This window comes from Erigeron canadensis, chromosome 4 (genome assembly GCF_010389155.1).
Source record: "Erigeron canadensis isolate Cc75 chromosome 4, C_canadensis_v1, whole genome shotgun sequence".
NCBI classification, from domain to species: domain Eukaryota; kingdom Viridiplantae; phylum Streptophyta; class Magnoliopsida; order Asterales; family Asteraceae; genus Erigeron; species Erigeron canadensis.
The window spans coordinates 17286515-17358603 of NC_057764.1; the positions used below are offsets into that span (position 1 = coordinate 17286515).

Consider the following 72089-nt stretch of genomic DNA (forward strand, 5'->3'; position numbering starts at 1 on the left):
TATCTGAAGGGTACACCCAATTTAGGTCTCTGGTATCCAAGGGATACTGGATTCAATTTAACTGCCTATTCAGATGCAGATCATGCAGGTTGTAAGCTTGATCGCAAGAGCACTTCTGGTACTTTACAATTTTTGGGTGATAAAATTGTGAGTTGGTCTTCCAAGAAACAAAATTGTGTGTCACTATCAACAGCTGAAGCTGAATATGTGGCTGCGGCTAGTTGTTGTGCTCAAGTGTTATGGATGAAGACTCAACTTACTGATTATGGTCTGAAATATGATCATATTCCCATCTATTGTGACTCTCAAAGTGCCATTGCTATTGCAGTCAACTCAGTAAACCACTCTCGATCAAAGCATATTGATGTGAGATATCATTTTCTCAAAGATCATATTGAGAAAGGTGACATCGAGCTCTACTTTGTGGGAACTGACTATCAGCTTGCAGATTTGTTCACTAAACCACTGGATGAGAAAAGGTTTAACCTTCTTATCTCTAAGCTTGGCATGTTAAATCGTGAACCTTAACTTATTTTGTTCTTCATACATTCTTGAAAAACAAAATACAAAATTTGAAAAGACAAAAATCAAATACAAAAATATAAATTTTTTGAAAAATAACAAAAGATTTTCTTAATTTTTTTTCTTTGTGGCTTACATATGCTATGTATGTAACCCGGGCTTCATAGTTTTATTTATATCTTTATGGCTTGCATATATTCTGTATGCAACCCGTTCTTTATTGAGCTATTTATTCAAAGTTGGTATAAAATGTGTTATTATACATATAGATTGATATAAGATAACGCGGAATTGAACGCCCTTGTGTACTTCCAACTAGTCTTATATGAATATGTATGTGTAATAGCAATTTTTCATTTGATTGAAATTGCAAACAATTCTCTTCAAGAGTTTTGATTTTGTATCTTGATAATTAATTTGATCATTTTTCATTTCCTTAAGACACATTCGAGTCATATCTTTGTGATATTATTGCATATCTATGTGATATAGCCGGAACATTTGTAGTGATATCTTAATTGATATTCCACAATGATCAAATGGAAATCCTACCAATGCTAACATATTTTTCAACATTGAACGTAGGTCTCATAATTGCATTTCTGTAATTTTTGAGTAAACGAGAAGTCTAACAGTGACCTCGGTCCTTACCTAAAAGTCTTTAAGGATAATAGATTGTGGTTATCGAACGCCTTAGGTGACACTGACCATGATTTCTATTCTTTGAAGCAATCTCGTAGTTGAAAAGCTACAAGACCGAACTATGTTAGAAAATTGCTTTGTGCATAATTCAATGATACATAGGAAATCCGAAAAATGTCATACATTTCTTTCGGTCATTTCATTAATCCTTTTGATTTTTGAACATGTTAACGGATCATCCTTATCCGGTATTTCATTTCTTATCTCACAAACACAAAAACCACCATGCAAAAAGTTTCTTTTCGCTTTTTTATCAATCAATGTTTGCATAATGACATTGGTTCCCAACTTTGTCATTATGAGGGGGAGAAAAAGATTATGATGATTGATTGAGAAAGAAAAAGATTAAAGGTGGAATGAAATGAAATGTAATTGTGATTGAAAAAGAAGTGAATTTTGCCGCCGAAATATGTTCTCTTGAAAGTTTTTTTAAGGATGAGATCAAAAATAAGGATATTGTTCAAAGATGCTCCAAAATGCTTACACTCATGAATTGAGGGGGAGCATGATTAATTCAAAGTTTTTGTTCAAAAGTTTACTCTCCAAAGTGTTTAAGTCAAAATGACAAAGATCAAAGCTACAAAAGTTGAAAGATTGATTGGAAGATTCAAGACAAAGAAGTAAAACTTTGAAAAAGTCTTCGTCAACACATTTCATTCAAGATCTTCAATCAAGAAGCTTCAATGCATATATCAAGGGGGAGAGTTTAAGTTTTTGATACTTCATTCCAAGAAAACAAATTTTCATTCAAGATTCGAAGATTGAAGAATCAAATTTATACCTTCCGCACTTCAAAAGACAACTCTGATTCACGGTTCTACAATTTTCAAAGATTCTAGGCTCATTCATTTTATTCTCTGTTCAAACAGAACATTGAGAATTTCATCATGTTTTAACTACAAGAAGTCCAAGACCAAGATTGATTCAAGTTCTCTAGAGACAATGAGAAAGCTTTGAAGAATTGTTTCATCACACCAATTGTCTTCACCATCGGGCTCATCAACTTAATTCCAACAAGACAAAAATAACACGTACTTCATTCATTACAATATATCACTAAGGGGGAGAATGTTAGAAATCCAAAAATAGTGATAAATTATAATTTAAGTTAGTGGATGTTATTGTTGTTAAGACATGGTGAAATGATTTCTAAGGATGAGGGACTAGGAGTGTCAATTAGCTTAATTGTAGATTTAGACTATAAATACCCTCAACTCCTTAGAAATCATAAGCCTTTTATCCATTTTTTACACATACAACAAAAACAGATCGTCTATCTCTCTCTCTCTAGAAAATCACACACACTAAACACACCAAGAACACACATACTTGAACCGCAATTGTTGAGATCGAATCAATTGCAGAAATCGTGTTATTACATTTCTAAACCCAAACCTAACCCATTTGTCATTGAGCTACTTTCATTCTCAACAATAAAACTAGGTAGTTCAACCTACCATTTTCATCAACATTTCCAATAACTAGTAAAAACTCATCTTTCTCATAAACTAAAACTATCACATGACAAACTAGGTTATCTAAGGAATTGGGGAAAATTAACCATAATTTAAATTTAGCAAAAACCCCCAAATTGGTTCACTCCATGAACCCTAATTTTAAAAGAAAGATAAAAACTAAATTAGGGGAAATCAATACCTCAACAATGGAAGACAATAGATTAGGGTTTTCAATTCACAATTCTTTTCCCTTTTTCTCTCAATTTTCGGCCACCACCACCAAAACCCACAAACCCTAACTTTTGAATTCTTGAATGAAGATTATATGTTGGTGATGATTATTACTATAAATTCTTCCTTGAACTTGAGAGGATTTATCTTTGATTTTGAAAGAATGAGATGGAATGCATGAAAGGAAGGTGAAGAAGAAGGAAAATAGTAGTGGAAAAGTGATTCATCAACAAGGTGGAGGGCTGGCACTCTTTGGAGCTGCCACGACCCATCCTACTTTTTGTGGGTATTTTACCCGCTATCCGCTAAAGTTCCAACTAAATTAACCCTATATCTAAAAATAAAATACTAGGAAATTAATTTAATGTCAAGACTATGAAAATGGGTTAATTTCTTTTACCTTAAAATCTTGGGGTGTTACATAAATGTATTTCAGTTAATCTACCAGTTAAGGAACCATACAATGTCATTCTAAATTTGAACTTCAAAATCATATGGAAGCGAATTATCGATTGACAATCAAAGACATAACTTCTTGAAAAATCATTCGTATAGCCAACATTGTTCACAAAAGTGGCCACCGACACAAGCTACTATATATAATCCCACCATCTATATTTTCATTGGCTTTCATTGAACATTGTTATACCTCTTGACAATTACTAACACATCTTGTTGTCTTGAGAACACAATCTCAGAAGATTATAAAAGAAAATAATGTAGACACACATAATTGTGAGTGATAATACTTCTAGACCTAATGGAGATTTTCAATGTTTCTAGTATCACAGTTTGTACTGATATGTGTAAACTATGAGTGATCAAGCAGGTAAATTTTTTATGAAACTAAATCAACGAATTTCAAGTTTATAAACTTAATGATATGAATATTCTTCGCAATAATTCTAATAACAAATATTAAAATCATAATTAAAAAATCATAATATAATAATAGTATTGATCTCTAAACCCATTGATTTGAAAATCATTGATAATAATATGATAACCGAGATACATTAATATGAATAGTAATAAAAATAATAATAACAATATTATTACTCTAAGATAACGATGAATCGTAAATAAAGCTGATTACCTAGAATAATCACAAAAAGCCATTAAATTAGCCTGAAATCGGACGATCGTCATCTACCTATATCTCTACTTTCAAATATTATATATATATTAAACAAAACTTGTAAATAATAGTTCATTTATAAATCAAATACAAGAAATATTTAATGACATATGGTGCTAAAGTATTAAGGAAGAACAAACAAATAAAATATCTAGATATGGGTGAAAGAAGAAAAGTAATGAAAAGATTGGTGTTTAATTGTGATCATTCAGTCTTCATTCTATTTTTTTTTTCCGAATCCATACCTATACGCATTTCATCATCATCTTCCATTTTCTATATGTACAACTCATAAAACCATAATTTTAAGGATATGAGAACACATCAACAACATGACAAAAGTAGTGACGTTCAAGTAATCTCGATCCTATAACAATTCAAATAACAGAGATAAAGGACGACATCCTTAAATGACATAAATTAATGGTAAATAGAACTATTACCTTAAGTCGGCGATTAATCTTAAGAAAAAAAAATGTTTTTTTTTGGGGGGTGGGGGGCAATAGTATGTTGTATATGTATATGTTTATATGTAACCTTAAACCCAATGTTTTCAATTTACCTAGTTTGAAAATATTTCTATATTACTTAGAGTATAGTGATATTATTGTAAAAATTTGATGGAATATGGATCATGATCACAACAAAAAGTGAATTTCACAAATAACAATTGTATTGATCACATTAATATTAATAACAAAGATAAACATTATTGGGTGGCCATGATTCATGTAGCACACGATCAATAACTTATTCGAAATTTTTAGTATATACTTTAATCAAAAACACATGAGTTAAGAAATTAATAAAATTTAATCTTTAAACCCATTGATAACACGACTATCTATTGATAATGATCTTAGTAACAATAATATTTTAATCTGTCATAATATATTTAATAACAATAAACATAATATCGTCGTTATAATAATAATAATAATAATAATAATAATAATAATAATAATAATAATAATAATAGATGGTAAAGAAACATAAATCTATTTATTTCCTTTCTAGAATAGCAATTGATGAGTAATTAATATCATAAGTATTTAAGTAATGTGGTTTTCTAAATTTAAAACAAAAGTCATTGTGGTTCAATTGGCAAATGTGACGGCATGGTAACTTAGAGGTCATGAGTTCAATTCCCATCTCTAGCTTTTCTTATTAAAAAATGATTTAGTGGCTTATATACATGCTTAGTGAACACTTCACATCAGATAAGTTGCCTACGTGGCTGATGACTTGTCACTTGACTTGTCACTTGAATCGTTCTTGTGATGTCACATAAGAAAAAACTGACGTAGAGCGCCACTTGAGCTCTTACTGATAGTCTTTTATATATAGAGATAGAGATATGTGTTACTTTATTTACTTTACTAAATTTAATTAATTTATTTTGTAAATTTGAGAACTAAAAGTCTTTTAAGCAGGATGTAATACAGTCCGTAAACAACCAACTATTTTGATTTGAACAGAATCTCAACGTTAAACGGTAAGACGTGTTTTATTTGATAATTACCGTTAATTAATTTATATATGAAAGGGGGAAAAAGCTAAAAATTTCTAGAGTTTTTATCCATGGTCGGCAACTTCTACAATTAAATATCTCTCTCTCCATGCTCACAATATATACTAACATCAACAGCATATGACATGCATCACCTTTGTCTCCTATGCCTTTAAAATCAACCATTACGAAAATTAACAAGAAACCAATAACGTTTTCATCGACGACGAAACAACAAGAAATCATTACCAAACAAATTTCCTTATCTTTACCCTCTTTCACTTCCATCTTCTTCAAATTCATCGAAATTGAACTCCTAAGCAACATTAGTTATTTCGCTTTTTAAGCACTAGGGTTTCGTAGCGAATCGATTCTCTTTCACACTCATTATAATTCCTCCATATATATATATATATTGACATGGAAGAATATGAGCCACCTTTTGTCGAAATTTACAAAAACTTATTTGATACTCATGAAGCATTGATGAACAAGAACTACAATGAAGACGTTTTCGACGAAGTTGAAGAGTTGGAGCTACCAATGATTGATCTAAGTCGATTATATCGAGGAGGGAGGGAAAGTGCAAAGTGCAAAAAAGAGATAGCCGAGGCCTCAAAAGAATGGGGGTTCTTTCAAGTCATAAATCACGGAGTGTCATTGGATATATTAAACAAAATGAGAAGTGAACAAATGAAGGTATTCAAGAGGCCATTTTTCGATAAGGCGAATAACAACGGAAATTTGAATTTTCCGGCGGGTAGTTACCGGTGGGGAACTCCATCAGCAACTTGTTTAAGACAACTTGCTTGGTCAGAAGCATTTCATGTACCATTGACTGATATCTCTAACATGGGTGGTCTCACTAGTCTCAGGTATGTTCTCGTTCTATATATATATAATTGCCATTATTTTTGTGTGCTTTTACACCTTTATTTCATATATAATCTATCATTTTTATAATATATAGCATGGCAGTATATTTAATGGAGTATATGTATAATCATATAATAATAGAAATGATATTAATAGTAATAGTAATAGAAATAACTATAATTAATTATGAAAATCAATAACAGACATACCTCAAGAGATTATGTAAATTATTACATGGTATAATTTATTTATATATATATTGTAGGTAACCAAGTTTTATTTTTATAAATTGACATTTAATATCCAGTCTTCTATGCATTTTAACCGAATCATTCTATTAAGAGTTGCGGGAAAGTGTGCGGGAACCCCGGCCCGCGCGGGCACATCGCCGCCGGTGGCTCGGGGTGGGATGAAAGGGATGAATATATGGGTAGTCTCACCGAGGAGAGAGTAACGCAAGTGTGGGCCTCCAACGGTCATTTCCTTCTCTTTTTACTATTTTAAAAAATCTTTATTAATATATATATAAATTGGTTTGCAGTTTTATCTATATATATATATGATCTATATATATATATATATATGTATATACATATGTAGGAGACGAGTGGGCTGACACACCACTTCCAATTTTTTAAGTAATTTTTTAATTAATCATTTATATATTCAGCCCTTATAGTTTTGACGTATGAAAATTTATTACATGTATATATTATTGTTTACGGTTTAGTACTTTCCATTTTTTTTTTTAAATTTTTCTTTCAACAATATATATGTATGCTTTTTTTTGTATATATATTTTAATTTTATATAGCTTGTGATTTTATTATGGAGTAAAAATAAATAAAAATAAAAAAGATGATGTTGAAATATTAGGGTTGGGGTGAGTGACGTCATTATTTTGGGGTGATTTAGTGTAAATTGGTAAAATTTAAAGTGTAGAGGTTTTATTAAAAGATAATGATATGGAAATTTGAGGAAGATTTGGGTTGGGGTAACTACTCCTACCTTTTAACTTTATCTACTAAGGTCACCTAGGAGTATTGCCAATGGAAAACTCGTCTAGCACACGCCTTCATCAGTTCGGAATGGAGTGATGAATGAAATGGGTCCCATATATATATGAAATTTGTATATAGTGTGGATATATATGTTTATAAATTTATTTATGTATTTAATAAAACAAAATTAATAACATCCCATGGAGGATATGTAACTGTCAATTAATAACAAAATTAATAACATCCATTATAAGAACAAGTTCTATTTTTGGCTATTGTTTGTTCAAATATAATTAAGAGTTATCAACACAAATCGTCCTTGTGGGCTACCTAAATAGTCATTGAGGGATCAAATAGCATCACTGTCAATTTTTTATATTAGGATAAAGTTGGTGTTTAATATTTTAAGATTGCTAAAATATATTATTTTTCTAATATAAGTTTTTGATTAATGCAGAATTAGCTCATTTTTTAGATCGAGCAAAGGTTTTATTTTATGAGATAAAAATTATGGTTTAATATTAACATGAGATTATTCGGAATTATTTAAATAGTTTATAATTAGAGTCGATTTACCACTAAAAAAATAAAAATAAATTAATTAATGATAATTTAGTGACATGACGCATATGCGTTGACAGCTGATTAGTAGAGATGACACTTAATAGTGTGTCATGTCTGACGATAAAGGGTATGAAAGAAGTCGTCATTCACCAACTCAACACATGATTCTAAGCATTGAATCATATCGTTAAAAGAAGGATAGAATAGTCGGCAACGATGGATTATCCATATTAATAGTTTGAGATTTGAAATCTTCTCATTTGTTAGTGAAACTTTTTTTTTTTTATAAAGATAATTCCGCTTCAATTTAAATCTTGTACCTCAAGTCAAGATGCAAAAATTTCTATTAAATGTATTAGCCTAACATTGACATGTATAAATATACCTTTTCACCGTTATAATTTTTATTTAGAACCACAAACTATATTGGTTCTACTCTTAAACTACATAAATACCTTAAAAAACATATAGAACTAAAAGTGTATAGAAATTTCTCCACACTAAAAAGTGTGTAGTATTAAAAGTTCACATTTTTTAGTGTAGACTTTCATAATTATTTTATAACACCTCATTTGTTCACGTTATCTTTTTAATTAGCGTGAACAAATGGGGTGTTACAAAATAATTATGAATGTTCATGTTAAAAAATGTGAACTTTTAAATCTACAAATTTTTTATGTGAAGAAATTCTAAACACCTCTATTTTTACATATTTTTACGTACATAAAAGTGTGACAAAATTTTTAATTTGTTCAAACTAACTAAAAGTATGGATATGTGCAAAATTATTTGTAGTGAATGCTACCCGGTCAAGACTTCCGAAAATGCCCCTCTTTAATCTACCTCAAATATGTGATTATTAGTAACCAAACACCTTCTCGATGGTCACCATCCTAGTTGGTTTCATCTTCTTATTTAATCAATTATTTTGTAAAGAACTGTAATCATGCATTTTATAAGGTTCTACATTAAGCTAGAAACTTATCTTCAAATTTATCGATTTTAAATTTTATTTTGTTATCTTTTGTCTTATTTAGAAAGTTAATTCTCTGTTGTTTTACTTCATTAATAACGATAACTTTGTTGATAAAAATGATCAAATTTTAGAAATTACACTAAGACAACTACAAAAGACAAAGAACTCAACTTTGTGACTTATATATTGCAAAGAAAGCATCATCTATGACATCGTCTAAAATAAAGGGCAATAATAAATTAAGGTGGAGGCTTATAACGCGGTTTTCAAATATGCTTTTTACTTCTCTAGTTCACAAAATCTACAGTTTGATTGTACAATAAAAAAAAAATTGGCCTGTAAAGAAAGTTTTTATGGTAGTGTTTTGAATTTTCGACCAAAAAAAGTTACATAACCAAAAGACAATTTATGTATGGGAATGGACATATTCACAACAAAAAATTTATCATTTTACAACAAAGACAAACTTGATGTACAACTGTTTAAAGTAGAAAATTGTTTTAGATGACAAATTTGAGTTGTGAATATTCCCTTTATGTATAAAATCGATTGAGACTAAGGATGTGCAAGGTCTCGAACGTGAGATCTTAGTGGATTCGAAAAAATGGATGATAGTCCGGCCATTCATTGATGAATATCCGTAGTGAAATTAACTTTTCAAAAGATAGATTTATTTATATAAACTCGGTGTTATGATATTGCTATTTGTATTATACTCGGTATAATAAAAATGGAGTGTCATGTTATTCATCTTATTCTTGTGTTTTCAACCCTTAAAATCAGACACATTATTAGAAGTCCTTTGTTACCGATAGACGTGAGACGTGAGACGTGACATATATATATATATATATATATATTTCTAGGTTCCTCGAATTTTGTTTGGGATTCCGATTCGCTTTGTGGATTCCTTGGGTCCATACAATATGAACAACTGTATATATAACGATATATATTATATATAATACTCTATTATTATCATTAGAATGTGATTTTGTATGTGGTACCTACCTATGTAAACATTCATGTGACCACTGGATTGGTGGGTGCAAATCTATTGTGCCAATTGTCCTTTAAAGCTAATTACCATAAGGTAAAGAAATGTACTAGATTTCTTCTTGTCAAAGAGATACATCCGATCTATCCATACACTTGTATTATTATTTATATATAGTCAGGCTATCTCCAATGCTAAGGATGTCTTTAGGCATCCTTTAGCTGCCATATCATATCCTTACAAATCTTCAAAATCTTTTAAATTTACCTTCAACCATACAAACATCCTTACATATCTTACATCATATCTTTAAATGAAATGTAAAGTTAAAAAGAGGCTATGGACATCCAAAACCATATCCTTGGTTAAGGATATATAGGCTATAGACAAGCAAGGACGAACATTCTTCAATGCTATGGACAAGAATAGGATAGGAAAGGACCTCGACGTATGTGCACAAACTTCTCCATTGGAGATAGCCTCATGATCTGATTATATATATATTTTTAGTAGCTAGCTAGTACTACCACATGCAATATTTGTTGTAAGGTTCCATGTGTATACATGCATGCATGGTGAATTTTGGTTATACATATCGAATCAACTTCAAAAGATAACTTTAATCATGTGGACTATGAGCTGTTGTTTCTGACTACGATCAGTCTGTTGATTCACATTAGTAGGCCAGGGGTTTATTGAGTCATAAATATATATCTTGTGTCACACGTACAAGCTTGTCTAGTGGAGTTTAGAGATACACGATAACTTGAATTGGCCCTCAAAAATAAACACTAAAAGTTTTCATTGTTAATAAAAAGATATTAAAAAGGGTAAGTTGGTGAAAATCATCCCCATGTACCGTCCAGAGCGCACATCACATTGAACACATGTCTTGTGAAACATAATTCTTACATAGTGAAACATCATCCTAACACAGTCACACAGAGATCACGAGATAGAATTTCTCTAGTAACTTTTGGCTAGTTTCAGACCTTATATGGTTTCATACGTGTATATATCAATGAAGTTTCACCCTTTTAAAAATATATAAAATAATAAAATGCATCAATACAATCACTAGCTATATAGTAAAGTTTTTTAACTCATATATCATCAAAATTTACCCTTTGAATATTCTTCTAGCCTTTTTAGAAGCACAATGCCAGGATTCCTAGCCTAAGAAACTTTCAACTTCACGTATCCCTTTTTGTATTTGGGTCCAGTATGATTATTTTGTTTTTACTTTGGAGAATAGATTTTGAAGTGAATTTGGGCTAAAAATATCTCTTTTCTTATTTTGACTTGGGCTTAAAGACCAATTAGAATTTGGAACCTGTACAGTTGAGTGCACATTTCCATCGTCGCCCTTCGTGTAACATGATGAAATAATAATAAAGTAAACTTATATACGAAATGCATTCGCCAAATTAAGTTAATATATATTTATCTATTTTTGCTAGTTTATAAAGTGGCCAAGTGCTAACATGTTATAAAAGTTATGGCCATGTAACAAGTACCTTACATTGTTTACTTTTTATATCTTTTCAGCACCACCATGGATCAGTTTGCGACTATGGTTTCTAGTCTAGCGGAAAACTTGGCTGAGATTTTGGCAGAGCAGCTAGGGCATAAGTCCGATTTTTTCAAGCAGAATTGTTTGCCTAGCACTTGTTACCTTCGAATGAACCGATATCCACCTTGCCCTAAATATTCACAAGTTTTTGGATTGATGCCACATACCGATAGCGACTTTCTCACTATATTACACCAAGATCAAATTGGAGGGTTACAATTAGTGAAAGACGGGAAATGGATTGCTGTTAAACCGAATAAAGAAGCTTTAATCATCAATATAGGAGATCTATTTCAGGTTTGAATGTTATTTAATTGTCAATTCTAGGAAAATTAATTTCATTTAAGTGTACATATTTTAAATTTAACCACTTGTTTTCTCTAATCTGTTTTAGGCTTGGAGCAATGATGTTTATAAAAGTGTTGAGCATCGAGTGGTCACTAATAACCAATCCGAAAGGTTTTCCACTGCTTATTTTTTCTGCCCTTCATACGAAACAATGATTCAGAGCTGTGACGAAAATCCAAATTATAGAAGATTCAGCTTTAAAGAATTCAGACAACAGGTTCAAGATGATGTCAAGAAATTTGGTTACAAAATAGGGCTTCCTCGGTTTATAATATAAAGTAAATAGACCTCAAGTTTATATACAATTATATAATTACATAGCTTGGAAATATATATCCCCTTATTTGTTTGTACCATTGCTCCTATATGAGCAACATTTTTTTTTCCGAATCGAAAGAAGTATATTCAATTGCTTACGTTGTTCTTGCTTCATCGGTTTCACCTATGGGAAACACTGAAAGAGGCTCTCTTGTATAATTATAATCAATTGAACTATAAATAATACATAATAAAAAGTGTTAGAAGTCACGTATTGTCTTACATTCCTTGGAGCCCAAAGAATGATAGTTACCCTTGATGACTTATGGAAAATTTTATTTGTTCCATGATACATAACCAAATGTGTAATATACTAATTCGCCGGTGTGCAAATTTCTTAATAGACAAATGTGTGAATTAGTATGTCGTATTTCGAGGAAAAAGTCAAATGGGCTATTGTCGAGGAAAGTAAAATTAAAATTGAAAGTGTTAGCATTAGAAGTCGCATTGTCGAGAAAAAAGAAAAATATGCCATGAATTTTCACCTATTGAAAATCTCTTGTAATATTCCAAAATGGGCTATTTTAGGCCCACGGCTTCTCCAAGCCCATGAATGTCGAATATTACATTATTACACATCGCCACATCGGATTGGATAATTGTGAGACTAGATTCTTCGATCAGCTACTTACAAGTTACAACTTTCCAAAGTGTCCGGCCCAAATGTCTATTATCAACATCAATGCCCAATTAAAATAAATAAAAATATTCCTTATGATTATATCATTTTTCCTTTTTGGTGCACAAATAAATATCTTTGTATGGTTTAAATACAATTAAATCAATTTGTGTTGTAAAAAAGCATGCCAATTCTAAGTTTCTAACAACTTAAAATGTAACTAGTTATAAAAGATCATATTTTATTTAAGTTTATTATTATTTTATTTTTATTTTTTTAACAATTGAGTATTTTGGTTTATACACTTAATAAGCTAAAAGCGTGAAAACCCTAAATAAAAAACCAAATACCGAACCAAACTGAACTGAACTGAAAAACCGAACAAAACAAAATCAAATATAACAATTTTGTTTGGTGTGAGGCGAGCCTCTAAGTGAGTTGTGTGAGGAAGTGAAGTCCATGAGGAAGCGGAGGGAGCGAACCGATAAATTCTGTTTTCAGCTTTGAAGCAAAACCAACCACTATCATCTTTAGATATCGTTCTAACTTTAACATACAAGAGATAACTTCAAAAGATAAAATCATTGGAAGAGTTACTATTTATTAAAATGTGATATTTGGAAATATAAAAAAATTTACTACACCCTCAAAAGGACAAAGCATTAAAGTTTGAAAACTTACAATTTACATACTCCAAAAAGTTGAACCATATCTGTATTCTAGGGCCAAGCTACTAGCCTACTATTAGAAGCGCTGGCTGTCGTAACTTACCTGTTTTCATTAAATCTGGGCTTGATAAAGTGGGCCTTTAATTAGAAACCTCAACGCAGAAATGGATTCAATCCACACCTCGCTCTCGTGATTATGTTCGTTATAAAAGTACCAAAACAGCTTTTGAAATAATCTAATTGATCAAATTATTGTATACGTTGGTGAAAAATGTCGAAGCTATCTAAATGACCCTTTTAGTTGGGAAAAACAGTTCTACACTTTTGTTTTACAATAAATATAAAGAACTATAAACGCGCATATTTTTTTTTTTAAATAACTATTTCCAGAAAACGTAAAACATTGTTTTCTATTTTTTATTAATGGAAAATTTGAAAATTTGGAGATTTAGAAAACCTTTTCCCCAACAATGTACCTTAAGCCTCTTTGTTTATGTTTTTAATTTCAATTTAACAGGTAATTTAAAGACATACACGTACATAGCTTGTAAAAGATTGGATTATGCACGGTAGTTACTGTATTATACTCGTAATACAAGTGCATCTGCAATCTAAGTTACTATATCTAGAAAGCATCTACATACACATACTTACAGTGCATATCAAGAAATACCGAAACTTCTATACGTACAACTAGAGTAGCATAATGTACAAACTAAAACTTCTAACATAAACACTCTCAAGAATATTAAAAGATGACCCATTATGACACTACATTGAGCTGACAAATATTCTTTACTTTCTACAACCAAAAGACTAGTAGTATCACTTTCTATTGCGGCCACCTTATTCTTGTTTTTCATATAAAGAAAACTTGATCCACCATTCACCAATGGCTTCTGTTCACAATGTATTCACCTACAAACATGAGCACACCACAACAGCAAATCCCAATTCACTACACACCCGATGACCGCCTTAACCGGCCCCACCTAAACGAGCGCCGTGACTTAAGGCGTCATCACACTGCAAGTTACTACGTGCACCGTGTCAAAGAAAGCCTAACAACTCGTGTCTCGAAACTAATATGTTCTATTTTTCTTAGCCTGTTGTTCATTGTTGGTCTCATAATGTTCATTTTATGGCTTAGTTTACGCCCACATCGTCCACGATTTTATATCAATGAATTCTCGATGGCTAGTTTAGCACAAGACGGTGGCTTTGCATCGGCTCAAGCTGCTTATAATGTGACTGCACGAAATCCTAATCTAAATATCGGGATTTACTACGATGCAATGCAGCTTACACTGTATTATCAGAATCAGAACATTGGGGCAATGCCAATAATGTCTCCATTCTACCAATCACCCAAAAATACAACGATTCTCGATAGCGTGCTGGCTAGGCCTGCATTGGTGGTTGATGAGGCCCGATGGGCCCAATTCGTGGCTGATAAGATACGCGGACAAGTGTTATTTCGGCTAGAGGTTGCTTCCTCGATTAAGTTTAAAGTTGCGACTTGGGAAAGTAAAAGGCACAAGATTCATGCTAATTGTGATATTGGTGTTGGACCGGATGGGTTACTGTTATCAAGTTATGCCAATCAGAAATGCAAAGTGTATTTTACGTAGAACATAACAGACGTATTTAAGGGTTTGCTTTCAATTTGTAATTCTCTGTTTTGTTTTTCAACTATATATTTGTAAAGGTATTTTATTTGTTTTATTTTTTATAATTATTGCTAAGGTTTTATTGTATCCAAACTTGATTAACATTCAGATTGATGATCATTACATTAATCACATAAAATGAAAAAATTAGGAACTTTGGTAGTACATAATTTTGGTCTATGAAGTCCCACATCTACATTCCACTTCTTCTACAACTGAAACTTTTATCTCTTGTACTCCATACAACTTTATAGTTGATTGATTTGTTCCTGCTTTATTTTGGTTTAATAGAAATTTATGTATAAGTTATGTAAATTGGGTCATATTTTTTTTCTTAAAACAGTCATGGAATAATTGATAAAAATTTCCCAAGTCAGCTTGCGGTATTACATTAGTTGTATATATACAATGCGACATAATCTATACAACTCTCCCTTAAACCTTCGCAATCAATCCTCTTAACTGCCACCATTTAGTTTGTAGGTTGAAATGAACAGATCTAGGTCGAAAAGTGACCGAGAGGATCCCAAATATCAGGGACTTTATATGTGTGCATAGTTAGGTGCAACTTTGGATTTGAGAAGACTCAAGTTCAAGTCTCCCCTAATATGTTGTCGTACCTTTGTGCGGACTATTAAATGGTTTTATCTCCTACTAGAGATTGGGTACGTAACGGGCCTCTCTAGCGTGAAGACAACATACCTAAACCATCGATTGTGATATTCGATTCATACTTTTTTTTTAAAAAAGTTGATTGCAATTTTGTGCCATATCAGCTCGAGGTGACATTCTTTTAATATCTAAGACACTCATATATAAATTAAGAGTTGAAGAACTATATATAAGATGCATATATATTAACAGAATTAAAAATAAAATGAATAAAGGTCAAGTCAACTGATAAAGACAGTTAGACGTAGAGTTATTCCAAAGAAATAAAATCATGGAAGGGTGACAAATTTGACTTTACTGATATATCTTAGTGACAATGACTAAGATAGAACCGTTTTCCTCAATGAGAGAATAACTAAGGGTTAAGTATCTGGAAATGTAAGTAACTTTTATATTTTTTCTATTGTGTAAATGTAACTTTCATTTGATTCATTGTATCTAACTAACCCGCTAAATTTGAACGATTAATGTAAAAATTTTACGTAGACCAATCAAAAACTTCTACGTGGCAGCTCATATGGTGTGCCACGTATACACTTTTACATTAATCGTTCAATTTAACGAGTTAGTTACATACAGTGAACCAAATGAAAGTTACATTCACACAATAGAAAAAGTGTAAAAGTTACTTACACCTCCAGATACTAAACCCGAAAACTAAAAATGCACAACAATTTATTACACTGGTAGTAATTAATGAGGTTAAGTTACGCTCTCATTGGGAGTGTTCGCCTTGGATGCGTGTGAGATTACAGTATTTTATGAGGTTGATTATACAAGCAAATCTAGTTACGCTCTTATTGCGTGTCACTTTTGTTTTATGCACAATTGTCTAGCTTTCTTACTTTGTTTTGGGAGCTGATACTAATAATGAAAATTAAAAGAAAAGTGCATAATGTATTCTATAAATTCATGTAGAGAGTAATTGGAAACTTCTCGCAAATGAATGAGGACCTCATGTTTGTGTAATTTTTCTTTCTTGTGGATTAACTTCCGTGCATACCTTTCTTCAGACCCAGTCAATACGGAATTACGATACAAGTCATTAAATTCATCACCATATCCCTCTCAATCATCAACCACAACAAAACATGAGCACACGTACCGTAAAACTACTGATAATATGGTCCTCTTTTATTTCCACCTATTTAGTCAATAAAACCACCTTAGCTCAACCCGACTTCGTTGCCTATGTCTGTGAAAACGCGTCTAACTATACCATAAATAGCACATACCAACAAAATCTTGACAACGCCCTCTCTGCGCTTCCAAGCACGAACTCCAGTTCCGGTTTCTTCAGTTTCTCCACTGGCCAAGGAAACGATAGAGTCAACTCAGTCGCCCTATGTCGAGGTGATGTCAATCCAGAGTTTTGTCAAAGTTGTCTAAATGACTCTATAATTAAGTTACGAAGTATTTGCCCGAACACAAGGGAAGCAATAGGGTACTATGAAAACTGCTTTTTGTATTACTCCAACCAAAGCATATTGGAGCAAACTGGATTTAAGCTTGCTGGGATTTTGATTAACACTCAAAATACTAGTGATGGTAGTCGGTTCAGATGGGAATGGGCTATTACACCATTACTAGATTACTTGAGAAAGAAGGCTGTGAACGATGGTGGGCCGCTACTAAAATTTGCCGCAGGAAACGTGAGTGGACCGGATTCCTCGACTATATATGGGCTTGTTCAGTGTATTCCAAACTTGTCGGAAAGGGAATGCAATGATTGCTTAGAGGGTTCTATCAATGAGATACCCAATTTTTTGAACGGGAGAGCTGGTGGTAGATTTCTTCTACCTAGGTGTAATTATAGGTATGAGACATATAGGTTTTTTAATGAGATTGCTGATATATCACCACGACGACCAGTTTCACAACAACCAGGTATATATATTTTAATCCCCTGTTTTATCGGTTGACTAACTAGAATCGGTTAATTCATTCTTTGTATCAAACTTAGTAATTATAAAAAATAAATTTTCATATATAAGTAGTATTATTATCTGTTAAAACAACATATCATTACTAAAAAAAAACTACACAAGACAGATATATAGAAATAAAAGAAAAGAAAATTAATACTTGTATATATTAGTTGTTTCTGCAAACATTATAATACGAGTAATAATTTTATTTGTAAATTAACGACGACTAAAATAATACCCCTTTGTCCCATTAGTAATGTACAGTTTTGAATTTTTAAAGTTTTTTTTATGCAATTTTGATCTTAAATAATATATTTGTTTGTGTTATATGATACTTGATGAAAGTTATATGAATTGATTGAGTTTTACATATGCTTCCATTGATATAACTTTTATCGAATTATATATAATTAAAAATATTTATAGTCAAAGTTATTGTACAAAAACTTTAAAAATTCAAAGTAAGACACATATGATTGGACATAGGAGTAATTACTTTAATACCTTACTTTAAAGTAATTATTTAGCTCTTGAGTCGATATAGATATAAAAGAAAAGAAAATTAACACATACAATATTAGTTGTTTCGGACTGTTATCGCTTTTGTCGTTCGCAAAAAATTAATAATAATTACTTCAAACGACCGACTAAAGCTCCAGTTCTGCTCGTGCGTAGTTTAAATTGTTTGAGCTTGACAATTTAAATTATAGCATATTTAGTTATTTTATATGTATTGATATAAAATATCTAAAGGCTCTATCAAGCTCTTTTTTGTCGACTCACGAGGTAAATCATGTCTAGTGTTTAACTAAGCCAAGAGTTCGAGCTCCATCTAGAAGTCCAAATGATGCTTGAACTTGGTGAGATCTCGGTTAGGCTTGGCTCGATTCTATCTTTTATTTATTTAACTCAATTAGCTAACAAATAGCTTGACCCATGTACAACATGAATTCACCGCCATTTTTAGTACGAAGTATCTGACTTCGGTTGCCACTCGAGTTGTTAAGCTTCTTGTCTGAGTTCCTTGTAGCGCGTCAAAAAGGTCACATGAAAAGTAAATATTGTTCAACACTAGAGAAGTACCCGCGCAATGCGGTAGATGGGACGTGCTTGTAAAGAAGTAATGTAGTTATTCTGAGAAGTTAAGGGTAGTGAATAAAAAAACAATTTGAGGTTATCAATTTCTTAGTTGAAATAAATGAAAGAGAGAGTGGAATTTGATTCTGTAAAAACTTACCAGGAATTAGTGTTTTTTTTATGTAATCTGATTCTTGGTAAGTTCTAAAGAAAAGAGAATGGAATGTTGTAGGAAGTAGGAAGTGTCAATAATATTGCAAAAGGTTTAAAAGTGTTGGAAAAGTTACCATTTAAAGGATGAAATCGGTTTTATATAATAGAACTATACACACTCACTAGCTAATTAATAGAAAGCTTGCCCAAATCTTCAAACTTATTTTACTTATTATAGTAAACATATTATTAACCTTTTTTAATGTATAAAAAAAAATCTATTTCACATACATAATATAATTGCTAAAATAACACGGGTTACTATTATTTTTTTTTTATGTTACAGGCAAAGAAAATAACACGAAACGGACTATAATATTAGTAACTGTTATCATCACAGTCATTGTTGTCATGATAATGGTTTTGCTTTGTATCTTCATCACATTACGTAAGAAGAGGAAGAAAATGATGCAATCATCCTCTAAACTTGTTTTGAGTAAGTTCTATATGTATAATTCTTAGTGTATTATTTTTATAATGATGACATGTTAAAGTAACAAATTTCGTAATTTGATGATGTTGCCTTTCTCAGCTTTTAGAGTTTGACATAAAACAATGAACAAAATGTCAACCTCACCAAGGGGAGGAATGCATTCTTCCTTTTTGACAAAGCTCTGTCTTGAGCATAACTTTTTATACATTTATAGCAGGTGTGGTGAGAGTTTAAGAGTAAAGAGCGGAATGTGCAAATAGTGAATGACTTTAATTAATTGGAATTTTACTTGGTTTTTTACCACTACTAGTTAATAGTTAATTTGGTGTTTGTGTTATTTTCATATTTGGGTTGGCTCAACGTTTTGGTGGTTCCTCCTCAAGATATGAGGGATCTAGCTAATCATTGAGTTCATATAAAGAACTAGTATAGTCTTAAATCCTAGTATTAATTTATTCTTTATATTATTGCCAAGAGGTTTATGTATCGAATAGTTTGACTTAGGTGCTGGGTTTAGCAATAGAATGCATCGATCCCTTGTTGGAATTTTAGTTATAGTATCATTGGAAACGCTCCTCGCTTTAGCAACTTCTAACTTTGCCTCTATACTAGTGGAAAGTATGGCCATTGGAACTTCTGAATGTTTGCAATACAACTTTAGTACATTGAAAGCGGCAACAGTTGATTTTTCTGAAAAGAATCAGCTTGGTCGAGGTGGATTTGGATCAGTGTACAAGGTATAGATATTAGTATTTATAATTATGTTTCAAATATTAAGAACATTCATACTTTTTAAACTTTTGCTACCATATAATATATAGGGCAATCTTGAAGGCGGACATGAAATTGCAGTTAAAAGGCTAGCAAGGGATTCAGGACAGGGTGACTTGGAATTCAAAAATGAGGTTTTGCTAGTTGCGAAGCTTCAACATCGTAATTTGGTCAGACTGATAGGTTTTTCTATAGAAGGAATAGAACGTCTTCTTGTTTATGAGTTTATGCCAAATGGAAGTCTTGACCGCTTTATATTTGGTAAGCTTGAGGTTGATTTGTTTGAAAAGTTCACTATGTTTCGAAAATGATGATGTTTTTGTTGTAGTTATTTTTGTCACTAGTAAGCAATCAACAATTGTGCTACAGATCCAACTAAACGTACACTTCTTGATTGGGAGAAGCGATACAAGATCATCCATGGCATTGCCAAGGGACTTTTGTACCTTCATGAGGATTCTCGTCTAACAATAATTCATCGTGATATGAAAACTAGTAATGTCTTGTTAGATGCAGAAATGAACCCTAAAATTGCAGATTTTGGAATGGCACGATTATTTAAACCCGAAGAAACTCAAGGTGATACAAGTCGAATTGTTGGAACCTAGTAAGTACTATTCCTTTAGATTCATGCCTAGGTATAAACATGTTTTTATTAACCACATGTTTATCTCGAAAATCTGGTCTAGTTTTTACTACCATTTAGAGAAGTACACTCGTGATAAAATATACACTGCCAAGTAAAAACTATATATTAATATCCAATACATTTTGCAAGAACGATTGATTATATATCATATGAGTAATGAAGTTGGACAGCCAATAAATTTATAACAAAGCAATGTAGCATGCACGATATAGGATCTAAACTTTAACTTTAAAGACTTGTAATTCCTTCACACACATGCTAACTTATTTCCCTTGTTGTGTACTGTTTTAGTGGTTATATGGCTCCAGAATATGCCATGCATGGACAGTTTTCAGTGAAGTCTGATGTATTTAGCTTCGGAGTGTTACTACTAGAGATGGTAACAGGGCAAAAGAACCAATTTTTCCGTATTGGAGAGAACATGGAGCATCTTCATAGCTTTGTAAGTGTCTTGATCCAGCCTTTACAGCCATTTGGAAATATGATACGCAAAGACAAATATATATTTTTTGTGAGAATATAAAGTGCAGGATATATATAGAAAGTTACAGTTTTGCTAGACAGTATGTGCCCTGATCAAAAGATATCGTAATTGTTTAACTGTTTTAGGCATGGAAAAGTTGGCGAAATGGAACAGTGTCAGAATTGATAGATCCGACATTAAAGATGGGATCAGGTTCATTGCGTGATATCACTAGAATTATACACATTGGGCTGTTATGCATTCAAGAAAATGTTAATGATAGACCAACCATGGCTGAGGTTGTTCATATGCTTAATAACTTCTCCGTCGTGCTTCCAATACCATCAGAACCTGCATTCTTCATGCATCAAAACAATAATCCCCATATGCCACTCCTACCAGAGTATTGTAAATCTTTAACAGAGAGTAGTGCTTTAGGAGAAAATATATTTTCTGCTAATGGTCTTTCATTATCGGATTTCATTCCTAGATAAGTCTTTGTAAGGCACTTAATACAGAACACACACAGTTCTACATTTCACTTCAGGAAACTGACATTCAATGTTACGATTTGTGTTTAAACGTGGATTCAAATTAAATATGAAGTGGTATCTCGAATGTATTTGTGGTGTCCATTAACGCATTGTTGTCTGTCCATTGAGATTCTGAGTGTTGTTAGTATGATCTACATATACACAAAAACAGAAATAACATAAGACCATAACGACTATAAAGCTAACATTTTTTTTTTTTGGGTAATGGGATATCCCGATGAATATATTATAACAACATTTAAAAGTTCAGTACAAGTAATGTGGCTATATAACACATTAGTTCATACACATGACATGCCATGAATATGTATACTAGCCTAAGAGCTAGCAACCAATTGCACAACATTACAGACTAGCCAAATAGCACAACCAATTAAACAACCATTATAAAGTGGCAAGAAAATCTAAGAAAAACCAGATTAAAATCAATGATGTGCCCTTCATAGTCGATGCATTAGTACGTCTTCAAGTCATGACCAAACCATTTACCACAACATCAGGTAGTTTCCAGCCACCCAATAATCTTTGAGTAAGACCATAACGACTATAAAGCTAACATTGTTGTATCACAAACATAAAACCAAGGATGAGTAGTTGCATGAAAATATATGTCATCTGTGAAAAACACATGGGCTACTGAAAATTGTCAAAACAATTTGAAATCGTATGAAATAAGTAGCCTCGAATCCATTCGTCAAAACAAAATTCATCATTTCTTGATATGGTTTCTTCTATTTTGGAAAGGACCATATCCATCCACTGTATGTCGTTTCTTAGATGCTAATGGACAGAAATCATGTCGAAAACCATTCTTTTAATCGACTCACATATAGGTATGAATATCATATTATTCATCATTTTATGATATGGTTTCTTCTCTTAAGGTTTTTGGCCCGAATCTCATACTACTCTTTTATTGAAATACTCAAAGTTTGACCAGTTTGCAATTATATATTCTTCTACGGTCACTTTGACTTCCATATATGTTCACCGGAAGTGTCTCGTTTTCTTCTTTATAGAAAGTCTCTGTTCTTCATGGACAGGTGAAAAGGATCGTTTTTCTTTTAGTTTATTAGAAACAACTTACAAACGTATACAAAAAAATGGAAGCGAAAATGGGTTATGATTGTGCTACCTTGATCAGTCAGCAAATAAATTAGAAGATTATTTCTTTCGGAAATGGCAAAGCTTAGTATTTTCCCTCAGTAGGAGTAAACATTTTATCAATAATATGCTGGTAGAATTCATATGTATTGAGATGCACCCTAATTATCTTTTTTAAGAAGGTTTTCGCCCCTATGCTATTAAATTCTCAAGCTTTGGGTTTCAATGAAATATGATTACCTAGTTAGGAGTGAAAGAAGAAACAATTATAGACAAAAAAAAACTTTAGGATCCATCTCACTAGCATGAGATGGATTGTATGTTAAAATATAGCTCAACTGAGTAGTTTCTTATGCAAAAGGTTATATACAACAAAAAAATCACATTATTAATCCAATCACATTTGTATTCAACAATTGATCGACGGGGGAAAAAGTACTAGACTAATAATCATGATTATGATAAAACTAACACCGATGAATCTAGCAAGTCGAGCAATGCTTAACAAATGTGTCATGAGTAACTTACTAGTCTAATAAATTAAATTGATCTCGATCTGTAACCAATTTATGATAAAAATAAGTGGGTCATCAGTTTATAGGTTTACTATATAACCATCCCTAGGTTTACTATATAACCATCCCTGTTGAGTAATATCTTCTTCCATGTTGGCTTCCTTTTCTTCTCAAGCATTTCTTTTCTTTAATTTTTTTTTGTCATCACAATGATAGAACATCATTAGCTTCTCCATCTTCATCAAATAGCTTTCACGTTTCTCAAACAACTTCCTTCTGGTTTTGTCCTTGAGTACGTCACTTTGCTTAAAAGAGTAATGTCTAGTTTCAAATATATCAGGAACTATTTTATCGTCTACAAAAGGTTTTCCAATACGAGACCATATATCATAATCTTGCCTACATAGAAGTCGAGCCTGTCTTTCAATAATGCATTACAATATGAACGGACAAAGTCCACAAAGAACAAAAACAGATAGCAATTTTACTGAAACTCCTTTTCGTTCAATTCCCCTATCGTCGCTATTTCTTTCTTGTTCATGTATAAACATTGAAGGCAACGTTCTTTGTTTTTGTTTTCTAGAGTGTCTTAATTGCTGGTGATAATCTTGCATTGTGAAGCTCATCGCTGTTAGGCATACAAGTTTTTCAGGATAACTTAGATTTGAAAACTGAGCCCGGCCTTGCTTTCTCATTTAGGTCAACCGAATCCTTGGGTGAACAACCCCATATGGATTTTTCTTCCTTTTTGTAAGCAGAATGAGATGAAAACGGATCAGCCGAATCCATGGAATCTGATCGAGGGTTATAAATAAATCGTCAAGAAAGAAAGAAACGTTTAGTTTAATTAGGTTTGGGTTATTTTTTCCCTTAAATTAATTATATAATAGCATTTCTCTTAGATTCGTCAATGTGTGGCATGGGCATTCAAACCAACAATCAACGTACTCCCTAACACACACCCAAGTCCATTGGCCACCTCTTCAACAAGAGTCCAAACCTTATCCAGTATTCTTATGAACAGTAAACTGGGAATTTTATTTGATATGGCAACTATCTTTAAAGCAATATTTATTCTAATAACACACTATATAACAAACAAGCTTAATATGGTTCCCTTGACACCAAGTTATAAAGAGGAAGTAAACAGATTAGTCTAAAAATTTTGATGGAAAATCTCTGTGGAAAAAAGTTGTGTGGGCAATTCACCACAATATATGTTAGGTCCTGGTCTTCTATCCCCAGCAGGCTTTCTATTCCTGGGCCGTGGGGTAACATTTGCAAAGTCTCGAGAACCTTTCTAAATTATGCATGGATCTTGACTTACTGGTAAAAGGTGTGTTAGGTAATGGGAAGTCTATTCAATTTTGGTTCGACCTTTGGGTTGGTATGGAGCCTCTAATGGGCCGGTTTCCAAATTTATTCAACAATGGAGTCTGCTAAAAATTGTTTTGTAGCTGACCATATAGCGTCCACCTCATATGGCTCTACCTTCAACTTTATTTGGAATCGCTACCTAGCACCACTACAAGAAAAATGGTTTTTTGCAACGAAAATTTTTCTTTGCAAAAAATACACTAAACGACAAAAAACTTCTACTTTTTGACTTTTTTAGTCAACTTTCTTTTTTGCAACGAATTTTCGTATTCGTTGCAAAAAAAGAATTTAAAAATAGTTTTTATTTTCTTTTACTCAAATGTTTTTTGCAACGAAAAAGTTTCGTTGCAAATTTTTCCCCGAATTTTTTTTTTGCGCTTTTTATTCCCGCCAGTGTGAAAAAATTTTCCCACCATCTTTTTTGCAACGAATTTTCATTGTAGAAAAAAAATTTTGGCTTCAACCTTTTCCCTCTAAAAATTTCGTTTTCCCACTAATCTCTTTTGCAACGAATTTTCGTTGCATAACAAAAAATTTGTTTTTCACATTTTGCCTCTATAAAATCTGTTTTCCCGCTAACTTTTTTGCAACGAAATTTCGTTGCAAAAAATTTTATTATTCTTTTTACTTTTTTATATTGTGAATTATAATTAAATTTAAAATTTATATAAAAAAGTTATTAACTTGTAATACTTTAATTAAATGATAGATTGAAAAATAACATTATTATAATCGTATACACAAATAATTATTATAAACGAGTTATATACAACGAATGATTATACGAACACTATAAACGAAGATTCTCGTAGTTTCGAAAAACATATATCGGGCCCATTAGTCTCAATGTTTTATGTTTGACCCAATAAACCAAATACATGAGTTATATACAAAATGAATGATTAAGCAGATATTGGGCTTATTATGCCCAATAATTAGACTAGATGGATGCCATAAACGAAACTTTTCGAAGTTAGAAAAGACAGATATTTAGTCATACATGCATACATATACACACATACACACTTATATTTTACCCAATAGATCAAATACATGAGTTATATACAAAACGAATGATTAAGAAGTGTATCGGGCTTATTGGGCTCAATGGTTAGACGAACACCATCAGCGAGGCTTATTGGGCTCAATGCATACATATATACACATACACACTTATATATGAGCCAATAGATCAAATACACGAGTTATATACAACGAATGGTTAAGAAGTGTTTCGGGCCTACTAGGCCCAATGATTATACAAACACCATAAGCGAAGCTTCTCAAAGTTAGGAAAAACAGATATCCAATTATACATGCATACATATACACACATACACACTTATATATGAGCCAATGGATCAAATACACAAGTTATATACAACGAATGGTTAAGAAGTGTATCGGGTCTGTTAGGCCCAATGTATGTATGTATGTATGTATATATATGTTATATATACATATATATTTATATTTCAGAAAACTGTAAATTTTTAGTTTTATATTTTTGATTTATTAATTATTTATATTTTTTTAGATTTGTTCAAGGAGAAAAAGTGAAGGATTGCATATTTAATTGTACAGATTTTGTTTATTGTGTAATTTTTATGTTTATATGTTGTTTGTTTATTATATATAAGGTATTGTTATACATCCAATTAGTTGTTTATTCATTGTTTGTATATATTTTTGATGATATTAAAAAAAAATATATATATTTTTTATAATTTCGTGGATGTAAAATTGGTTGAATTATTGAGTATAAAGAAGTTTTTGATATTTGTTAATTTAATATTTTTATTTGTAAAAGCTGTATTTAAAAAAAAAAAAAATTTCTTTGTAAAAAAATTTCATAAAAAACAAAAATCAAAAAATTCGATTCTTTGATTTCCCACCTTTGTTTTTGTTTCCCTCCACTTTTTTTTGTTAAAATTTGAAATTTCTTTTTTGCAACAAAAGTTTGTTGCAAAATTTGCTGCAAATTTTCGTCGCAAATTCTTTTTGATTTTCTTTTCTATTCTCTTTAAAAAAGGGGGACTCATAAATTTTTCGTTGCAAATTTCGTCGCAAATTCTTTTTTATTACCACTTAATTAAAATGAATTTTTTCGTTGCAAATTTCGTTGCAAAAAACAATTTGCAACGAAAATGAACTTTTTGGTAACGAAAAAATTTGTTGCAAAAGGTGATTTTTCTTATAGTGAACCCAAGAAAGAAACTAATGAATACGTATCCATGCTTAGCCTAATTGACACAACCTGACTTTCTGGCTCTCGTGACAAGTGGTGCTGGGATGTAGACCAAATCAACTCATTCTCAGTGGAAAGTATAAAAAAGAAATCGCAAGATCAGGTACACTCTCTCCCCGAATCTTCATTTTTTCGGAATAAATGGATCCCCAAAAAGGTGTTATTCTTGGTTTGCAAAGCAAACCTTGAAAGACTGCCCACCATCGCTTCTTTAGCAAAAAGAAATATTCAAGTCCGGTCTCTATTATGTCCAATTAATGGGCTTGATTTGGAGACTCGAGATCATATTTTTGTGTCATGTTCTACGGCCCAAAAAGTTTGGAATATCATTTCAGACTGGTGCAGGCTACCCGAAATTTATTTATTTGGGATACAAGATACATTCCGCTCACATGAACTTTTGCGTGGGTCAAAATAGAAAAAAGTTATTCATGCAATTTTACACTCAGCCGCGTGGATATTATAGCAGACTAGAAATGACAAAATCTATAATCATAAAGCTGTAAACATGGCAAGGATCATAGACGAAGTCAAAGTTCTGAGTTTTATGTGGATAAAACATAGAGGAAGGTTGGAACTTCCAACTTGGAAGGGTTGACTCTGGACCAATGGAAGGGTTGACTCATGACTCTGGTGCTTTTTGATCGATATATATTGGAGCTTGTATCATTTAACTAGCAACTTGGTAGTATATAGTAGGGATTAGTTTTTTAGAATGTAACTATCTTTGACTGAATGTCTATAGTAGGAAAAAACTAAAGTTATGTGTATTGTATGTAAGCAACTTGAAAAAATGTTTATTGTATGTAAAAAAACATACGTGGCAACCATATACATGTGTCACTTGTCAGATTTTAATTGGTTGAAACGAAATTCTTACATACAATAAACATTATTTCAAAATTGTTTATATACAATACACACAACTTTAGTTATTTCCTACTATAAACATTCGTTCAAACTTTCTTACATTCGTGCTATATAGTGATATAATGCATTTTGTTGACCTTTCTTCAGACCCAGTCAATCCGCAATTAAGACACGTCTGACACGACTACTCCTTAAATTCATCACCATATCCCTCTCAATCATTAACCACAACAAAACATGAGCACTCTTACCCAAAAATGTGACTGCTCGAAATCCTAATCTTACACTGCTCGAAATCCTAATCTTAATATCGGGATCTACTACGATGCAATGCAGCTTACACTGTATTATCAGAATCAGAACATTGGGGCAATGCCAATAATGTCTCCATTCTACCAATCACCCAAAAATACAACGATTCTCGTCTCTCGATAGCATGCTGGCTAGGCCTGCATTTGTGGTTGATGAGGCCCGATGGGCCCAATTCGTGGCTGATAAGATACGCGGACAAGTGTTATTTCGGCTTGAGGTTGCTTCCTCGATTAAGTTTAAAGTTGCGACTTGGGAAAGTAAAAGGCACAAGATTCGTGCTAATTGTGATATTGGTGTTGGACCGAATGGGTTACTATTATCAAGTTATACCAATCAGAAATGCAAAGTGTATTTTACGTAGAACATAACAGACGTATTTAAGGGTTTGCTTTCAATTTGTATTTGGTAATTTCCCCTGTTTTGTTTGTCATCTATTTATCTGTAAAGGTATTTTATTTGTTTTATTTTTTATAATTATTTCTATGTTTTTATTGTGTCCAAACTCGATTAACATTAAAATTGATGATTACATTAATCACATAAAATGAAAAAATTAGGAACTTTGGTAATTTTGGTCTATGAAGTCCCACAGCTACATTCCACATCTTCAACAACTGAACCTTTTATCTCTTGTAATCCATAAATACAACTTTATAGTTTATTGATTTGGTCCTGCTTTAATTTTGATTTCATATAAGATATGTAAATTGGGTCATACTTTTTTTCTTACCACGGTCATGGAATAATTGATAAAATTTTTGCCATGTCGTCGATACAACTCTACCTTAAACCTTCACAATCAATCCTCTTAACTGCCACCTTGTAGTTTGTAGGTTGAAAGGAACAGATCTGGGTGGAAAAGTGACCCAGAGGGTCGCAAATTTCAGGGACTTTGTATGTGTTCATAGTTAGGTGCAATTTTGGATTTGGGGAGATCAAAGGTTCAAGTCTAAAAGAGGGCAGAGTTTAAAAATAAAAGTAAGTTCGATTTTGTGGCATATCAGCTCATGACATTGCTCTAATCACTTTGTGTTGAGGTGACATTCTTTTAATATCTAGTTGTCTAAGACACTCATATATAAATTAAGAGTTGAAGAACTATATATAAGATATGATTTATATATATTAACAGAATTAAAAAGTCAAAATGAGTAAAGGTCAAGTCAACTGATAAAGATAGTTAGACGTAGAGTTATTCCAAAGAAATAAAATCATGGAAGGGTGACAAATTTTATTTTACTGATATATCTTAGTGACAATGACTAAGATAGAAGCGTTTTCCTCAATGCAGAGAATAAATAAAAATGCACAAACAATTTATTACACTAGTAGTAATGAATGAGGTTAAGTTACGCTCTCATTGGGAGTGTTCGCCTTGGATGCGTGTGAGATTACACTATTTGTTAGAATGTGATCATTTTATTATAAATTGCATGTCCGGGAATAGTTTAAGCCTATGAGGTCACACGAAATGATACGGTAACTCGATAATATTAATTGATATATTAAAGTAATATATTAATTAGTTTGATCACGAAATGATTAATTAAACATAATTAAAGGTTAATTATAATTAATTGATTAAAAAGGAGGATTAAAAAGTGAAAATTGGAAAATGGATTTTGGACCCTAAATGGATGGGGTTTATTTTCCAAGTTATGTTAACCTAATTAAGTCCTATAAATAGAGGCTTAATTCTAGATTTTTCATATACTTTTTCACATAAGCAAATTCTCTCATTTTTCTTCCTTTCTTTGAAGTGGCCGAAAATCCTTCTTCTAAGAGGGGTTTCGACTTTGAAGTTTAAGGTTCAAGCAAAAGGTTTGTTTGGTTTGTGATCGAGTACTAGCATGCGTTGTTCGGGGTGTCTAGTGTGCGATCGTAGAGGGGTTTTGCTTTAAACCCTAAGCATTAATAATAATCTTATTATTATTATCTTTATTGGAACTTTGCATAAGGTACACAACTCAATTCTATTATTTGTTAATTAATTTGATTACATATTTGTTTCGATTTCTTCCGTTTCGCTTACTCGTGATTATATGGTTATTTATGTGTTCATATTCTAACAGTATTTTATATGAGGTTGATTATACAAACAAATCTAGTTACGCTCTCATTTCGGGTCACTTTTGTTTTATGCACAATTGTCTAGCTTGCTTACTTTGTTTAAACTTGGGAGCTGATACTAATAAATAATGAAAATTAAAAGAAAAGTGCATAATGTATTCTATAAATTGGGGTAGAGAGTAATTGGAAATTTTTCGCAAATGAATGAGGACCTCATGTTTGTGTACTTTTTCTTTCTTGTGGATTAACTTCCGTGCATACCTTTCTTCAGACCCAGTCAATACGCAATTACGATACAAGTCCTTAAATTCATCACCATATCCCTCTCAATCATCAACCACAACAAAACATGAACACACGTACCGTAAAACTACTGATCATATGGTCTTCTTTTATTTCCACCTATTTAGTCAATAACAAAACCACCTTAGCTCGATATTTCTGTGAAAACGCGTATAACTATACCCGAAACAGCACATACCAAAGAAATCTTGACAGCGCCCTCTCCGCGCTCCCAAGCACCAATTCTGGTTTCGGTTTCTTTAATTTCTCCATTGGTCAAGGAAACGATAGAGTAAACTCGGCCGCCCTGTGTCGAGGCGACTTCAATTCAACTGTGTGTCGAAGTTGCGTCAATGACTCGATTATTAATCTACCAAGGAGTTGTCCTAACCAAAAGGAAGCAATAGGGTACTACGACAACTGTTTTTTGTATTACTCCAACCAAAGTATATTGCAACAAACTGGATTAAAATTTAGTCTGATTTTGTTTAATACTCAAGATACTAGTGATGTTAATCAGTTCAATAGGGCTCTTAGACCATTACTAGCTGACTTGAGAACGAAGGCTGCAGCTGGTGATTCGCTAATAAAATTTGCCACTGCAAACACGAGTGGACCGGGTTTTTCGACTATATATGGGCTTGTTCAGTGTATTCCAAACTTGTCGGAATCGGAATGCAATGATTGCTTAGAGGGTTTAATCAATGAGATACCGAATTATATGAATGGGAAAGTTGGAGGTTTGATTAATTTACCTAGGTGTAATTATAGGTATGAGATATATAGATTTTTTAATGAGTCGGCTGGTATAATCAGCCCATCACCACCACCGGTTTTACAGCCATCTCCGCCGGTTCAATTACCGTCGTCACCACCAGGTACAACTGTATATATGTTCTTGGAATTTTAACGTTTTGTTTGATGCCACAAAGGAAGCTAGAAATTTAATTGGGTTTATTTGACACAAAATTTCACTTGTTTGTTCAATATAAAAACTTAACATTATACGAGTATTAACTATTAAAAAGTAATATAATGACATTATATTTTTTTCTTTTTTGAACAGCAAAGAAAAAATGACATTATATTAACTATTAAAAAGTAATATTATGGCTTCACACTGAGAAGACCGTACTGTCCTCTACCCGGCCTGTCCAATTGAAATTTTAATGCCACTTTTTAGTTAGTAGCGGAACTGGAACAATGCCAGAACGAGATCAAGATTTACTGATTTAGAAAAAATTGGCTCATCTCAAAGTGGAAATCTGTAAATCTGAAGACGTATATCATTTCACGTTCACAAAATGTTGATATAACTTGTGTCTAAAAAAAATGAAACGAAATTAATCTTTGTGACTTATAAAAATTAAGATTAATATAAATAGATAGCCTAAAAAACAAACTTGATTGCATTATTATTATATATACTAAAAAGTATGAATTGGTTTGTGTGCGTCATACGTTTTCAACACTTTTAGTCCCTGTCGTTAAATTTGTTGCAGCAATGGTCCTCATTAACTAACGGCTGCTAATGTTTTCATGCAATTATAGTCCCTGTCGTTAAATTTGTTACAACAATGATCCCTATCAGCTAACGTTAACCTTTTAACTTTAGGTTTCTTAATATTTGCCACATAACTTTCACGTTTTAACTTTTGTCACATAACTTTAATTTCTTTTACTTTTAGTACAAAAGTTTGCTTTTATTTAGTTTTTAAACATATGTTTTTCTAAATATTGCCACGAAAGTTTCATTTTTTTTTTACTTTTTATGATGGAAACTTTTAACTTTTAACTTTTTGTTACATAAATTTAATTTTTTTTATTTTTGGCACAAAAGCTTTGTTTTATTTAGTTTTTAAATTTTTGTTTTTCTAATTTCTGCCACAAAAATTCATTCTTTTTACTTTTTATTACAGAAACTTTTAAACTTTTACTTTTGTTACATAACTTTTATTTCTTCTATTTGTTGCACGAAATATTTGTGTTATTTCCTAATTTACTTTTTATACATTTGTTTTTCAAACTTTTGTCACGAAAGTTTCATTCTCTTTACTTTTTATCACATAAATTTATGAATTTTTCGTCATTCTACTTTTTGCCACATCACTTTTATTTTTTCTACTTTTCACACAAAGTTTTGTTCTATTTAATTTTTATACTTTTATTTTTTCAACTTCAGCCATCAACATTTCATTTTTCTTTATTTTTTATCACATCACTTTTCACCTTTTAACTTTTGTCACAAAAATTTCATTTTATATAATTTTCCACATGTTTACATGTTACGTAATGTCTCCCGGGGCAACGCCCGAGGACAAAAAACTAGTTATACCCAAAAATAACTATACATATCCATATAACTTTTAGTGTTACTTTTGATTATAGTCTTATCATATTTCTATAAGTTCCCGTTCCCGTTTAAATAAAATGAGCATAATACCCACGCGTTGCAGCGAAATCTCGTTTTAGGAGTGACAATTTGTTATAATGATAGATATGGTGATTTAGTGTTGTAGTGTATGGAAAGGCATTATAGGAAAAGAAAAAGATGTTTAATTTCTTAAGACATACCATAAATAAAACCCAAAATGTTTTATAAGATAGTAAAGATAAATACTAATGTCGTAAAAGATATAAAATTAACTGAAAAATCGAGTATCATGAAAATTTACGTACATCAGTGTATATAATTATATACTGTATAACTCTTTAAAAAAATAGTAATATGTTAAATGAAGTCTTTAGGGATTCACTTAACGTGAATAAAAAAGTTGTATGTTTTCATATCAAAAGTTCACCCGTGAATTTTATGATAAGTATACAACTATTTAATACACATAATGAACATCTTATCTATTAGTTTTAATTTAAAACTTATTTATCTATATAACTAAGACAGTATAGTTTTTTGATTAGTTGACAATTATGAGAGAATGCCATGTAGGATTTTTCATTATGTGTCATACTTGCATTAATTTCTTAATTTTAAGCATTTTTTTAAAATTTTTTATTTATCCTAATCATCATTAATTAATAATAAAAAAGTTTTAAAAAAAAACTATATATGTAATAAAAATTATCTTTAAATCTTATCTTCTTATTCCAACCTAATTAAAAAAAAAATTCGACCAACAATGATTTTTTAAATCTTTTAATTATTTAATTATATCTTCAAATTCATCATTCCTATTAACATACTAATACTAATACTAATATAAATATATAATGATTAAATTTAGTTTGTACTAATGTATTATATCTTATAATCTTATAATAATAGAAATATTTTTTAGATGTATCTTATAATCTTTAATCAAATATTTTAAATGATTTATGGTATAATTTAAATGTTCTCCATTATTATTCATAATATAATACCTATATAGATAATCTTATATTCTCTTTATATAATTAACATAAGATATGTTTTTCCCAAAATGTTATTTTAATTTTTTGTCACATTAGATTTTTAATGAGTTGTCATTTTTTTAATTTAAAGTGCTATATTTATGTTGTCATGTATGATTCAGGTCTAATCATAATCCTAATTGTTAATATTAATTTTTTTATTTCTTATATGAGTATAAAGATGTTTGTATACATTACACTATGTATATTTTATTAATTCAACAAAATATATATATATATATATATATTTACAATGAGATTGTTTATTATATTATGTTTATCTTTTTGAAAAGTGTTTATTATATTATATTTAATAGTGTATTATATTTGTCGTTAAAAAAAACATATTTAACATATATTATATATTCATAAAATATAATTTTATTGTTTGAATCAGTCGTAAGCTGATATATTTTATTATGATCATAAATTATGAATAATAATGTAATTCTCTGTAATTGTAATTTTATTGATGATATCAGTTAGTCCTGCACAACGCGCGGGTTTAATCTAATTATATAATAATTTGTCAGTATCAATATTTTTAACTGCATTCATATATAACCATAACCAATAAAAAAATAAATCAGTTTTATACTCGTATCATTTAGCACGTCTAATTTTAAATTTAATAATTTATTTAATTCCAAATAGAATATTAATCAGTTTACTTTGACTACATCTACAAAGAAAGTCTTTCCACTTACGTCTCTGTCAATGAATTTAATTTTTCCTTTGACAAACTCACAAAAATAAGATTGTGGCTAAATACTCGCAGGTTTGCATTTGTTGATTTGTACTCCTTTTGGTGACCCCGATTCTTCTCGCTAGCTTTATACAATCAATAAAAGTTTTTTGAATATAAAAAAAAATAAAATATGCGGGTGGACAAGTAACCTTTAAACTACGCATATATTGTTGACTATTGACATTGATATTGAAATTGATGTTTAATTTTTTGAGTGATCCTTTTTGAACATCATACTTTTCAAACATATGTTTAGTTAGTCATTGAACAAATTATTAATATTTTGATATTTTTGTTGACAACACGATGGCATTTTAGTAAAAAAGAAAATAGTTCAATTAGTTGAATTATGAAGTCTTAATAACTTAAGATGAAAGAAAAATAAATTAATAGTTAAAAAAAAATATGTCAAAAGTATTAAATTATACGAGTTCTAATAAGTAAACCTTTAAAACACCCGTTCAATATTCTGGATGCATTTTACAATTATTATATATGAAAGCTTAACATTAGGTTTTGTTAAATACAATTTTAAAAGCTACCGTTAATGTCTGTGACTCGATTGCTGAAATTAAGCCTGACAAAATAGACGTGTTTGGATAACGGGTCACAACGTGTGCGAGTCAAAACGGGTGCGGATCCAAGCGGGTCAGTTCAAGAATACGGGTAAAAACAGGTCGGGTGCGAGACCCGATTTTTTTATAACTATCTTTTGCATTCTCACAAATTTTTAATCCTTTGTTTAAAAAATTACTCCGTACTATACTTTCAGTAAGCCAAAAATATAATGTCTCATAAAATATAAAATATGTTATATTAGAAATTAAAATATTGCACATAAATCCAATATCATAAGAGTGCTCATATTTGTATGTACATGTATCTTCTCCAAAAGATTATCAGTTTAATTTATGATTATTTATTTATATTTATGATAATGATAAATAAAAGAAAAAAATATATAATAATAGTAATAATAATAAAGGCCGTATTAATTTATAATAATAGACAAATAAAAATTGAAAAACAAGTGAGGTAGAAAAAATTAATAATAATAGTACTCGTATATAGTTAGCCAATGAGATTGTGTTTCTTTTCATTCATTCACTGTAACCTTCAAAATAGATCGGAGGTTAATTTCCTGCAAGTTTCTTCAAAGCTCCCATGAGTAAATTAAAAACCCGCTTAACCCTCTTAATAAAACCCGCTTGGACCGTCCCGCTATTGTTAATCTATTAATTTGTAACCAAAAAATCAAAAATCAAACCCTCTTGTTATTTTATCTATTAGCCCAAATTGATCCAAAGAAAAAGATAAAATACCCAAAAAGACCCAATCACAAGGGATTGGGTATACATTGTCAGGCCTAGCTGAAATAGTATCTCTTACTCAAAAAGCGTTTTTTCACTTTAGCTAATCTAAGGAGTGGTGACAGTGTGACACTATCACAACTATCTAAGCTATGTTATTTAGCCACCAGCCTACCAAGCCCTGTTCTTTAGATCGACTCTCCTCCGTATAGTACCTACCTGCGCGCGCTTTTAGTTTTTAGTGCTTGGATTTGAAATTATCATAATTGTGTTCCTTATGGGATAATGTACATTTTTCATCGGTTAGCATTACACATGATCTAAATGTTTATCATAATGGGTTAGTCGATGATCTACTCTTGGTAAAAAAAACTGTAATTTCATAGAGGAACTAAAGTTTACTTATTTATATCTCATGTTTCTTGCTTGTATACCATAAAATATTTTTTTCTCCAACCTCTGAATATGGCTTCAGTTTAAGCTTTTTATATGTGGAAATTGAATTCATTTGAAAGTTAATCATGAATTGGAAATTTTTATTAACTCAAAAGACATGCTACATCATTCATTATTAAATCTTCCAATCTGCAGGGAAAAAAAACGATACAACACGGGTGGTCATAATCATAGTGACTATTGTGGTAGTCACGACTGTCATGATAATTGCTTTACTCTGTATTTTTATTAGATTGAGGAGGAAAAAGAAGCCTATTCCTCGGCCTCTACCCAATGAAACTGTTCATAGTAAGTTTCAAGTTTGCACTCTGGATTTATATATATATATATATATATTGTCTATGTTATTATATTATCAAGGAACACTTGTAACTTTATTTTCATTCAACTAGGCGAAAGTATGGAGATTGGCTCTGCTGAATCTTTACAGTATGACTTTAGTACAATTAAAGAAGCAACAAATGATTTTTCAGAAGAAAATAAGCTTGGACGAGGTGGATTTGGAGCAGTTTACAGGGTATAGGAAATATAAGATTGCTAGTTATATATTAGATCTTGATATGACTTTAATTAACATTGATAAATGCATTTAATTTGTACAAATATACAGGGTACGCTAACAAATGGACAAGAGATAGCAGTAAAGAGACTAGCAAAGGATTCTGGTCAAGGTGACGGAGAATTTAAGAATGAGGTTCTGCTAGTTGCGAAGCTTCAACATCGTAATTTGGTTAGGCTGCTTGGTTTCAGCATAGAAGGAAGGGAACGACTTCTCGTTTACGAGTTCTTACCAAATGCTAGTCTTGATCACTTTATATTTGGTACTTTCTAATTTTTTTTGCTATGTTAAGTTAAATAACAACAATGTGTTACTAACATATTCGGATCATAATGGTGATCATATAGATCCAACTAAACGTACGCTTCTTGGTTGGGAAAAACGATACAACATCATTAAAGGGATTGCGAAGGGGCTATTATACCTTCATGAAGATTCCCGTTTAAGGATAATTCATCGTGATATGAAAGCTAGTAACGTTTTGCTAGATGTCGAAATGAACCCTAAAATTGCAGACTTTGGCATGGCACGATTATTTAAACCAGAGGAAACTCAAGGTGACACGAGTCGGATAGTTGGAACCTAGTAAGTGCACCTTATTTAGATTCGTTATATGGATATTAATACATAGAAGTTCACTTATTCACCGTGTAGGAATAAAAACAACTTATTGGGATGCAATAGCTGTGGCTAAAATGTGTTATATTTGTCCCTTTATAAGTTTCTAAAGTGTCTATTTCTAAAATTCATAATATGCAATAACATACAGTAATACATTGTAAATAAGCAACTTTCTTATATGCATATTTATTTCAAAAAGCAACTTTCTTATAAGCATATTTATTTCAAATTAGTCAAGATGTGTACAAATTTGAGTGTTAATGCCCTGCCCATCTTGTGCGGTATTATAGCGGCTATATGGCACCAGAATATGCCATGCATGGCCAATTCTCAGTAAAATCAGATGTGTTTAGCTTTGGAGTGTTACTGCTAGAGATGGTAACCGGTCAGAAAAACCAATGTTTTCGGAATGGAGAGAGCATTATTGAACACCTTCTTAGCTTTGTAAGTACTACCAAACTTTTTCACCTATTACAAAACATAATATATTCATCAACATAGTCATATTCTTTTTTTGCAAACATGTCCTTGCAAAACTCTGTTTTTGTTGTGATGTATGTACTTTGAAACAAAATTATTAAATCCCTTGAAGGCGTGGAAAAGTTGGAAGAATGGGACCGCATCAGAGATGATCGATCCCACATTGACTACTGGATCAGGATCATTGCGTGACATCGTTAGAAGTATTCACATTGGGTTGTTATGCGTTCAAGAAAATGTTAGTAACAGGCCAACTATGGCTTCCATTGTTCTAATGCTTAATAGTTTCTCTATCACACTTCCGATGCCAGCCGAACCTGCTTTTTTCATGGATAGTAACATTGATCCCGAAATGCCACTCCTCCTAGAATATAGTTCTTCAACAGAGAGCAGTGGTTTACAAAAATCCAAAATTTCAAAATCAAGATCAAGGTCATCTCAATTCTCCGTAAATGATGTTTCAATATCCGATTTTGTTCCTAGATAAGTATTGTGCATGACATATGTTGTGGTATACTCCAACCTTTTAGTATCCGTTAAAAACTTGGATTTAATTTTACAACATAATGTTGCTTGTTTGGAATTAAGATACACATTTGGATGTACACATTGTATCCTAATTGTATGTTTCATTTTCCTATTTTACTTTCTTAAGTAGTTAGGTGTTTATATTCATAATATCATGCACTTATGCTAATTAACTTAATTATGGTTTATATAGACTCCAATTCACAGTACCCAAGATTACATGACAAGTCTTCAACAAAAGTTTATCCGAGTCCTTTTTCTTGGGTGCAAACTCGATCCTACATTAATAGAAATTACTAATTGTAAGCAACTAATAGTTTTGAAACGCAACCAATCAGAGGCGGTACCAGAAAAAAATCTCAAAGGTAATAAAATTAAAAAATCCGTGAAATATAAAAGGGGTCAAAATGTTAAAAACCTATATTAAATTTTTTTAAATCAATGAAAAATTAGAAAATACATGACAAAATCTGTAGATGCAGATTCGTTGTGACAATCGCAACATAGATTTAATTATTGTTTATGTTTAAGGAACTATGTTTGTAATCATTTAAATACGAACTTGTGTTGATATTTAATGATTACGTTTGAACTTCAATATTATATCTGTTTGTGTTTGTGTGTTATATATTGTTGTTTTGTAGGTACAAGAACATAGAATCAAGGTTTATGAGTGTCGTAGAACACTTAAACGGTGATTGAATGTTATGTACGAGTCAAACGAAGTCAAACAAAGGACCAAAGGCACGTCCCTCGTGCTGACGTCATCAGCACATGGGATTACCCTCGTGCTGACGTCAGCACGAAGTGTATTGGTTATTGTTAATTACGGGCCTAATACATAATTAAGGCCGAAGCCCACACGAACCCAATACCTATTAGTATAAATACAAGACCTAATCTACGGAATTAGGTTAATCGTTTCTAATCCTTTTAGATCTTAGTGATTATACACGAATCAAGGTTATTTGTTCCTTCTTGTGACCTCCTACACGAACCATAAGTCTTGTGCATCTCCTTGGGTTGGTTAATTGCTTATTAATCAGCAAAAGGCAATAGCAATCTAGTTATCTCAAGAGGATTCCGCACTCTTGACATAACGAATCATATCTTATTACTATCTACACAACAATAGGGCACCTTACAAGTGGTATCAGAGCCCTAAGGTTGATTACCAGAAGGTTTAAGATCGTTTGATTTGCTATTGATTGCAAATTCGATTCAAAATTCGTGTTATTTACCATTTTCGTGAGCTTCTTTGTGTCACTTCGTGCTTACGTCAGCACGAGGTGTACTTCGTGTTCGTGCTTAAGTCATCCAGTGACTTCGTGTTCACTTCGTTCCACGTCTGCACAAATTGCTCTTTGTGCTACGGTTCGTGACAAGTGTACTTCGTGTCTTCCTTCGTGTCACATGTTACTCGTGTGACTTCGTGACGTACCTCGTGTCACGTGAACTTCGTGTGAGCTCGTTTGACTTCGTGTCACACGATCTACGTTGTTATTTCGTTTGATTTGTCACCAAAAGATTCGAAATGACTACCATACCAGCTGCTGCAAATTCACCAAATGCCCTACTCATCAGCCAGATGATCATGCACGATCATGAGGTTGGTCGGGGTAATACACCTCCAAAGCTTTTCCGTATGGAAAATTATTGGATGTGGAAGAGACGTTTTGAAGACTACATTCGTCTCACCGACATGGAAATGTGGCTTGTGATAACTCAAGGTTTTGATTGGCCTTCGTATGAGAAGAATGGAGTGATCGGTAGGTATACTTATGCTGATATGCCGATTGAAGAACGTAAAAGATACGCAATTGAAGGAAAGGCCTTGTCCACTCTTACTATGGCCTTAAGATAGTGTACATTTGTTCAAAAAGTACACTACTTCAAAGGATTTATGGGACGCTCTTGAAAGATATTGTGAGGGCGATGTAACCTTGAAGAAGAATCGTATCAAACTCCTAAAGCGCCAGTATGAAGCCTTTAATGGACTGAAAGGAGAATCTCTTGACGAGATTTTTATTCGATTCACTCATTTGACCACTGAGTTGTCGTATTTTGAGGTTGTTTATCCTCAAACTGAGTTAGTTGATAAGTTTTTGGACTCATTGCCTAAGACATGGACTGATTATGTTTATCAACTTCAAGATGATCAGGAATACAGTACATGGGACTTTGAAAAGGTAGTTTCCAAGCTGAAGAACAGAGACATGAAGAGAAGAATTAAAGATACTCACTCGGATTTCACACAAGATCCATCTTTATATCATGCTAAGTCTGTTCATTTAGCAAGTTCTAGCTCGGGAAACAATGCATTTCTAAGTGGTGCAGAAGCTACACCAATAGTAGATGCTGAAGGTATTGCTGGATATCTTGCTTATGACAATACACATACAAATGTCAAGAGCAATGTACAATCTTTTCATTCTATGCCAATGAGTATGAGTTCTGCAGAAGGAAGAATGAGTGTTTACTCAGCCTTTTGTAATGCTCATGAAGCATTTATCGGAGGAAAGATTACTGATCCTGCAGTAATTGATGAGGATTACAATCAGATAGATCCTGATGATTCAGAAGAAATGGATCTACAATGGCAGCTAGCTATGCTCACTATTAAGGTCAGAAGATTCACTCAGAGAACTGGGAGACCTATAGGTAATGGCCTCAAAGGCTTTGACAAATCCAAGGTGAAATGTTATAACTGCGACGGATTTGGTCACTTTGCAAGAGAGTGTCAACGACCTAAGAGGATTGGTAATACCATTGTTGGTCGTCAACATTACAATCAAGGCAGTATTACTCCGAGTAATCATAAAACGCAAGCAATGATTACATATCCTGCTACTCCACAACAGCCAGTTTCGTCACCATTTTCGGAGTCAAAGGCTGTTGTTGTTCAGAATCCAGATGGTACTTATCAATGGTATACACAATCTGATGATACCTCGAATCATGCCTACATGGTAGAATTATATGATGAGGTAGCTGCAACAATTGATTATGCTGTATACTCAAGTGAAGAAAGTGCATCTGAGATAGTTCAGAAGAATGTATGTAATGTTGCTGAGACCGTAAGATTTGAGAGTGAACAAATGACAGTAGTGAAAGCATCTGAAGAAAAGGAAAAGTCATCGAGTCTTGTTGATGACATTTCTATGAAGAGCATTGAAGAACAAATGAAGAACTTCGTGATACCTGAAGGTATGACAACTGAAGACTTTGTTGCATACATGGCAGATTACAAGGCTATCTGAAGGTATGACAACTGATGACATTTCTACAGATCAGAAGGTATCTTGTTCTTTGTCTTCTATAATTGACGTTTGTAAAATGGTGTCAGATTTAAAACTTGAGATATTGAAATTGAAAGAAAATTTAACTAGTTTAACTGCTGAAAATGTTATTCTTAAGAAGGAAAGTAACGTGACTAAAGATTCTGATTTACTTCTACAAAGAGATCACCAACAAACTGAATTAGGTTTTAATCCAGATGAAGTAGTATACTACACGTTGAAAGACTGTGATACAATTTTCTATGATAAAGAAGTATCTATAAATAGGATTGAACCTAAATCAAAAATTGATAAAGTTTGGTGTGTGGAAAATAAAGAAGAATGGTTAGCTGAACAAATTCCATATAAGGATAGACATTATGCTCCTTTTAAACCAGTAAAAACTATGGAAGAAGCAATACAGACGCTTGATACCATAAATGAAATGAAGGAGTATGGTATACCAATCCCTGAAATAGAAAATGGTCAATCTAGAAAACAACAAGTAAAGAAGTGTTATACTTGTCGTGAGAAAGGCCATATAGCTATTGAATGTCCAAATAGGAAGGTCAAGAATCCTAAGAATGACAGTCAAGTCAAGTCAAAGGATGTTAGTGATATTCCTAATACTAGAGGGAAGGGTAAACTAGTTGAACAAGTAGCTTCACCAAAATTTATGAGTGCATATAAAAGGGATTATTATGAGGAATATGCCAAAAGACATCCTGATAATAACAATGCACAGAATTATGTTAAGCTACTTAGAAATGTGTCATATGGTGTGTCTACTGTTACAGATCAAAGAATTAATGTCAATAGATCTAAGACTCCATAACGACAGGGACCTTCACAGAATACTATTTCTAGTAGTGTAAGTCTGAGTCGTTCACGTACACCTCAAAGGAGTAATTCACCTAGGAAGATGGCTCACCAAAATCGATCTCCTCCTTCTAGAATTAATAGTTCGTCTAAATTCTATGATCGATTAGGGAGTCAACCTAGATTTGGTACTCACTCACCAAGGAATTCACCTCCTAAGACTCGTTTCACTTCACCTAAGAAACAGTCTGTGACACCATCTTCATCCAAGGTTCCATTACAGAGAGATGGATATTGGACCGAATTAATCATTAGAGATGAATTCGGAAAACCTAAACCTCAAAAGGTTTGGGTTCCCTTCAGAAACTAACCATCTTATTGTCTGATGTGCAGGGAGAACCAAGGAAGCCTATCAGTCTTTGGTATGTTGATAGTGGATGCTCTCGATAAATGACAGGGGACAAGAATGTTTTGTCCAATTATGAAGATGTAAATGGTTCGTATGTTAGTTTCGCGGGTCCCAAGGGCGGAAACATCTCGGGCCAAGGTGATGTTGTCAATGGGAAGATTATGCTGGAGAAAGTCAATTATGTGGAACAGTTAGCACATAATTTATTAAGTGTTTTTCAGATTTGTGACAAGGGTAACAATGTCCATTTTAATGAGAAAAAAGCACTTATATTGAAACCGGGATATGTTATTCCTGAAGACTGGATCCTGCTGAAAGCTCCTAGGAAGAGAGACATCTATGGCCTTGTGTTAGGTGTTGATGATCCAAAGGAGTCTGTTTGCTTGTTATCAAAAGCAAACGAATCTGAATCTTTACTATGGCATAGAAGAATGGGACATATCAATTTCCGAAAGATGAATGACATTGTCAAACATGGTTTGGTTGAAGGCGTTCCCATGAAACGGTTTGGAATGGAAGACAAATGTGTACCTTGTCTGAAAGGTAAACAACAAAAGTCTGCACATAAACCGAAACAAGAAAATTCTATTTCCAGTTCTTTCGAGTTACTTCACATGGATTTATTTGGTCCAGTAAATGTAAGAAGTATCAGTGGGATGTACTACTGTTTGGTGGTTACTGATGATTACTCGAGATTCTCATGGGTATTCTTTCTTAAGTCGAAAGACGAAAGTCCGCAGATTTTGATAAATTTCTTTGTCGAAACTGAAAATATTTATGGAGTTCATGTTAAGAGAATCAGGGGTGACAACAGAACTGAATTTAAGAATAATGTGATGGATGTCTTTTGTTTGTCAAAGGGAATTCAACATCAATACAGTTCTCCGTATGAACCACAACAGAATGGAGTTGCTGAAAGAAAGAATAGGACTCTACTCGAGACAGCCAGAACTATGCTTGCAGATTTAGGGCCTCCTACTATGTTTTGGGCGGAGGCGGTGAATACAGCTTGTCATATTTTAAATAGGGTTACTGTAGTTAAGCGTCATAATAAGACATGTTATGAGCTTCTATATAAGAAGAAACCGAATTTACAGAATGTTGAACCATTTGGTGTACCGTGTACTTTCTTGAAGTATCTACCTCAGTCAAAGTTTGATTCAAAGGTTGAAGAGGGATTTCTCATGGGTTATGTTAGAAATCTAAAAATAGTGATACATTGTAATTTAAGTTATGGACTTACTTGTAGTTAAGTCATAAGTTGATGATTTCTAAGGTTGAGGGGCTAATAGTGAGAATTAGCATAGTTAATGTGTTTAGACTATAAATAGCCCTCAATCCCTTAGAAATCATAACAATAAGCATAACTCTTGACAGACAATCCATACCATTACACCTGAATAACTCACACTTGATCCCAATTCTCTCTCAACACACACACAAACACCAAGAACACACACACTAACCAAACACCATTGTTGATGTGAATTCGAGTGATAAAATCGTGGTATTACATGTTATAAATCGGGAACATCAATTCGACGGGTTTACAACAAACAGACTGGCAATAAATCATTGCTCAAGAATTTTGTTGAAAGATTCATGGGAACTGTTCGTTTCGGAAACAACAATTTCGCTCCAATTCTAGGTTATGGAGATATTGAAAGAAACGGAATTGTCATCAAGAAAGTTCATTATGTTGAAGGCCTGAGTCATAACTTGTCAGTGCTGGACAGTTTTGTGACAACAATCTTCAAGTTTTTTTCCGACAATCTCTGTGCAAAGTCCAAACTCTAGATGGAATTGATATCCTATGCGGAGATCGTGAAGACAATCTTTTCACAGTTAATCTTGATGATAACCAACCAACTGATAATATCTGTCTTGTTTCAAAAGCTACTTCGAAAAATTCATGGTTGTGGCATAGAAGGCTTTCTCACTTGAATTATCAAACCATCAATGCTTTAGTCAACAAGCAACTTGTTGAAGGCTTGCCTGACTACAAATATGAGAGTGAGCATGTCTGTCCTTCTTGTGCAGTTGGGAAGATCAAGAGAACTTCTCATAAACCAAAGAAAATTCCACACACTTTGGCACCTCTTCATTTGCTTCACATGGATCTTTGTGGGCCTATGAAAGTACAAAGTAGAAACGGGAAGAGATATATTCTGGTTATCATTGATGATTATTCTAGATACACTTGGGTCAAGTTTCTTGCTTCAAAAGATGAAACAACTCAAATTTTGATTGATTTCATCACTTCCACTCAAGTGAATCTTCAACTTCCAGTCCGTTTTATCCGTTCAGATAACGGTACTGAGTTCAAAAATGCCATCTTCAATGAATTTTGCAAATCAAAAGGCATTACTCACCAATTCTCTGCTGTCCGAACCCCGCAACAAAATGGTGTTGTTGAAAGGAGAAATCGTACGCTGGTGGAAGCAGCAAGAACAATGCTTGCTTATTCCAAGTTACCATCAAACATGTGGGATGAAGCTGTTGACACTGCCTGTCATACTTAAAATCGGTCCATCATCAATCAGCGTCATGAGAAGACTTCTTATGAGGTTATTAACAAACGCAAACCCAACATCAATTGCTTCCATATTTTTGGGTGTGTCTGTTATACCTTGAATGATCGGGAAAATGTTGGAAAGTTTGAAAGGAAAGGTGACGAAGGTTACTTTGTTGGTTACTCAAAGACATCGAATGCATATCGCATCTTCAATCGTCGAACAAACACGATTCAAGAAACCATGAATGTTTGGTTTGACGAGATGTCTGGCATGATATTTGAACAAGAAAGCTTGCTATCAACAATTAATGATCCAAGTAATTCAAGTGCTTCCTCAAGGACGTCTACCTTAGCTTCAAAATTCAAGAAATATCCAACTCCAACAAGTGAAGAGCTAGATATTCTTTTCGAAGAATTCTACAACTCAAAACCGATTCAAGAAAAGGAACCTCAAGTCATCAATGAACCAATTCCGAACAATGACCCCATTCAAACAAATGAATCAATTCTTGACAACAATCATGAATCATCTTCAAATTCTACAGAGCAAGAAGAATCATCTTCAAGTGATATTTATTCTCAAAAGAATGTTCAAGAATAACCTTCTCAAATCACCCAAACAACAAATCCATCAAATACTCCAAATGTGTATGTACCACTGGATTTTGATCATCCAAATTTTGAGGAAAGAGTTCTTCCAAGCTATGATTCCATTGCTCAACAGAACTCTGGATTTAATGATGATAATGTTGACATTAATCAACAAGATCCTCTTCCTCATGACAACAAGTGGTCACGTATGCGTAAAGATCATCCTACAGAACAGATCATCGGAGATCCACAAGCTGGTATTCTACCCGTACTACAGTCAATGAGTGTCTTGTTGCACTTTCACTGAGTAACATTGAACCCAAAACCGTCTCTGAAGCTCTTTGTGATCCAGAATGGGTTAAAGCAATGCAAGATGAATTAGCTCAGTTTGAGAGACTAAAGGTATGGAGATTGGTTCCAAATCCAAGGAAAGAAGAACCAATTCGCACCAAGTGGATTTTCAAGAACAAGAAGGATGAAAATGGAGTTGTAGTAAGAAACAAAGCTAGATTGGTTGCAAAGGGGTACTGCCAACAACCTGGTGTGGATTTTGACGAAACTTTCGCTCCTGTTGCAAGAATGGAGGCCATTCGTATATTCTTAGCTTATGCCGCATTCAGAAACTTCACAGTGTTTCAAATGGATGTGAAGACAGCATTCTTGAATGGAGAACTCAAAGAAGAAGTTTACGTGGAGCAACCTGAAGGTTTTGTTGATCCTAAGAAGCCAAACCATGTCTACAGGTTAGACAAGGCCCTCTATGGTTTGAAGCAGGCACCCCGAGCATGGTATGATTCCTTATCTACTTTCTTACTCAAAGGAGGCTTTACCAAAGGTACTATTGACCCTACCCTGTTTATTCGTAAGCAAGGTAAACATGTTTTACTTGTCTAAATATATGTTGATGACATTATTTTTGGGTCAACCAGTCAAACTTTTTGTCAAAATTTTTCATATCTAATGGTCAATATATGTTGAAAAAGTTTGAAATGACTAATTGTACTTCAATTTCAACCCCAATGGCTGCTCGTACAAACATAAATGCTGATAAAAATGGGAAACCATTTGACCAAAAGAGGTATAGAAGCATGATTGGTTCGTTGTTGTATCTTACAGCATCTCGCCCAAATATAATGTTTGCAACATGTATGTGTGCTAGGTATCAAGCCGCTCCGACTGACTTACATTACCAAGCTGTGAAACGAATTTTTTGTTATCTGAAGGGTACACCCAATCTTGGTCTTTGGTATCCAAGGGATACTGGATTCAATTTAACTGCCTATTCAGATGCAGATCATGCAGGTTGTAAGCTTGATCGCAAGAGCACATCTGGTACTTTACAATTCTTAGGGGATAAGATTGTAAGTTGGTCATCCAAAAAGCAAAATTGCGTATCACTGTCAACAGCAGAGGCTGAATATGTAGCTGCTGCTAGTTGTTGTGCTCAAGTGTTATGGATGAAAACACAACTTACCGACTATGGTCTGAAATATGATCGTGTCCCTATCTATTGTGATTCACAAAGTGCCATTGCAATTGCTGTCAACTCAGTCAATCACTCACGCTTAAAACACATTGATGTGAGATATCATTTTCTGAAAGATCATGTTGAGAAAGGTGACATCGAACTCTACTTCGTGGGAACTGACCACCAACTCGCTGATTTGTTCACAAAACCATTGGACGAAAAGAGGTTTAATTTCTTAATCTCTAAACTTGGTATGCTAAATCTTGATCCTTAATTATCTTTACCATGGAAGGAATTCTTGATTCATTTTTCAAAAATTATAAAAAATTGAAAAAACCAAAAATCAAATACAAAAATATAAAATTTTGAAAAATAACAAAAAGATTTTCTTAAATTTTTTTTCTTTTTACTTCAAAGTGGCTTGCATATATTCTGTATGCAACCCGTTCTTCATTAAACTATTTATTTTAAAAGTGGTTTACATATACTCTGTATGTAACTCGTGTTTAAATGATGTATTTATTACTTCGTGGCTTATGCACATTCAGTGTATAACCCGCTTATTTGTGTTATCTAGTTTATAAAATAGTTTGCATATACTCTATATGCAACCTGGTTTTAAAATAAAATTATTTATGTTTCAAAATTGAAAATTAATTCATGTTGTTATACATATAAATTGATATAAGATAACATGGAATTGAACGCCTTTGTGTACTTCCAAGCAGTCTTATATGAATGTATATGTGTAATACAAGATGTTGATTACAAATTTGTTACACCTGTTTCAAAAACTCTCAATTGTTGATATGAGAAGCACAGAATTGAACGCCTTTGTGTACTCCTGAGTTGTCTCATCTTGAACAATTGATTGAGTTCGCTTTTCATAAAACCTGTTTTGATTTCACACAACTCATTTTTGCTCCACCTTTTCTATGGAAATCTGTTTTATCTATCGTTGCATAGATTAAGGGGGAGTTTGTGATTTCAAAAAACTCTTTGAAAATTATTTGTGCAATTTATGGAGTTTGTGTGTGACAATGTGTTTTTAAAACATTTTTTTTTCACATATAATGTTTTTTTCAAAAACATTTAATTTAAAGGAAGTTCGGTGTTTAGTTTGCACAAGAGCGACTAGGTTTTTCTCAAAATTCTACTCCATGAATTTCATCATTCCCGATGAGTTCTAACCCCAGAGTATTCATTTTTTTTCATTAGAAAGTAAGGGTATTTTGAGAGATGATGAATTCGTGCAACTACGTTGGAGGGAGTAAAGTCGAAAAGTGAGAGGTTATGGTGATAATGTTGTGAGAAAAGGGTTAAAAGAATTGATACCCTTCCCTAAAATTCTCAAATCGCCGGGTAAAACACATTTCTATCGGATTTCATTTGTTGATATCTCGGTATTGAAGAAGCCTTCATGGACCCAATGAAGCGATGCACATCTTTACCTAACCACTCAAGTGTTTCTTAACAAATGCTTGTTTTATTTCTCACGGAGGTTTTCTCATTTCTATTGACTCTTCATTTGGAAGACGTTGATATTGAAAAAGGGTGACACTCTGCTCCAGTCCCCGACTTCATTTGATCACTTTGTGTCTAGAGCTCTCGTGATTGATCATTAATTTGATCGTTATTCATTCTTTAGGACACATTTACGTCATATCTTTGTGATATACATGCTTATCTTTGTGATATAGCCGGAACATCTGTAGTAATATCTTAAATGATGTTTCACGATGATCAAATGGAAATCCTACCATTGCTAACATCATTTCCAACTTTGAATGTAGGTCTCATAATTGCATTTGTGTAGTTATTGAGTTAACAAGAAGTCTATTGTGACCTTGGATTTTTTTCCTAAAAATCTTTAAGGATAGTAGAACATGGTTATCGAACGCTTAGGTGACACTGACCATGGTTTACATTCTTTGAAGCATTCTTGAGGTTGAAAAGCCAAAAGACCGAACTATGTTAGAGGTTTGCTTTGTGCTTTTCTCAATAATACATAGGAAATCCGATAAATGAAAATACATTTCCTTCGGTCATTTCATTAATCCTTTCGATTTTTGAATGCAAATGGATCATTCTTATCTGGTTTCTTTTCTCATCACCCGAACACAGAAAACACCAACACCATGATACAATGTTTATCCCAACAACTTCAATCTTACATTTTAGTCATCCATAGGAACAATTGGGTTGGTTTATATGGATAGATTGATGTTTTGATGGTTGATAATTCTCCATGAGCATAATGTCTAGCTTTTAGTCATGATTATTTCTTTTAAACAATCGAATCAATCAATGTTTGCATAATGACATTGGTTGAGAAAAGTTTGTGTTTGGTTGTTTCAATTGCTTTCAGAGATACTATCATTCAGTTTCAGATACTATCATTCAGTTTCTTGATTGAAAGTTTTTCAAGTTTATTTGGAGATCTTTTCTCTCAGATTTCATTTGTGATCATTCTTCTTCAAAGTTTGTTTGATTTCATTCCAAACTGCAAAGGTTCCAAATTCAACTTGAAGACTATTCATCTCGAAAGAAAAGGATATACATTCAAGATTTAACGAAGAGACTGTGATTACTCATGAATTGAGAGGGAGCATGATTAATTCCTTCAAAGGACAAAAGATTGAAGATTCGAGACAAAGAAGATAAGCTTCAAAAAGAGTCTTCATCAAATTAAAGATCTTCAAGTCATACAACAACACTTTACCAAAAGCTACATTGCACATATCAAGGGGGAGAGTACATATCTCTAAAAAATCATTCCAAGATTTCAAAGAAAGGACTTCAAGATTCGAAGATTGAACAATTTAAGACAAGTTCATACCTTCCGCACCTCAAAAGACAACTCTGATTCATGATTCAACAATTTTCAAGGATTCAAGACATACACACACTCATCATTCTCTGTTCTCTAAAAAAAAAAAAAAAAAAAAAAAAAAAAACATTGAGAATCAACAGATGATCTAACTTCAAGAAGTCCAAGACCAAGACTGAATCAAGTTCTCCAAAGACAATGAGAAAGCTTTGAAGACTTGTTTCCACACACCAATTGTCTTCATCATCAGGCTCATCAAATTCAATCCTACAAGACAAAACAACACGTACTTCAGATCTTACAATATATCACTAAGGGGGAGAATGTTAGAAATCCAAAAATAGTGATACATTGTAATTTAAGTTATGGACTTACTTGTAGTTAAGTCATAAGTTGATGATTTCTAAGGTTGAGGGGCTAATAGTGAGAATTAGCATAGTTGATGTGTTTAGACTATAAATAGCCCTCAATCCCTTATAAATCATAAGAATAAGCATAACTCTTGACAGACAATCCCTTATATAGTTGATAATTTCTAAGATTGAAGCTATAAGGTTATTTTTAGCCTATGCCAGTTTCAAAGGTATAAAGGTGTATCAGTTAGACGTTAAGAGTGCCTTCTTATACGGTGAAGTCAAAGAAGAAGTGTATGTTCACCAACCACCGGGGTTTGAAGATCCGAATTATCTAAGAAGAGCATATCGTTTGGATAAGGCTCTTTATGGATTGCATCAAGCACCCAGAGTGTGGTATGAAAAGTTGTCGACACATTTGTTGACAAATGGATTTACAAGAGGATCGATAGACAGCACATTGTTTATCAAGTGGAAGAAGCGAGATTATCTAATTGTACAAGTTTACGTGGATGATATTATTTTTGGTTCATCTAATATAAAGATGTGCAAAGAGTTTGAAATGAGCATGAAAAATGTATTTGAAATGAGTGCTATGGGGGAATTACAATTTTTCCTCGGACTTCAAGTAGATCAAAGGAAAGATGGATTCTTTATTCACCAGTCTAAGTATGTCGATGACATCTTGGAGAGATTTCAAATGTTAGAGTCCAAGACATATGGTACTCCTATTCAACAAAATCATGGTTTAGGGGTTGTTGATCTGAAAGATGAACTTGTGGTTGCAACTTATTATCGTGCTATTATTGGCTCATTGATGTATCTGACTGCTTCGCGTCCAGATATTATGTTCGCTGTTTGTCTTTGCGCTAGATTTCAGGCTAGTCCGAAAGAGTCACATTTGACTGCAGCAAAACGTATTCTACGTTATCTTAAGGGAAACCAAGGGCTTGGTCTATGGTATCCAATGGGAGGAACGTTTGATTGTTGCATATACTGATTCGGACTTTGGCGGTTGTAACAATGACAGAAAGTCTACGGCTGGAGGTTGTCAGTTGTTAAGAGGAAGATTAGTATCGTGGCAATGCAAGAAGCAGACATGTGTTGCTCAGTCTTCATGTGAGGCAGAGTATATGGCTGCTGGTAGCTGTTGTTCCCAAGTATTGTGGATTCAGCAACAACTTCGTGACTACGGTATGGATTTTCTTGATACTCCTATTAGAATAGACAATAAGTCAGCTATAGACATTACAAATAATCCTGTCATGCATAAGGTCACCAAGCATATTGATATTAGACATCATTTCTTGCGTGACTGTGCCCAAAAGAAGTTAATTCATTTGGAAAAAGTTATAACCGATGATAATTTAGCTGATTTGTATACCAAAGCATTTGATAAGGCTCGGTTTGAAAAGTTAATTCTTCTCAATGGGATGAATAATGCTGATTCATATTAAATCTCTCAAAGAACTAATTTTGTAAGTTTGTGTCTGTAAATAGCTAGAGTCATAAAAATACAAAAAAAGTTTTTAGTGTCATGAAAACCCTAAAAATGTGAAAAATAAGAAAATGACAAAAATTTGAATAGATTTAAGTTAATGCTGTAAGATGATTAGAAGTGAGGATACTTAGCTTTTAAGTCTGCTTAATCGTAATATACTGCTTAGTTCAGTGATTACAATTTGGGATATATTGGTAGACACAAAGTAGCAAGGTTTCCTTAATCTGAACTTAATTTATACAATGTTCTTGTGGGAAACATATTCAGATATATGGCTGAGAATGCTTGCTTTTCAGTAATGAATTGATCTAGTCCTTAAATTTTGTGAAAGATCTAGCATTACTATAAGATTTTTTCAATGTATACGCAAAAACCTCTACCAATCATGAGCATGAAAGTTAAATGTGATATTGTTTATGCAAATGAAATGAATGAAAATTAAGGGGCTAATGTGGTCTTTAAGATTCGGACAAGTATGTCCTCGGGGTGTCTTTGTATACCTAGCCTACCTAAAGCTTATAACTTGGGATAGGATGTCAGAAAGTTCGCTACTTGGGTCTCATAGAAAATCATGGATTCCTTATAAATAATGAAATGCAGAAGCACATAAGTTAAATCACAAAGTAATTAAATTCTGTTATCTAAAAAGTGTCTCATGATTTGTTTAAGGATGTTTTTGAATCTATATTGAATATTTGTTATCTTAGTGCTTGTATCGATTACGGAAGTATATCTGAATGTGGGTCACATAAGTTCACAAACTATTCAATGGCATATTAGGCTACTTGGGTTACATGGTGACTGTCCTTGGCCAGGGTATGTCGAAAGTGTCATAACTCAAAGGAAACTGGAAGTACCGAGTGTTTCAGAGGACAAATATACCGGTAATCGTGGTTGGGTCACTGTTCATAACTAATAATAAGAGAATTATTTCTCACTTGCAGACTTATGTAATTGCTAATCTGATCTAATCTGCAGAAACTTAGAATTTCTTGTAAATAAATAACGTAGTTTAGTTTTTATTTTTATTTTATTTTTCTTTTTATTTTTGTAATAAGTGTCAGTTTGTGTGTCAAACTAGTTCTTATTGCACGAGAGATTTGATAAGCATTAAAATTTATAATTCTTAGTGAATTATATAAGTCTTGTTGCTTACGGTATAAATGTTTAAAAGATGGATTTTCTAATTAATACATAAGTTGTTTAATTTAGAAAATGAAATGATTTTGAAAATTGAAAAGTCAAAATATTTTTGAATGTGTTTCAAGTAAATTTTTGAAATTTCAATTGTTTTTGGTTGATAAGTATGCTTGATAAAGATTGGACTTGCCTTAGATCTTGTAATGATTGCTAGGTTGAGATTTTGATTGTTTTGCATATTTATGATATTTTTATTGTTTTTGATGCATTGATGAAGTTTGTTAAGTGTGTAGGTTACAGATAATAAACTTATTTAAAACGAAATTAGCATCAAAATTTCAGATTGTGATTGAAGGCAAAATTGTTTTCGCTTGCTTATTAGAATTGCATTGCGACGGACAATAAAAGTTGCTCAGAAATTACAAGAATTGTGCTACAAGGATGGATTGCCTTGTATTTATTAACCTAAGACTTAGTGTAATAGGTTATAATTGTATTATCAAGATCACAACCTAAGATGTAATGTGATAGGTTGTTGATAAGATTTTTTTGATGTATTATAATGCATTATACATTAAATATGTTTTAATGTAAGTTTGCATTTGTTGAGTGAAAAACATCAATGAAGAAATGATCTATTTTATGTCAAGATAATAACGTAAGATTTATTTACATTATTGTGATGACAAATTAGTACGGATGATCTATGATTGCATATTCGAGTAGATATAGGTTTTTAAGTACTGAGTATCTACAGGTTTATGTTTTTGGAATTTTTGTGGTTTTCCTTAATAAGTTTTCTGGAAAATTGACAAAATTTATCTAAGGAAAGCAATTCGTGTGAATTTAAAAACTGAAAATTCAACTTCGTTCGTGCTGACGTCAGCATGCCTCACGCTGACGTCATCACGAAGCCCACGAACTATGTGTTCGGCCCGACCCACGAAGCTCCGAATATAAATATGGGTTTTAACCTTTCATTAATTACCTTTAATCGAAAATTAACCCTAAGTAAATCACACGAACTTGCCTCCCTCGTGCGCACTATTCATTCGTATCTCTTTTCGATCGATTTCATCCTCTTTTCGTGTTTGTTACTTGGATTTGTTGGTACTTTCACGATCTATGATTGATTATTGATGTTTTGACTATAAGAACTAACGATTTCATGTCGTTATAATGCCCAAATTTTGAATTCTCTTCGCGTGAACAGTAACTAGGACGAACCAAGTATTTGATCTTCAATTTTTGATGATTTGGACTTAAAATTGAACTTAAAATTGGATTAATTGATGTTTGTACACTTTAAATCTAACATAAGTTCATGCTAACATACTTAAAATCAAGATTAATTGAAGATACTATGTTTCGGTCACTATTCACACGAAGAACATCAAGAACACGAACCACTTCGTGTTCATCGAATTTGTTTCGATTTTTGGTATTCTGGGCATACACGAACCATAAACAAGTTCACGATGATGTTTTAGATTAATTTTAACATCATATGGAGATGTTTTGTACTTCGTGTTCTGGGTTCATGCTTGGCTCGTGCTGACGTCACGACGAAGGAAATCCTCCTCGTGATGACGTCATCACGAAGCAGAATGCCAAAACCCTAATTTTTGATTTCGTTTATTCTAACTTTTCGTTTTCTTGTCGTTTTTGTCTGTTTTTGTGCAGGTATGGCAGAACAAGGTTATAATGCTCGTGTGTTCGTCAAGGAGCACAATGCTGCACTCGATCTCAGTATTACTCAGACGGGGTGCACACCAGAGTTTCATGGTGTCCTACAGTTTCTTGCACGTTCTCGTGTACATTTTGCAGTGACAGAGAACCCTCCGTTGGTGATAAGTCTCATTCGGGAGTTTTGGAACTCAGCCCGATCAGTGCAGATGGGTGATCATATGTACATTCGCACTACTGATGGAGGACGTTCTTTCTCGTTTTCGGCTGGAGACTTACAGACGATATTACACTTAGGTGATGTCGAGATAGAGCAAGGTTTGACTGACTTTTCAGAGGAATTTTGTGATGGTGCTCTACGTCGTATGGGGTATACTGGTGTTATTTCTCACCCATACTTCAGGAATCATCTTCGTGGCAAATGGAAGCTTCTTTCTTATTATTTGTTGAGGTCCATTAGTCATCGGAGTACAGGCTATGACCAGATGAATATCCAGAATGCTTATCAGATGGTTGCCTTGGTGCTAAATAAGCCGTATAGCTTTTCTCAGTACATTTTTGATAATTTGGAGAAGCAGTTGAGGTCATTTGGTACAGACAAGAAATTCTTTCTGTTTCCAAGATTTGTGATGATAATTATTCGTCACTTTGCAGCTGAATTGCCATTTGACGGTCCTACGTTCAATTTAGGTCGTCTTACTTATAAGGCATTTGTTGAAAGTATGAAGCACTTGTCGGGTAGAAATGTTCCGGTACATGTTGATAATCCACCTCTGTTCGGACATTTGATTGATCCTAACTGTGTTGCCCCTAGACAAGGTTGGGAAGATGAAGAACACGTTGCTGCTGCTGCTGGTGATGATCAGGCTCAAGATGATCCTCAAGAAGAGCGAGTTGATCAGTTTGAGGGACTCAATGATGTTCCTCTGTATGCTAGAGATCTGGAGAATGATCCAGATATAGACGCTCTTATGCAGGATGTTGATGATCCCGCAAATCTTGTACCACCATCTTCTGGAGTTTCTACTTCTACCTCTGCTCTAGTTGGTGTTGATGTTGCTCGTCCTTCTGAATTGCCGGTTAATGTGGTTGAGGATTCAGAAGATGAAGAAGAGGAAGAGAGATTGTCGAATTGAAGAAGAAGACAAGGAAGATCTCAAGCTGAAGTTGATAGAGATTTTGCTGTATATCAAGCTGCCATGGAGAAGTCTCATGCACCTGATGTTGGTGATACTCCATTGGTTGCTGCTTTAAGAGCTTCAGTTTCTGATGTTCCTGTTTCTGTGTCTGCTACTTCTGCTACTGATGTTGTTGTTGGGGAGAGAAGGTCGAGACCAAAGTTTATCATTAGAGGAATTGGTTCCCGCGCACAAGTTGTTACTGAGGCTACAACTGTTACGATTCCTACTGCTCCGGAGTCTACAGTTCGTCAAGAGCCAGAGCCGACACTTGTTGCTCCTAGGCCTTCGTCTGCTCCTATTCAGGCGACAGTTCCTGTTTCTACAATAATGGGACATCTGTTGGCTCCTTTGCAACGCCCTCAGATGCCTCCCACAGGAACTTTCAGTGCTCGTATGCCTTCATTTAAAGCTACGATGCCACCCCATGCTTCTACATCTGATGTTGCTTCTACTTCACGTCCACCGGTACCTATTCAAGTGCAGTTGAGTTGTTTATTTTCTGAGAAGAAGATGTTGGAGATGAGGGTTCAAGCTTTGGAGAATAAGCTACAGCTCCAAGCTGACAAGCATCAAGAAGAGATGGACTTGATGACAGCTCTTGTTTAGTCTCTTGGTTCTAGACTTGACCAATTCTTGGCTCAAGGGGGAGATAAGAGTGGTTGTAAGGATGATGAGCTTGCAAGTAATTCAAGAGATGATGATCATGAGGATCAAGATCGAGCTCAAGATCCAAATCAATAACAAATGGATGGTGAGCCAGAGAATCAGGGTCAAGGTCAAGATGCTGGTGGTGATGCTATGGATACAGAGACTGCAGATATTCAGGGAGAGTCGTCAAGACAAATTGAGTCAGAGATTAAAGATAAAGGTAAAGCTGTGATGGCCGCTCCAGATGCAGATCCTGATGATCCTAATAATGATGATGAGGAAGATTCCAATTCAGGTAACTCCGATTCTAATTCTGATAGAATAGAAATGGAGATTCGAGAAAAGCTAGTGAATGATCCTCATAATCATATAGAAAAAGAAAATCTTAGCAAAGGAACATCTACTCAGGATAGTGAGTCAACTAAGACTGATTCTACTACCAATGCTTCTATAGAGTCAGATTTGCACCCTTTAATTGTGCATAAATTAGAAAAGAGATTGGGTTATGATCCACAGGCTCACATGAGAGCTAGAGTAGAGAATATGGATTATGATGATTATTATGATCCAGGATCAATTAGGGATCAAATGAAAGAACAGTTAGGGTTAACTCATACATCTTCAGAGTCAGAGTCAGATTTGGATTCAGATTCAGATTATGAACCTTAGTGCTAATGATTTTTGATTTTGTTTTTGTAATGATTATAAGATAAATATGAATGTATTTGTTACATTATATTTATGATATAATATTATTGTTGTAAGTTAAAATAGATAAAGATTATAAGATAAATATTAATGTAACTGTTGCATTATATTTATGATATAGTATTATTTATTTTAATTTCTTTTATGTATTTATACTATTATATCTTGACTTATGATTTATGTTCTTTATCTTTGTATATGTGAATTGTTTGAATTGCAGATAAGCTTCAAAGGATAGGTGCATTGGACGATCTTGATGCTGAAGAAGATCTAGAAAGTATCAATGATGAAGATGTGGAAGAAGGAGAGTTCATTACTTCGGAAGCTGATAGAAAAAGGTTGCTTGAGATACCTTATGACTTTGATCGTGTCTTTAATGAAGATGAAGTCATTCAAGTTGAACCAATAGCTGAAGTGGAACAACTCAATCTTAATCCAATCAGAGAAAGTCCAGATGAACCTAAAAATGCTGCAAATTTGAGGTTTGCTGTATCTGTAAACATAATTGATGAAGGACATGACAATATTTTTGATCTATACTTGAATATAGATGCTACACGAGAGGTTGATCTTGGAAGATTTAATATACCTCCGGTGCAGCAAGATCATGAGTTTATTATTAATAGACTGATTCCAGGTTATAGAGGACATACTGGTTTGGTAATACGTGATACGTATAAACCATCGATGTTTTGGGAGTTTATCTCAGACAAGGATGCACCTAAGTACTTCTCAGTGATACAAAATTGGTTTTATGATCAGAGAATCGATTTATTTGTTATCAAGAGAAAGGAGGGATGCCAGTACATGTCGATGAGTCAAAGACATTTCCACTCTCTCAGTGATTCTGACATGATAGATTTGGGAAGACGATGGTTTGTTAATCTTCAGAGTAATGGACTTGCAGATTTCTATTGGAATAGATTCCGAAGTAAAAGAATTTGGAATTTCAGCGATAGAGGTTTGAAGCCTGAAGATAGGTTGATTAAACCTACACCGAAGAAGAAGATTAAGAATCAAGATGGCACATTTTGGTTTGTACAGAAAAGGATTAAATGTGTTAAAAAGGTTCCCGCTATCAGATGGGATCAAGATATGCTGACAGAGATGACATTTTGGCAAATAGATATCAAGTCAGGCGAAGTACAAATGTTTGTTGATGATTCACAAGAACAAATGTTGCTACGCATGTATGATCCAGTGCAGGTTGTCAACTTGTCAAGAGGTGATCAGAGAAGACTTTTGGATACACCTTGTTCAGCAGTGGAATTTTGGAGAGTAGAAGAAAGACGCTATCGCAACATTCTCGCACATTGTTTGCAAGAGAGAATTCATGCGAATAGCACAAGACTTTTATCTAATGGATAGCTTTGAAGTTCAAGTTCGAAGACTTTAAAGAGATCTAGTTGCAATCGTCAAGGGGGAGTCTGTAGATGCAGATTCGTTGTGACAATCGCAACATAGATTTGATTATTGTTTATGTTTTAGGAACTATGTTTGTAATCATTTAAATAAGAACTTGTGTTGATATTTAATGATTACATTTGAACTTCAATATTATATCTGTTTGTGTTTTGTATTGTGTTTGTGTGTTATATCTTGTTGTTTTGCAGGTACAAGAACATAAAATCAAGGTTTATGAGTGTCGTAGAACACTTAAACGGTGATTGAATGTTATGTATGAGTCAAACAAAGGACCAAAGGCACGTCCCTCATGCTGACGTCATCAGCACATGGGATTACCCTCATGCTGACGTTAGCACGAAGTGTATTGGTTATTGTTAATTACAGGCCTAATACGTAATTAAGGCCGAAGCCCACACGAACCCAATACCTATTAGTATAAATACAAGACCTAATGTACGGAATTAGGTTAATCGTTTCTAATCTTTTTAGATCTTAGTGATTATACACGAATCAAGGTTATTTGTTCCTTCGTGTGACCTCCTACACGAACCACAAGCCTTGTGCATTTCCTTGGGTTGGTTAATTGCTTATTAATCAGCAAAAGGCAATAGCAATCTAGTTATCTCAAGAGGATTCCGCACTCTTGACATAACGAATCACATCTTATTACGATCCACACAACAATAGGGCACCTTACAAAATCTAAATTTTGAGGGGGGCATTTGTCCCTTTTCCCCCCATGTGGTACCGCCCCTGGAACCAATTGAGCTTATATATGTAGGATATTGTATTGGGCTAAAAGTTCGTCATGTCACATCTGTTATATGGACAATGATATTGGTACTACATATTTTTTTTAATATACTAACTAAATCTTATTACGATCCACACAACAATAGGGCACCTTACAAAATCTAAATTTTGAGGGGGGCATTTGCCCCTTTTTCCCCCGATGTGGTACCGCCCCTGGAACCAATTGAGCTTATATATGTAGGATATTGTATTGGGCTAAAAGTTCGTCATATCACATCTGTTATATGGACAATGATATTGGTACCACATATTTTTTTTAATATACTAACTAATGTTGTGCAATAATTAGTTTTACATTATGTATAAATTATTGTGATGGTAGAAATATAAATAAAAGTTGATGATGCTGACTTGTGGCTAAATATTGGTCATAAATATCACTACCCATGGTCTTATACTTGACTTGGGGTTTACCATGCATTGACCAAAGAAGTTAAACAAGATGGACCCCACACCGACATATTAGATATCCAAACATTATCTGCATTTATCTTTAAGCATAGCAGACTAGAAGTGCACACCCAGACATTCCATATAAGTTGACTTGCGAAAATCAAAATATCCAGATTTGAATTGCAAATTAAGAATTCTTACATGCAATTTCGAAAAATGTGCAGCAAACGTAATGAAAGTGTAGTCTCGACCTTCTTAAGCTTAGATAAGACTTTTTATACAAGATCGTAGGCTCGTGGTCTCTGATATATTTTGGTTTCGGGTCCCCAAGGTATATGAGTTTATGCACTTGGCATTTATCTAGGTCGTATGTGTATATGCACCTCTAGGGCACATTGGTTTTTGGGTAATAGACCTTGTAGAGGGTAACTTACTTTCCGAGTTTTACTTTATGGAAGCGTTACGAAAGAAAAGTATTATACCCGATGATTTTGCTCTACGGAGGTTGTTTAATCTACGAAGGGTATAAAACCATGTCCGTGGCTTTATCTTGACGGGAATATTTTAGTATGACAATACTTTTACAGGTTGGTAATTTATAAGGCTTATGCTTTACGAATTAAGCTTTAGGGAAGCTATGGTATATAGTTTAGACTATCATGTAGGTGACCATTATACAAGCAATATACACCTTTAGGCAAAATATAAAAGATCATGGCTTTAGTGCATACCTTGGGGTTTTAATGCTCATAGAGTTTGGTTGGAGAGTTTTTAAATCACGTCTTGAGCTTTATGGAAATAGATTGCAGATGTGATCTTTTTTAGTGTAGCTCTGTGGCTGAGAAAAGTGTCAAAAAGATTTGTGAACTTGGTCACGCAAAGTTACCGAAGGTTATGTGAGGTATATATCATCAAGCCCTCAGTCTAACATTATGGGCTGCTAAGCTCGTTGGAGGCTTCCGAAGGTTGCTGGAGACTTTATAAGATTTTTGACCATAGCTACAGGTCGTCGGAAGTTTTCGTAGGTCTTCGAAGGCTAATTGAGGTTTCCGAAGCTTGTTGAAGGCTGTCGGAGGTTTCTGAAGCTTGCTGAATGCTACAGGAGGTCTCCAAAACTCGTCGAATCGCTGTCTGAGGTTTCCAAAGTTAGGTGAAAGTTGTCGGAGGTTTCCGAAGCTAGGAGAAAGCTATCGGAGATTTCCGAAGGTCGCTAAAGGCTTCGCGTTAGTTCCTTCATCTTGATCTGATAAAAGGAAAGCTGTAAAGAGAGCTCAACGGAGGTTGTAGGAGATTTTTGAAGCTCGCTGAAGGGTGTAGAAGGTGTCAGAAGCTCGTTGAAGGCTGTCGGAGGTTTCCAAAGCTTTCTGTAGGCTGTTGGAGATTTCCGAATGTCACTGAAGGCTGTAGGTTTCCGAAGCTCGTTGAAGGCCTACGTAGGCTGTCGGAGATTTCCGAATGTCACTCAAGGCTTCGGGTTAGGTCCCCCATCTGGATTTACTTCGTGGAACTCTGTCTTGATCTCTTTCTTCTTCTTCTTTTACTAGTTGCGTATATATAAAGTGGATCGAGGATTATTGGTTTATAAATCCTCTTGTATAGAACGAACCATGGTTTGTAAAGAAGTTTTATGGAAGAGAAAACTTTAAATAAAGCTCATAATTGCCTCAAAATTGTAAATACTGATAAATTGTGAGTGTGTTCTCTTTTAAAGATACACCCTTATTTATTCGTAGTGATCTTTCGAACAAAAGTTGTTATAACACCGCCGACTTGAAGTTTTCTTAGATACCATAATTAATGCCATTATGATATCTAGTATATAGTTAATAATGTCATGATCTGGTGTGACAGCGTGACATATTATCATGATAGTAACGACAGATGACTAAATACGGCCATGTATTACGCGCAAACCTATTTCAAATAATGTTGCCTCTTTTCATGCGATGAGTCGCATGATTTTTCAAATTCGTAGGAGTGTTCTCTTGCGATGATGTATCATGTTTTCAGTTTGGCACGACGAATCATGGATTTGATCATGATGTAGTTTAATGGTAGGTTTTGTATAACACCCGTCGTTTAAAAATATGGAATTCTAAAATTTTTTGCCTAACGGCGTTGAAGAAAGCGCAAGTAAACTTTAAAATTCCAAACCAACAAAATCTGTTTGGTCCATTTATTATTTGGTGTTACTAGCCATATCATCAAAACAAGTTTAAATACAAATCCATCGGTTGCCCAACATTAAACAACCGACAACATAGTAAATGCAAATCATAAATATCTAATTATAAATCAATGTCTAATGCGAGCAGTCACTATGAGTAAACTATAGCCATCCTTATTGCAATCTACCCATGCCTCGCACCTTATTCATCATCTAGCTCAAACTTGCTAAACCTGAGGGAGCAACACATTTTAAGAAACAAGTATTAGTTAACGAATTAGCTAAGTAAGATAAAACTTCATTAATAAAACCTTTGCCCATTTAAACATTATTTGAAAGTCATATTAAATCTTTATAGCACATATGACATCAATGCATCACATCATCCATAACATATCATCACATCAAACATCATCATAATAGGTTGAATCACCCACATGTGCCTAGTCATCTTTTACTTCACATATAACATATAAGCATCATCGTATGGTGTGACATAAGTCACTTACATTAGGCGTGACATACGTCACTCATCACATATAAGGTGTAAGTTTGTGTGTAGGCAGTCATAAGACCTAACAGGGAACCTCACACCCGACTGGGCGGTCCATCAGTGTCATTAGGGAATGGCAAGCCAATCCAGGAGTAGTCCGTATGTTCAAAGACATTGGTGGGTAATCACGCCACCCGGAGATACTCATCCCATTTAATTATGTTACAAGGAGCCACCCAAGCAACCACATCAACGTACTACCCTGGCAAAGGCACGTACGGGTTAAGCTTACGTACTTCTGACATCATTTACGAGCTCAATTTGCATCACATATAGTTTAGGTGTCCACATTCACTAAATAATCATCACATCACATCAAGTCACTTTAACATTTGGGCCCTTAAACGTGCACGTGTCATGGCAACTTACAAAGTCTAGTGAACTAGATGTACAAGTCATGTAATCATCATATCTCACATATACACATGCACATATACATGTTAGTCATCATTACGTATCATACATTGTTACATCACATATATCATTATATATCTCATATCGTCCCATATCATATGTCATTGCATATCGTATATCGTTACATAGCATCTTTCATTGCATAACATAGTTCATTGCATATCGTATTTCATAACAACTCAAAGCATTTCATATCATTTCACATCATATCATATCATCTCATAATGTCACATATATTTGGGGTATCATTTCAGGCTTCAATATGCATATACATAGCCCATATCACGTCCCGTGTATTCCCGATTAACCATAAGTAAACAAGATACCATTTGGGGAAGTTATTATATGAAAACTTTGTTTTTGTTGAACCCTCAGCGTGTCAAAGTAGTGTATCTTACTTCGAAGAAGCACACACAAACGATAACTAAGGTTACCGTGTAAAGCAAGTATTCCCGACTTCCTATAATAAACATAGGACCAATTAACGAGCATGAATTAAGCTAAATCGGTCTATAGTCTATATACGTGTCGTTTAATAGTCTTTGTTGACTACTTTCATCTATTGTAGACTACTATACCTCCTTTAGACTACTTGACTCTTTGTGTAGACTACTTTCATATCTTGTAGACTACTTTCATATTTTGACTACATTCAGTTTTGTAGACTACTTTTGGCATATAAGATGACCAAATGAGAGAAAACTTAGTTCTTAACAAATCTATAGGACTCAAAGAGTTTTTCATAATTGTAAGGTTTGACTTTTGAAAAACTCTAATGAACAAGTTATGACATTTTCAAAACAGGTCTGTACAACTTGTCCGAAATCTGACTACTATTGAAAATCAACATTTTTCACCTACCCCTGAGCAAAATCAAAAGGAACTTTGTGAATATCGAATTTATAGGATACATAGAGCTTTTCAAAAATGTAAGATTCATCTTCTAAATCATTATTATAAAGGAGATACGACTTTTGCAATATGACTGAATTTTCAGACCTTATAAACACTTTATTTTACCAAAGATCTCGACCATCAAACATCCATGGAAATTAACCATGACACCTACAGTTCATATTCACCCAAAATGTGATTCCATTGACACTATTAAATCATATATTGATTCATGGATTCATTACACACATTTTACAATTGTTTTAACACCCGAAATGACCTAACTCGACCATCAAACGCATTTTGATCCTAATTAAACCTCAAGAGCAGATATGAGGTGACATAAATGATCAATTGAACATTAAATCATGAGAGGAATAACTCAAATACCTATAGATGGCGAAAGGAACACAATGTATGAACCAAATCTCACTCAAAGTATCAAAGGAACATTTGAATGGGTCGAGAATTGCTCAAGAGACATATGGGGCGACTAGGGTTTGATAAAAAGGAAGATGAAACTTATTTGTGATGGTAATTAGGGTGTAATTAACCCCAAATCCCGTTTTTAAGTTTCACCTTTTGTCAAAACTATTCCCTATACTTTCTTATGACTCATTATAGGCTAAAATCACTTATTGAGAATACTTACAACCCATTAAACACTTTAAGCACCTCTAAAGGCACATTGAATATACCTTAAACGCATTATCACATCAATCATTAAGGCATTTGAGCCTTCACATATAGCACATCAAACACATATAAGCATTAAATCATCAAAAGACTTAAGGGACGCGTAATGTTAACTTAACGACTCAAGTCAACCGTTAAATAAAATTTTGGAATGTTACATTTTGTGATATGAATTAGTGTGGTCCCACGGATGGCGCCAAATGATTGTGCACCAAACCGCATGTAGGATGTAGACACCGGCAAGGGACTTTGTCCATGGAGAGGTGGTGGAGGTTTAAGGATTTGTTGGCGATTCCCCGAAGGTAGGAGCGGTGATCCTTTACACCAACTAAGGTTGTTTAGTGATTATCGAATCGTGTTCGACTTTAGATTAGGGTTTTGGGTTCGATCGATGATCATATGAGTGTTGTGTGTTATGTGTCGATATTGTATATCGTGTATATGATGATCCCGAATGTGGAAGAATCATCCTTCTTTTATAGGAGGAGGTTCCTTGGAGGGGAAGGTTAAGGTTTTCTCTATTCCTTCTTTGAATTAAACTCTACTTACCATGTTTATCCGATCTAGTTTCCTTAGAAGGATATCCTAGAATATTCCGGACTAGCTAGGCAAGGATTGTGTTTATCTTTGGAAAGAATTTGTAGCTATCTTTAGCTATTTAATTATAATTGATATATTCAAGCTTTGTGCTAGGTGGTCGTATCACGGTTCCGAGGGGTACGTCGTCAGTATGGATTAACTATTTTCTCGATTGAAAATGATTTATGTTATTAACTTGAGTATGAACATTTGATAAAAGAGTTTTCTACATGAGTAAATTACAATGTTGGTCCTTGTTATGGATCAAAAATTATTGTTTTCATCTTAATTTACCATTTTAGTCCAAATAAATTTGAAACTTGAGATTTTGTGACTTGCACATGATTCTTTAATAAAAGGATACCATTGGTTGTGCAGAATGGGTCTTAGTTAAAAGATATGTAGAGACAGTAGTCTCAGTTCTTGTTTTAGTTTCACGGTTCCGAGGGGTACATCGTCAGTATAGATTAACTATTTTCTCAATTGAAAATTATTTATGTTATTAAATTGAGTATGAACATTTGATAAAAGAGTTTTCTACATGAGTAAATTACAATGTTGGTCCTTGTTATGGATCAAAAATTTAATGTTTTCATCTTAATTTACCATTTTAGTCAAAATAAATTTGAAACTTGAGATTTTGTGACTTGCACATGATTCTTTAATAAAAGGATACCATTGGTCGTGCGGAATGGGTCTTAGTTAAAAGATATGTAGAGACAGTAGTCTCAGTTCTTGTTTTAGTTCAACTAGATAGAGTTTTAACTCAATTATTTGAGCAATATCTCTTTGCCTGTAGGCTGGATGTCGGATAACCGAATCTGATAACAATTGGGTTAGTTGTTTATTAACAATAATTTGATGATTGATTCTTTTAATTTCTTGTTTCAAGAAATTATGGTAAGGACTCATTTTAAAAATATTTAAAATATCTGCCGAGTCAAGCATTTCATCTATTCATTTAAATCAAATAAATGAAATTCAATTCTATATAGATGTTCTATATCAGTGCTTCTATTAATTGGATGTCTAATAATAAAATCATGTATTAATTTAATTATATTTTTGGTACGGATAATCTCTTGATTAACCCGTTGTATTTCCTCTTTGAGAGATTTTGAGTATAAAACTATATTTAATTTAAAGTCTCACAAACATAATAATTCATGGGCTATAAAGCCTTTCATTTTGACGTAAACAATCAACATGATTGAACTAGTGATGATGTATGTGGGAAACTACATATTGAATTATGGCCATGCCATGTTTTTCAATTTGACATATAGTAATTAATTCTTGGCCATGCCAATATATGATTTGAATTCTCAATATGGACATAGTTGTCCACAAACGGGTACATATTTATATTTGTTATGTATCCACGGTAATTTTTTTTGGAAATTATCAATCCATGATGAATGGATATCCACGGAATACGGTTTTTTTTCTCGTCCGTTGCTATCCCTAGCCTTAATGGACCCAAATAAGGGATGTGATGTGTCGGTCCTAAACTCAAATAAGTGGTTCCATATTTTAACTCAAAATTTTATAAGGGATTATGATTCAAAAAAATAAATAAATAGGTAAGACGATAGTAAATTGCCACTTTCATAAAAAATTTCTGACGGACAAATTTAGTTTTTTAGCTTTTTAGTCTTGGAATTATATAAAATTTATTTAAATGCCAATTTGTTTTAAAATAGCTAATCAACCTGAGTTTTATTCGGACATTTTAAATGACATTTTAAAAAATGTATATAAAAAGGTGTATATACTTATTATGAACAGAAACTAATATATTTTTAATTTTTTAGACTTATATATAAATATTTAAACATAAGAAAAAAGTTAGAAATTCATTAACTTTGATAATATGTGAGTAGATTGTAAATTGGTATTGTTTATGTATTTTAATCCCAATGCTATTTTGGTCAACAACGAATAAAAAAAAAAACAAACACGGAAGTGGTAGTTTTATGTTGTCTCTTATAACTATTAATTCTAATTATTATAGAAAGAATAACAGGGTTGTCACGATTGTGAATGATGAACATCGTTTTTAAGTTTATGATGATACTTAAATAACGCATGACAAGGGAAAATAAGGGGTTTTGTGGATATAACCCAGATATAATCCCCCTATGTTTTTTTAATTATGAATGAAGTTATTAAGCTAAGTATACGGTAATAGCGACGGATTACCGACGGAAAAATTTATATATTTAGTTTTAAATGAAAAATTTTGTGTTTATCAACTTACAAGGTATACATACATATATATATATATATATATATATATGACATTTAAACAAAAGAAAAAAAGTTAGAAATTCACTAACTTTGATAATATGTGAGTAGATTGTAAATTGGTATTGTTTATGTATTTTAATCCCAATGCTACTTTCGCCAACAACGAATAAAAACAAACAAACACGAAAGTGGTAGTTTTATGTTGTCTCTTATAATTCTAATTCTAATTATTATAGAAAGAATAATAAGGTTGTCACGATTGTCAATGATTAAAATCGTTGTTAAGTTTATTATCATAGTTAAATAACGCATGACAAGGGAAAACATGGGGTTTTGTGGATATAACCCAGATACAATCCTAAATTTATATGTTTTTTTAATTATGCATGAAGTTATTAAGCTAAGTATTTGGTTCCAAATCTAAAAAAATAAAGATCTAGATTTATCCGTAGGTAATCCGTCGGTAATAGCGACGGATTACCGACGGAAAAATCCAAATAAATGATAAATTACTTTTATTAATTCCAAATCAATTAAAAGGTTATTTTGAGTGACTTAATCTTGTAATTCCGTCGGTATTCCGTTGGAAATTACAAAATTTTATTTAAAAAAATCATTAAATATTATATGAAAAGTCTGTCGTTAATCTGTTGGTAAAGTATGTATGTTTCCGACGTATTACCTACAGAATTTCTCCGTCGCAAAACCGTCGTAAATCCGTCGAAAAACTGTCGTAATTTGACTCACAATTGTAAAACAACGTTGCGACGGTGTATCTGTCGGTATATCCGTCGGAAGTTGCGACGGATTTTTCCCTGTCGGTAAAGTCCAGTTTTCTAGTAGTGCGTGAACTACACCTCTATCTTCTCTCCTCCACTCCAACCGCCGGCCACCACCTCCAGCACCCCTCCAGCCGCTTGCTTCACCGGAAAACAATTCTAGCAGCCACCCCACCAATCCCTAGGGCTTCTCTTCAACCCTAGACACCAAATACTCCATCACCATCACTGCTCCGCCGCTACTGCTGCTGCTCCGCCGCCCAGCGCGCCGCTGCTGCTTCTCCGACTTTCAACCACCACCGTTTGACTCCTTTCTCGGCCAGGAAAGTAAGGGTTTGAGTAAGGATCTTCTATACAACCCATTTCTTCTCTCTCTCTCAAAACCTTAACCGGTTTCTTTTTTTTCTTCTACTTTTTCCCATTGCAGCCACGCAACCATCGCACCACCACCACTCAACGACGGTCAAAAAGGCGAGAGGGATGTACAGACATCAAAACAGATGGTTACAGATCTGCCCATTCTTAGTTTCATGTGCTTAAACCTTAAAAACGTTTTTCTTATTAGTTTTCCTAAACTCACAGCCGTGAACCACCATGTGCCGCCATCTCCCGCCACTGTCAACAGCCCAGGGAACCATCACACAGGTTGTTAAAATGTCGTTAAGTCTTTCACAATGATTAAATACGACTATGCAAAGTTATTGTTGTTTTTCCTTTCGTTTTTGGTTCGAAACCACCATGAACCACCACCTGTAACCACCTTTACTACCACCATGACCCCACCATTGTTTTACTACTGATTATGGACCCTAATGGTCGGCCTTTAGGCTGTCCAAAACTGAAAATGTTTTTCTTTTGGCCATGAACTTCGGCCAGGTGGTGAACCGAAACCAAATGTATGACTTCAAATTCTAAATTTGCAAAACAATCCTAAAAGGCAGCCGACATGCATGCATAGTGTTGTTTCAAAAATATGATTTGTTATTGGAAACTAACAGATTATTTATTGTTTGATTTAAAGTAATTAATTTACTTTTAGGTAATAATCATTATATGCATATAATGATTGTATAGTTCCTAGGTGGGTGTTCCCTCTTTCAAACAATACCTTTATGACATAAATCCTAACATGCATAATGATTAATCTTTTCTTGGAAATATGCAAGCATGATTTAAGTATAATCATTGTTGTGACAATCAATGTTGGTGAAGTTTGCAAAACGTGCTAGTTAAATGCTCATGTAATACCTATGTGTATATATATTATACACGTGTGTGTATATATATATATATTAATATAATCTGACCCACCATGCCCACCTCCAATATTAGATATCGGTGCAAAGTGTGTGGTGTCTTAGCACGCTTCGGGTGCTCTCATGACCTATATGATTATATTTATATTAATGTATTGACCCACCATGCCCATCTCCAATATTGGATATCGGTGCAAAGTGTGCGGTGATGCATTTACATTTATATATTTATAATTCGTGGTTATTCAACTCGCAACCATACTTAATTGACTATTGCCCAACTCCTAGTATGAAAAACGGTGCACCCGTATAGGTTGTGTGGGAGAATGATCGCGAATGCCATGTTATGATTTATTTCAACACGCAACCATACTTTGCCATTTCACGTGTATAGGTTGTGTGGGAGAATAGACATAATATCGCTATTATTATTATACTATTATATTATATTGATATATATAAACCCATGAAAGACCAACTCCGACTAGCATGTTGACAACCCTAACGATTATCACATAAGAAAACATTTTTAATAAAATGTATTTCAACAATTTTATTTGGAAGAATGAGAGAAATTGTTTAGGAACATAATAGCATAGATTGTTAAGACAAATCTATATTTTATTTCTATAGGTTAACACATTCAAGAGGATCCTCTACTTGCAAATTGTTGCTACTTGAAACTAAGGTGAGTTCATAGCCCATTTTCAAAACTATTTTGGGTGAGATGCATGCTCTATGTTTTAAACGAGATATGATGAATAATACTATTTGGGTTGACACCTCCATTCGGGTTGGTCACACCAACTTGACCAGTGAAGGTCGAACGAATGCATTCATATTTGGAATCCCAAGTATTATGGATCAAATATTTGCCGAGGCACAATGTTACTTATACCGTCGAGTTTCGGTTCATTAGCTTAGTACAATATATACATTATGTTTCCTAGCATTGTTTTTGAACAATGGCTACACGACATTGCGGGTTAGCAATGGTCACACTTAAATCTTGTGGTTCCATGCAAAAGTTTATTTACTTATACCTATCAATTCACCAACATTATTGTTTACCCGTTTTAGCATGCATTCTCATATACTAGATGATTGTTTTGTGTGTTGGATAGCTTGCCACTACATGCTACATGAAGGAACCTTGTCCCATCCATAATCCCTTAGGAATGCTTCGTCAATTTGCTAAAGACATGCTATCTAAATAAGTTATCTTAATGATAATTTAAGTTTTTTGAAAAACCATTTCCATATCATATGTTGTATTTCAAATTTCTAAACAATATTGTTTTTCAATATAATATAAAGTGACACCTTAAGTGGTCATCACTTTCTCAATTACAATTTCTTTCCAAATATTTCATCTCAACAAATCAAATAATGTTGTTTTTATAAATGTTGTTATACTTGGAATATGTGTTTATGGGCTCGTGTATGACTTGAGCGTAACTTGGTCTAAGAGAGACCGTTTCAGTTTTTGGCAAACTGTCAGCCATCAACGGATTTGATGTGTCTTTACCAGAGCCGTTTGCTGCTGGACTAGATGAAGATTGTAGTTCTTCATTAACTTTGTTTTTGTTATTTTACAAAGCAACATGAGTCAACGGATTTAATTTTTCTTTACCCTTTACCGTTTGAGAGGGAATAGACTCAAATTTTATCCTTGCGGATTCCTGTTCTGATTAACAGTTGTTAGACTTTCGTCATAAAGGGCTATTTTTTCTTGAATAGCTTTTAATTCAATTAAAAGAATTTTTTCTTTTAGGCGAAATGCCTTAAGTTCATCCATTATTCCCCCTTTCTTAAAATGGAAAATAGATGTCTTTTTCTTTTCTCAAGTACTCATTATATGCTATTTATAGCAAAATTTGAGTTATTGTTTTCGTTTTTTAAAATTCACGGTCAAGCAATAAATAGTACATTTTTTTTCT

The 72089-nt window shown here is 33.3% G+C and overlaps 4 protein-coding genes across 4 annotated transcripts; all 4 read left to right on the forward strand.

The window, feature by feature from the left end:
* The first annotated feature begins 5745 nt into the window (after window positions 1-5745).
* Window positions 5746-12317, forward strand: LOC122598239 (gibberellin 2-beta-dioxygenase 8). The gene is made up of 3 exons (XM_043770843.1): window positions 5746-6435; window positions 11523-11844; window positions 11942-12317. Exons 1-3 carry the CDS (start codon window positions 5981-5983, stop codon window positions 12170-12172), a joined length of 1008 nt encoding a protein of 335 aa, XP_043626778.1. The 5' UTR covers window positions 5746-5980; the 3' UTR covers window positions 12173-12317.
* Window positions 12318-14413: 2096 nt separating this feature from the next.
* LOC122598582 (NDR1/HIN1-like protein 26) lies at window positions 14414-15242 on the forward strand. Its single transcript, XM_043771178.1, has one exon. It carries the CDS (start codon window positions 14427-14429, stop codon window positions 15129-15131), a length of 705 nt encoding a protein of 234 aa, XP_043627113.1. The 5' UTR covers window positions 14414-14426; the 3' UTR covers window positions 15132-15242.
* Window positions 15243-16892: 1650 nt separating this feature from the next.
* On the forward strand, window positions 16893-22011 carry LOC122596478 (cysteine-rich receptor-like protein kinase 15). The gene is made up of 7 exons (XM_043769058.1): window positions 16893-17729; window positions 19347-19496; window positions 20106-20230; window positions 20315-20525; window positions 20634-20871; window positions 21205-21355; window positions 21523-22011. The coding sequence occupies exons 1-7, from the start codon at window positions 16934-16936 to the stop codon at window positions 21868-21870; spliced, it is 2019 nt and encodes a 672-aa protein (XP_043624993.1). The 5' UTR covers window positions 16893-16933; the 3' UTR covers window positions 21871-22011.
* Window positions 22012-30693: 8682 nt separating this feature from the next.
* On the forward strand, window positions 30694-38926 carry LOC122598633 (putative receptor-like protein kinase At4g00960). The gene is made up of 7 exons (XM_043771217.1): window positions 30694-31586; window positions 36769-36921; window positions 37026-37150; window positions 37244-37454; window positions 37540-37777; window positions 38104-38257; window positions 38406-38926. Exons 1-7 carry the CDS (start codon window positions 30776-30778, stop codon window positions 38778-38780), a joined length of 2067 nt encoding a protein of 688 aa, XP_043627152.1. The 5' UTR covers window positions 30694-30775; the 3' UTR covers window positions 38781-38926.
* The last annotated feature ends 33163 nt before the right edge of the window (window positions 38927-72089 follow it).

Bases quoted from the DNA above. Each gene is read 5' to 3' on its own strand.
- LOC122598239 (XM_043770843.1), top strand. From the start codon at position 5,981: ATGGAAGAATATGAGCCACCTTTTGTCGAAATTTACAAAAACTTATTT. The intron at 6,436-11,522 runs GTATGTTCTCGT...ATATCTTTTCAG, and splicing joins GGTGGTCTCACTAGTCTCAG to CACCACCATGGATCAGTTTG. The intron at 11,845-11,941 runs GTTTGAATGTTA...AATCTGTTTTAG, and splicing joins ATATAGGAGATCTATTTCAG to GCTTGGAGCAATGATGTTTA.
- LOC122598582 (XM_043771178.1), top strand. From the start codon at position 14,427: ATGAGCACACCACAACAGCAAATCCCAATTCACTACACACCCGATGAC.
- LOC122596478 (XM_043769058.1), top strand. From the start codon at position 16,934: ATGAGCACACGTACCGTAAAACTACTGATAATATGGTCCTCTTTTATT. The intron at 19,497-20,105 runs GTAAGTTCTATA...CCTCTATACTAG, and splicing joins ATCCTCTAAACTTGTTTTGA to TGGAAAGTATGGCCATTGGA. The intron at 21,356-21,522 runs GTAAGTGTCTTG...TAACTGTTTTAG, and splicing joins TGGAGCATCTTCATAGCTTT to GCATGGAAAAGTTGGCGAAA.
- LOC122598633 (XM_043771217.1), top strand. From the start codon at position 30,776: ATGAACACACGTACCGTAAAACTACTGATCATATGGTCTTCTTTTATT. The intron at 37,455-37,539 runs GTACTTTCTAAT...GTGATCATATAG, and splicing joins TCTTGATCACTTTATATTTG to ATCCAACTAAACGTACGCTT. The intron at 38,258-38,405 runs GTAAGTACTACC...AATCCCTTGAAG, and splicing joins TTGAACACCTTCTTAGCTTT to GCGTGGAAAAGTTGGAAGAA.